At 45.8% G+C, this 72,089-nt stretch overlaps 1 protein-coding gene and 1 pseudogene across 2 annotated transcripts in view; both read right to left on the reverse strand.

The window, feature by feature from the left end:
- Positions 1-22,189: 22,189 nt before the first annotated feature.
- On the reverse strand, positions 22,190-58,882 carry LOC311137531 (plasmanylethanolamine desaturase 1-like; annotated as a pseudogene). The gene is made up of 7 exons: positions 58,865-58,882; positions 58,076-58,276; positions 39,644-39,763; positions 39,414-39,505; positions 34,420-34,564; positions 33,236-33,453; positions 22,190-22,306 (listed from the first exon to the last, which is right to left on the reverse strand). The product of its transcript is annotated as a plasmanylethanolamine desaturase 1-like (transcript).
- A 6,852-nt stretch (positions 58,883-65,734) lies between these two features.
- Positions 65,735-72,089, reverse strand: part of LOC311137424 (zinc finger protein 423) — a gene marked incomplete at its 5' end in the record, with an annotated part of 131,441 nt that continues 125,086 nt past the window's right edge. The window contains one exon of the mRNA XM_084171914.1: positions 65,735-66,509. Coding sequence (XP_084028040.1) covers positions 66,480-66,509 — 30 coding nt within the window. The 3' untranslated portion in view covers positions 65,735-66,479. The remainder of the gene's footprint in view (positions 66,510-72,089) is intronic.

The raw sequence follows: 72,089 nt of genomic DNA on the forward strand, positions 1-72,089 counted from the left end.
AGAGTTTGTTGTTTTGATTACCCGTGTATCCGACCTGTGCCTTGTTTGACTCCCCGAATTGCTTAATCCTCTGCTTGTCTACCCCAGTGATTACTGTGCTCTGATCCTGTGCCTGTGCCCTCGACTACGACTAAGCCCGCTCCTTTGGTACCTCTGCCTGTCTATGCCTTGCCCGGTTTTGACCACAGCCCGCCCGACCACGATTAAGCTATACCCTTGTCTGTACTCTAATAAAGCATCGCTATTCTGCGATTGGATCTTACCACTCTGTCCGAGTATTCATTACAGAATACCTCGCCATTACCATGGATCCAGCGGAATTACAGAGGCGATGGGAGATACAGGAGAAACGGATGGATGAACTCCTACAGCTACTCCACGCTGGTGCGGCTGAAGGCACCACACCGAGCACGGTCAGTCCTCGTCATGCACCTCCGATTTCTCTACCTACAAGGTACGACGGGGAACCTGGCAAATGTCAGGGGTTTCTACTCCAGATGTCCCTGTATCTGTCATATAATCGTACTATGTTTTCCGATGACCGTAGCAGGGTGGATTTCATGATTTCTCTGCTAACGGGAAGAGCACTGGATTGGGCTACTGCGCTTTGGGCAGCTGAGGTCCCCGAGCTGAATGCGGAAGTTCAGTTCAAGAGACTGTTTCAAGAGGTGTTCGACCACCCAGTATCTGGGCGTAGTGTGGGAGACCAACTGTGCGAACTTCAGCAGGGCCGTCGCACAGTAGCCGACTACGCTTTAGAGTTCCGTACTATAGCAGCCGGTAGCGGATGGAGCGAGACTGCTTTGCTCACAGTTTTCCGAAGAGGGCTGCGCAAAGACGTACAGACTGAGTTGGCTTGTCGAGGAGATATCACTGCACTACATGAGTTTATCAAAATAGCCATCGCTATTGATAATCTTATAGTGCAACACAAGGCATCCACTGTTCGGGAGCCCTCGATCACTGGTCCTATGCAATCGACAGAGCGGAGGAGAGAATCTGAGGAGGAACCTATGCAACTGGGACGGTCACCTCTACAAGGGTCGGTGAGACAACAACGTCGGCAAGACGGACTATGCCTGTATTGTGGTCAGTCGGGTCATTTCGTTCGTCAATGTCCGGTACGACCTAACCGTATCCCAGGGTATCGCCTCGGAACTGCCAAACCGGTGAGTGAGACTCCCGTTTTGAACATTACATCTAAACAAATGTATGTACCTGTTACCTTATCTGTCGGAGAGAAAGTGCGCAGGTTGGAAGGACTTATTGATTCCGGAGCGGCGGCCAGCTTTCTGGATATGGGTCTTGCTGAGGAGTTGGGAGTTCAACTTATCCCAATTCAACCTCCCCTGCGAGTCAACGCGCTAGACGGTGAGCCCATGGGCACTGGGTTCATTACGCACCGTACTGGGGAAATCAAGTTACAAGTGGGCTCCCTGCACCATGAGAACATCATTCTGTTCGTCATCTCCGCTCCACGGGAGCCGCTAGTCCTCGGCCACCCCTGGCTCGTTACCCATGATCCGGTCATCTCCTGGAAGTCTGGCGATATCACGGCTTGGAGTGAGGTATGTAGGGCTGAGTGCCTCCTTTTACCTTGCAAAACGTCTACTGTGGAGGATGCGAAGGGTGCGGTGTCTACTGTTGTTCCTACAGAGTACCAGGATTACGCGCAGGTGTTCTCCAAGGAGAGGGCTACCGTGTTACCACCGCATCGGGCCTGGGATTGTGCAATTGATCTGCTATCCGGGGCTACACCTCCTCGCGGACGAATCTACCCTTTGTCACAGCCGGAACGGGAATCAATGAGCAAGTATATTGATGAGGCACTTCAGCAAGGGGCCATTCGCCCATCTACGTCTCCCGCGGAATCCAGTTTTTTCTTTGTTAAGAAAAAGGATGGCGGACTGCATCCTTGTATAGACTATCGAGGTTTGAACGATATCACCATTAAAAATCGTTACCCCCTTCCTTTGATTCCAGCAGCCCTCGAGCAGGTGGGGCAGGCCTCCATCTACAGTAAACTGGACCTCAGGAGTGCGTACAATCTGGTGCGCATTAGAGAGGGGGATGAATGGAAGACCGCCTTCATCACCCATCGAGGACATTATGAATATTGTGTCATGCCCTATGGACTTACTAACGCGCCCTCTGTGTTCCAGGCGTTCATATATGACATTTTTAGGGACTTGATTGATCGCTTCGTCATAGTGTACATTGATGACATCCTAATCTACTCTAACTCTCTGAGAGAACATGTGTCCCATGTACGACAGGTTCTGGACCGACTCCGCCAACACTCTCTGTTCGTGAAGGCCGAGAAGAGTGAGTTCCATGTCACGACGATTTCCTTCCTTGGGGCCATACTCACTCCCGACGGGGTAAGACTGGATGAATCCAAGGTACAAGCTGTACGAGACTGGCCTCAACCCCAGACGGTGAAAGAGCTTCAGAGGTTCTTGGGGTTTGCCAATTACTATAGACGGTTCGTGCGTAATTTCAGCACCACCGCAGCTCCCCTGTCGGCGATGACCAGCCACAAGGGGCGTGGTCTGAAATGGACGGCGGGGGCAGTGCGGGCTTTTGAGACATTGAAACAACGATTTACCACTGTCCCCATTTTATGTCAGCCGGATCCTACCTTGCCATTCATCGTGGAGGTGGACGCCTCGGAGGTTGGAGTTGGAGCCGTGCTATCCCAGCGCCAAGGTGAGCCTCCCAAATCACGACCCTGTGCTTTTTTTTCGAAGAAGCTGAATCCGGCCGAGCAGAACTACGACGTGGGAAATCGTGAATTACTGGCGGTGAAGTTAGCGCTGGAGGAGTGGAGACATTGGCTGGAGGGAGCAGCTCATCCGTTCCCAGTGCTCACGGACCACCGCAATCTGGAGTATCTTCACAGTGCTAAACGGCTGAACTCCCGACAGGCAAGGTGGTCTTTGTTCTTCAACCGTTTCCAATTCACTGTTTCTTATATTCCCGGGTCCAAGAATCGTAAGGCGGACGCGCTTTCCCGACGGTTCGAGCGCGCTGACAGACCGGTTGAACCAGAACCTATCCTCCCCATGAGTTGCCGTGCTGGTCCTGTGAGGTGGGCTATCGATGACACAATTCAGGAGAGCCTACAAGCGGAACCAGCCCCTCCAGAAACCCCGGTGTCGAAGGTGTTTGTACCAGCCCCGCTTCGACCTCAACTGATGGAATGGTGCCACACGTCGCTAGGATCTGGTCATCCCGGAATCACTCGAACTACACGACTCATCAGTCGAAAATACTGGTGGGATTCCCTCACAGATGACGTCAGAGACTACGTATTATCCTGCCCGGTATGTGCTCAGTCCAAGGCGCCTCGAGCACTACCGGAGGGTAAACTGATGCCATTGCCAACTCCTCAACGACCCTGGTCGCACATTGCGATGGACTTTGTTACCGACCTACCAGAATCAGAGGGCCATACTGTAATTCTCGTGGTCATCGATCGATTCTCAAAGATGTGTCGGTTGGTACCCATGACCCGTTTACCTAACGCCACTCAGATGGCGGAGACTATGTTTAACCAGGTGTTCCGGCAGTTTGGTGTTCCAGAGGATATTGTTTCCGACCGGGGACCCCAGTTCGTATCCCGGGTATGGAAGGCCTTCTGCGAACGTTTGGGCATCTCGGTGAGCCTCACCTCCGGGTATCATCCCCAGGCCAATGGGCAGACTGAACGGCTCAACCAGGAAATTGGGAAGTATCTACGGCAACAATGTTCGCGGCAGCCGCAAGAGTGGAGCCGATTCCTTCCTTGGGTAGAGTATGCTCAGAACTCACTCGTTCACACCTCCCTACGTCTAACGCCCTTTCAGTGTGTTCTAGGGTATCAACCACCCCTGTTTCCGTGGGATACCGCACCCGGGATGGTACCGGCTGTGGACGAGTGGTTCCGTCGGAGTGCGCAGGTCTGGGAGACAGCCCATCAACATCTCAGTCAAGCCTCACAGCAGCAAAAGACCTATGCCGACCGACGCCGGAGACCTACTCCCACTTATCAACCCGGGCAACGAGTGTGGCTGTCTACCCGAGACCTGCGGTTCCGACGGAGCTGCAAGAAGCTCCAACCCAGGTACATTGGTCCCTTCAAAGTACAGAGACGTATTAACCCTGTCACCTACCGTCTGTTACTCCCTCGACACTACAGGATAAACCCTACGTTCCACGTCTCCCTGCTGAAACCTGTTCATTATAGCCCGATGTATCCACCAATCGCTCAACAACCTACTACACCACCTTTGGAGGATGAACAGGACACCACCTATACAGTCCACGAGATACTGGAGTCAAGACGGAGACAAGGGGGCATCGAATATCTCGTGGACTGGGAGGGATATGGACCGGAGGAACGGTCCTGGGTTCCTGCTAAGGACATACTAGACCCCACTCTCAAGGCCACTTTCCACGCTGAACACCCAGATCATCCCGGACCCCGACCCAGAGGAAGACCACCCGGTAGAGGTAGAAGGCCGTCAGGAGCCGGCCCTGGGGAGGGGGATACTGTAAGGGATCGGGGGTTGGCTGGGTCTAGACAGAGTCTGACACTTCCCCGATCTACTGAGAGGGGGAGTCATCAGACTCGATCTGGTTCACCTGAGTTCTGAGCACACCTGTCCGTAATTAGGGTAGGATATAAGGTGTGCTCAGAAGTTCAGTCGGTGCGAGGTATTGTTCCTTTGTGACTTGCTAAGCGTTTTGTTCCGAGAGAGAGAGAGAGTTTGTTGTTTTGATTACCCGTGTATCCGACCTGTGCCTTGTTTGACTCCCCGAATTGCTTAATCCTCTGCTTGTCTACCCCAGTGATTACCGTGCTCTGATCCTGTGCCTGTGCCCTCGACTACGACTAAGCCCGCTCCTTTGGTACCTCTGCCTGTCTATGCCTTGCCCGGTTTTGACCACAGCCCGCCCGACCACGATTAAGCTATACCCTTGTCTGTACTCTAATAAAGCATCGCTATTCTGCGATTGGATCTTACCACTCTGTCCGAGTATTCATTACAGTACCGGTACCTAGTCAATATGCAGGGGTACGAGTTAGTTGAGGTAATTGAGGTAATATGTACATAGTAGGGGTAAAAGTGACTAGGCAATCGGGATAGATAATAGACAGAGTAGCAGCAGCGTATTTAAAAAGAGTGTGAAAGTGTGAATGTGTGTGTATGTGGCGTCAATATCCATGTGTGTGAGCAAGTGTAATGTGTGTATGTGTGTGTTGGAGTGTCAGTGTAGTATATGTGAGTGTGTGGGTAGAGTCCAGTGAGTGTGCATATAGCCGGTGCAAGAGAGTCAGTGCAAATAAAAAGGGGGTCAATGCAAAATGTGTTTAATTGTGATGAAACACAAACGTATGTGGTTGAATGTTTTCTGCCACTGTGTCTGTGAAACGATGTAGGCCTTATATTGGCTATCATTGTCTCGTATAAATGCATTTCTAACGGGTAACAACGCAATTATCACAACAAAGGTTGTACAAAACATTCCCTGGCTTGGCTTCCCCATTGATTTTACCCATGCACCGCTACTGCCATCCAGGTTATCAGGAGGGATCAGTCAATGAATTATACTCGTGAGCAAATTCCATAACTGCAGGTGGCATTAAATCGCCAACCTTCGCTTTATACCTGTTCAAACAACACACTATAGGTAGCAGTATGCAACCTTTCAGTTTGTTTACCAACTCATAAAAGTAGTAGAAGAAGAAAATGTACTACTTCAAAATGGAGATGGCCTCAATGACGCTACCCGTTTGCTCACAGACGCCATAATGGGACAGATACAAAGATGAGTCCTCAATCATTCTCTATGGTCACTACCAATCACTGCCTATGGGTAGCCCAACTCACGTTCCACTGTGCTGAATCTGTAGTATTCTCACTGAGCTCCACATGAAATGTGTGGTGAACATGAACTGAACGTGCATTATTTAATTCCCCTTATAAATTGTTTGGCGTGTTCATGGTTTCCGCATATATTTAGTACTGTATTTCTCCAAAATGTATGCTGTTGTTCTTTTCCTCTTTTGCAGGTATCATGCCCATTGCCCAGGTCTAATCACATGTCAAGGAAATATTTGGTCAAGTTATTGGCGCGTTTCATATTTTAAATACAGTAATTTACCCATTTTCAATCCTCCAAGTGGATGTGATGTTCAGGTGCCCATGGACACTCGCTACACTTACAAAAATAAGTTTAGTTTATTTCCATATAGTAATGTTATATTACTCATTTTTCCCTTGTTTGTATTTAGCGTGTCTCGGAGCTCCAATTCCGCCCCTGTCTTTCATGTGACTCAGCGGTTCATATGACGCATATTGGCCTGCAGGCTGCAGAACTACTATTATCATTACATTTATATTTTGTACGTTTTAAAGCTAATTTCCTGCAATTCTACACATTTTCCAATGACTTAGGCCATGTTAATGATATCTGAGTGAGGGTGACTAACAAAATCATTAGGGGCACGTGCCCTGAGTGACCAGTCGGTATTCGGTAATGATTACTACAAGTTTAGATAGCTGGCTAGACTAATTTACCAATCTAATTTTTTTAGCTGACATGGCTAATTGAGTGACTGTTAGTGACTGACATAATTTCGAACTTGCACCTTGTGTATTCTATTATTCTAACTCTCAACAGTAATTTGAGACCCCGACTGGGTTCCTGAAAAACTCTGGGGCCCTCTATCGGCCTGGGGCCCTAAGTGACCTCTTATGTAGCTAATGCCTGGAGCCGGTCCTGTGTGGGGAGGCTGTCACTAGCCTGATATACCCCAACCTGTTATAGTCGGTTTGGCAGGGTAGGCCTGATTGAGGCTTAGTATTTGAATCTCTCTATTTTGTAAATATTTTTTGTACATCTATATAAATAGGCTATCCATCAGATTTCGTTTTACCTGTACTACTTTTTCACTGCACCTAATCCCTATGATATGTAGAATTTACATTAGCCAAGTAATTCAAACATTTCAAAATGAAAGTCAATTATTTCAAAATGATGAAATTATGTGTTTGTAAATGAGGGAGTTCTATTAATGCCCCGGGCATGCCCTGGGTGAAGTGGGTTAGTGTTGATTGCATTAGTTTTCGAACCGGGCTGCCTTTGTTTAGGATCCGAGACAGGTGCCCCGTTTTGGCCGACTGCGATGTCAGGTCAAAACAAAAGTGACATAGGTTAAGCATGTGGAATAATGAGTAGGCGTCTGTGTTTTCCCATGCAAAAGTGATTCCTTTTGATAAAAACGCTATATCTGCCTTCCTAATGAAAACTAGTTTGAAAATTCAAACACATTTTATGGAAAAGAGATGCATGTATGTTTCTGAACGATGCATCTTGCTGCCTTGTTGACGTCATGACTGAGTGGCGCAGATTACTGTTCGATTTGAGAGAGGCGCTCCTCCCTAACCGCTTTTGCCCGATCACATCACGGGACATAGTCCGATGCACTTAATAAAACTCCCTCAATGACCCTGGGAAAGCCATTCTAGAGTGAGTCATGTATATACTGCCACCTTGTGGAAGTGGTGCACACTGATTGATATTAAACCGCCTGGTCCACCTGTTTAATAGAGGGACTGAAGCTTGCAGGTTGGGGCCAAAGATCTTTGTTGTGACTCAGCTGACTACAGTACGTACAGACTGTCAGTGTGACACTGTCTGTACTGTCTGTCTGACCCCCACTCTACTGCAGCCCTCTAACCCTCTAACTGCCAGGGAAAAGGGGATAAGGGACTCTGACTGAAATCTACTCACCATGGAGCTGGGTGTGTTACTGAGTTACCTCTAAATCAGGAGTACATTTACATATGAACATACAATCAATGACTATATCTTACAGTTAAAATGTAGTAGCCTGTGGTAGGTAGCTAGACCAAAAAACATCTGCTTTGTAATCTTCAAGTCCCCCTGCATGCTCTCCATTTAAGTTAATTTGCTGGTCTATTGAAGTGTTGTGGCACTGCAGGGATGTAGACCAGGCGCATCTCCCAAATAGCTCCCCAGAGAGACGCTGGGGAGCAGAAAGCAGCCTTTACCTCCAAATAAGAAAATATGGACATGAATAAATAAGGATGTATGAACAGGACGAAACAAGGAAATATGAGCAGAGGAGGGAAGAAAATGAGGAAGGGAGGAGGGAGATGAAGATAAAGTATTGTAGAGGAGTACATGCGGCCTTGATGGCCCAGGGAGAGCGCATCGTTTTGTGTCTCCAGAGGTGCTGATGAGAGGAGGAATGTGCTGTCACCTTACTCAGGGCCTGTCATCTGTCTTTCTCCTTTCTCTCGCTGCACACTGTTCTCTAATGCTCAGCATGGAATACAGCAAGACACACACACACACACACACACACACACACACACACACACACACACACACACACAGTTCAAAGAAAAAGAGAGAGAAATGATGTGGGCTCCCTTAAGACATTGGAGATGATAAAGACAGAGCCCCTGACCATGAGCTCATCAGAGCGTGCCCATGACGACATCATCAACCTCAGACATTGCAGCTCTAGTTCCAGCAGCTCCTCTCGCTCAGTCACGTGTGATGGCAGGCAGGCAGGCAGGCAGCTGAAGACAAGACAGACAACAGGCTGCCAGCAGTGGGCTAGCTGGATTAGTGCAGGCAGTGAGGGGACCTGCAGCTAGCTGCTGTCTGTCTGTCCCCGGCTGTCCCTGTGTAGGAGCTGATATGAGCCAGCGCCAGGGAGCATAACCACCCAATCGGACTGAGGTTTACCACATCCCTTAACACCACTGACAACAAACAGCAGATCTATGACACATTATCAATTCCTGGCATCAATCTAAAAACATTCAATACCAACATTTATTTGGATTCAAAGCTTTGAAGCCTTGAAACTTAATTTCAAAGGTTGGTGGCTTTTGGAAGTGAATTTTAGGGAGTGAGTGTAGCTAAATTGACAAGCAAAGTGCAAAGTATTTGGTGTAAGTGTTTACTAATATGTTCCCTGGATGTCTGGTTGTGTGTCTGTCTGTCTGAAAAGGTCAGCCTCCTGGGGCAGTGTAATGACACTGATACCTGTAGGGATGTGTGTGATGAGGGCTGAAGTTGATCAAAGGCCTGTAACAATGTTGGGAGAGAACAACAGACTGTGTGCAGAGTGTGTACTGGAGTGTGTACCACCCCCCCCCCCCCCCCCCTTCCTTCTTTTCCCGTTCCCCCCTCCCCCTGTCCACGCCCGATACAGCAGTCCCCCCCTCCCATCAGGATTGATGTGTTTAACAACGAGAGGCCAGCAATTTAAGTCCATTGGATTGATATTCCTATTGTATGCTAGCCGGCCCTGCAGACCTGAACCTGCGTTATTGCCTCCAGATCAACTCCATTCTTCTCCAACTCCCCTGCTGCTGAGGACAGGCAGACCTTAGCTTGCAGATCAGGGATCAATACCAGGACAAACACGCTGGTTAAGACAAGGCTTCGCTGAGCCAACACACTCTGTGTCCCGACCCCTGACTAGCAAATTAAAACCAAATCACTTCGGAGCCCCAGAGACCTGTCTGCAGCACGGCAGTACGGTCGCCCAGTGACTCAGCTTGGCCGACTGGACCTCTGAATAGGAAACTTAATCATGCTTTGATTAGACACATAATCAGGCCTTGAGCTCAGGTGCAGCGGGTACACTGAGTTCATCAATCCCACACACTCACTCTCTTACTCACTCACTGCACTGTTAGAAAAAAGGGTTCTTCAAAGGGTTCTCCTATGGGGACAGCCGAATAACCCTTTTAGGTTCTAGATAGCACCTTTTTTTCTAAGAGGGTACCTCACACTGTCTGCCTCTTACACTCTATAGGTTCTGTGTCAGACAACACACACACACACACACACACACACACACACACACACACACACACACACACACACACACACACAGCAGACACACACCCACCCAACCCACATCCACCCACCACATAGTGCTGTGGTAAACCAAATGTGTGTTCCACAGTGAATGACAGACAAGAGAGGCAGAGGCCCACACAGAGATGGATAAACACATAGGGACCCAGAGCACTGCTCCCACCCACCAGCCTGTTCTCTCTCTCTCTCTCTCTCTCTCTCTCTCTCTCTCTCTCTCTCTCTCTCTCTCTCTCTCTCTCTCTCTCTCTCTCTCTCTCTCTATGTACTGTGGATTCATATTCAGCCTCATCAGCAGCACAGACTGCCAATGCACAGAGCAAATAACGGCCACAGTGTATTCCAATACACTGTCTAGTCTGGGCCACAGTTAAGGTGCAACACTGCCATCTAATGGACTGGAGGGGAGTGTCAGGCCATCTTAGCATAACTATCTGAATCCCAAATCACCCCCTTTCCCTCAGTGCTCGCTCCTCCATTTGCCCCAAAGCTGAGGGAGTGAAAATTATCGAGGGTGTAGGGGCTGATTAGCCCCTCCGGTAGGCACTTTGACTGAGCTTGTAACGTTGCCGGCTTCTTAGCATAGTGGAATCCAATAAGGCAACGCATTTATTTAGAGTTTGCGCAATTTCACACAAAATAATGGAAAGGCATGCCTAATTGTATGACACGTGCATTTGTTTATGTCTGATGTCGAGACTTGACACATGTAAAATATGAAATACCTCCCAAATGAAATTTGTAACTGTTATTGAGGTTTAGATTTTGTAAAACGACAGGGAGGATTTGTTAATTTGAATTTCATGCTTGTTGTATTATCTAAAAGTGGAACATTAATTGCCTCATTCAAGTCATGAGTGTGTCCCAAAGTTGATGGGTTTACTGATCCCCTCACCACTGTTTCGTCAGCAACATGTGACAACAGAGGGCCATCTGAGCAAGTTGGTAGGGGCGGGATTCACCGAGTGTTATATAATTTTACATCAGCCCCTGCTCTCCCTCTCTCTCCCCCCCCCCCACACACACACATACTGCCGCCGCCCCCCTCTGGTGTGTGATTTACATTCCCATAGTGTCCCTCCCATTGTATGAGTGATGTGACAGGTCCCCAATGTCCTATGTCAGCAATTCATCTCTGGGTCTCCTGCTACCTCCTGCTCCCTGCCGCCACGTACCACTGACCCCTTGCCCGCACCAACATCAATATGCCAACGAGGAACATGGACCGGGCCTGGCCCAAGAAACACACACACACCAACGCTCAGTCTTACTGTTGGTGTCTCCCTGTATGCGCTCTCTCAGCCTTTGTAATTGACTTTCTCTGTTTCCTTAATCACTTCAGCTGAGAAGCAGATATATATCACTGTAGATAGAGTGAGATAGACAGGCTTCTGAGAAGTGTGACCTCACCTCTATATCGTTACTCAGGTTATCACACTCTCATCACACCTTTCGTATAATAATCAGATGTTTTATAAGCTGATACAATTACTGGGAGGGAATAATTATGACTAAAGGAGTTTATGATTAAGGTCTCAACAATACCATTAATTAGAGTTACCACACTCTCACACAGTTCTTTATTTGTAGGAGGGAGGATGGCAAGTCTCTTTCAGATCATCATAGATATACCTGTCAAGAACCAGGGAAATAGAACATCCATAGAATTTTTATAGAATCCATAGAATTCTCATTTTAAATCTTCAGTGACATCACAAAGCAGAAGAAACCTTGTGTTGCTCAGCATTCTATGGCTATAGAAACAAACCTGCTTGGTACTACATCCCTGTCACATGAGCTTCCCACAGCCTTTAGGATGCCTAGACCAAACCGCGGTGATGACAATGTCCACCCCAAAGAGAGAGAACCCCGTCACCCTGGACTGGATCGACGGCACACATGTCGAACTACTCAGAGTAGCCAACCACAAAGACCCTTTTCAGGGTTAGTATACTACCGACCCCTGAGTGAGATAACCAGGTCAAAGGTTTAAAACAACTAGGTGGTTCAAAAGGTGCATAGGCCTATGTAACAGTGTATGTAAAGGTGTGTGTTACTCACACAGGAGGTTGGTGGCACCTTAATTGGGGAGGACATGCTCGTGGTAATGGCAGGAGCGGAATGAGTGGAATGGTATCAAATACATCAAACACATTAAATGTTTCCATGTGTTTGATGCGATTCCATTCGCTCCGTTCCAGCCATTATTATGAGCCATTCTCCCCTCAGCAGCCTCCACTGGTTACTCAATATGTGTCAGAGGGGGGATATACTTATTGGTACAGTATGTATCTCTGTCAGTTTAAGAAGCTGAACCAGGCCCTCAGCAGCACGGAGAGTCTCCACAAGAGCTGCTGGCTACGGGAGGAGAGGAGGGTCAAACAGAACCTAAGGAGGCTAGCTAGCGTGTCACCTACTTTCAAAAGCCAAACATTATTCCAGGTAATACGGCGTGTGCTAATATCCTGTGGGTAGTACAGACTTAAATGTTCATGAGTATGATGATTTTGAGCATGTGCCTCTCCTCCAGAGGCCTAGCGATGACAGCAGGGCTTAGTGGAGGGGGCAGCAGGGTACAGCTCCCCGCCTGCCCCCCGTCCCATGCCAGCCAAGATGACTGCTCCTCCTGCTCCATGACCCAGCCAGTCAGAGGTCAGTACACTGAAGTACCTGTATCTGTAGCACGAAACACTGAGCAGGAGAGACAGGACCGACGCAACCTCACACTGCGCCCCCTGGAGGCCCTGCGCTGCAGGTGGACACAAATCCTACACAAAATACATTATACAGCAGCCTTCAGGCTGTACCAAAATATTGAATTCAATCACTGATAAAGTGGTTGGAATATTGATTTTAAGCTGACTGGCACTGATTACAGTGCAACAGTTGCATGTTGTAATGACTGCTGCAGTACATCATGCTACGTGTGTATGTGTGTGGGTGTGTGTGTGTACAGGTACCTGCGTCTGTCTGAGAGCAACATCTGCACTCTGCTCCAGCAGTGTAAGGACACAGGTAATCAGTAGTGACATCCACCCTCATATGAAAGACTCTGATATTGACATCAGCAAGCTATTCAAGGACTCTCCCCCTCCGTGCCCTTGCACTGACATGACATGAGATACAGACACAGACGGACACAAAACACATATTAGCTCCACACACATGATAAATACATGCTTGTAATGTGCTTATAGCCTCATAACTGTGATCTGTACTTCAATTCTTCAAAAACGAAATACTAGCAACTACTTATTTTTTTGGTGTGCTTTGTGTCTAAAATAAAATGTATCAAAATTAATTAACACAAATATTGAGCCATGTCATTGAAAAAAAAACGTCAAACCTAACTTGGAAGTGCATGGCGAAATGTGACATCAGAATGTGCAGTGTTTTCATGAGGCCACTAGAGGGAGCTGGTGAAGCAGCAGAGTGGGCTGATTATCACCTGTCTGTCTGTCTGTCTGCCTGCATCCTGTGAATAAACAATTTCTGGCCTGAACAGCTTCCCATTGGCCCATCTGGACACTCAGTTCTAAAAAGAATACAGTCACCTGGTCGTGCAGTCCACCTGGTCGTGCTGCAGCTCCAGTTTAAACTCTTCTGCCTGCGGCTATGGAACCCTGACCTGTTCACCGGACGTGCTACCTTGTCCCAGACCTGCTGTTTTCAACTCTCTCTCTCTACCGCTCCTGCTATTTCAACCTCTAAATGCCAGGCTATGAAAAACAAGTGACATTTACTCCTGATGTACTGACCTGCTGCAACCTCTACAACCACTGTGATTATTATTTGACCCTGCTGGTCATCTATGAACATTTGAACATCTTGGAGAATTATCTGGCCTTAATGACCATGTACTGTAATAATCTCCACCCGGCACAGCCAGAAGGGGACCCCTCAGAGCCTGGTTCCTCTCTAGGTTTCTTCCTAGGTTTCTGCCTTTCTAGGGAGTTTTTCCTAGTCACCGTGCTTCTACATCAGCATTGCTTGCTGTTTGGGGTTTTAGGCTGGGTTTCTGTATAGCACTTTGTGACATCTGCTGATGTAAAAAGGGCTTTATAAATACATTTGATTAATTTATTGATTGATTGATACAGATTTTGTCAATTTAACGTCAAAAGTTGATTATTTTTAGTATTTTAGCTAACCCTAACCTTTTTCCTAACCTTGACCTAATTATCCTAACCTGATACATTAATTATCCTAACCTGCTGCATAAGTTCTCCTAACCTGCTACGAAAAGTCAATTTTTACAAAAGCTGTATTCCATCTAGACAAAACCTGTCTGGATGGTTCATTTACTGAAATAATCACAACCTACAGAAGACAGAGAACACGTGTTCGGAACGAAGTATCACATAAGATGAAGCATATTCAAGGAATTACAACCTGTTTACTCAAGAGATTGTGAATGATTACAACCACACTTTTGTCCCTCTGGCTTTAGGCTCTTCCTATCCTCCTGGAATTTTGAGGTTTTAGAAATGTTGGCATAGAGGCAGGTTTTGGAGTGATACAACCCATGACCCAGTTTAAAGCGACAATCAGCAATTGAAACAACAAAATAGAGTCCCTGCCCCTGTTTCTGTAAAAAGCTGAGGGATGGGGCTAGAGAAATCTCAAATTCATAGACAGAACTATGGATGCAAGGACTTACCATCCATGACATCAACATTATAGTTTGTACCATGTTTTGAGGCTATATAGTTTTACATTTACTTTGTTTACAAACATTGGAGTAAAACAAGTTTATATTTTGGGTTCTGATGGGGTATGACAGTTGAACTAAGCTCATGAGGCATTTATAAGTTATATTTCTCAAGAATCAATGGGTACATACAGTATCATTAATTTTAAAAGTAAAATAATGACCAAGTTGTTACTGAAAACATACATCTTTACTAAATCATACAGCAGACAAAAACAGTAAGCTGCATGATGGAAAGTAATAATTGAATACTGATCTATTAATATAAAAAACCGTTATTTTATAAACATACAGTGCCTTGCAAAAGTATTCATCCCCTTTGGCATTTTTCCTATTTTGTTGCATTACAACCTGTAATTTAAATTGATTTTTATTTGGATTTCATGTAATGGACATACACAAAATAGTCCAAATTGGTGAAGTGAAATTAAAAAAATAACTTGTTTCAAAAAATTCTAAAAAATAAATAACGGAAAAGTGGTGCATGCATATGTATTCACCCCCCATTGCTAAGAAGCCCCTAAATAAGATCTGGTGCAAACAATTACCTTCAGAAGTCACATAATTAGTTAAATAAAGTCCACCTGTGTGCAATCTAAGTGTCACATGATCTGTCATATGACCTCAGTATATACAGTGAGGAAAAAAGTATTTGATCCCCTGCTGATTTTGTACGTTTGCCCACTGACAAAGACATGATCAGTCTATAATTTTAATGGTAGGTTTATTTGAACAGTGAGAGACAGAAATACAACAAAAAAATCCAGAAGAACGCATGTCAAAAATGTTATATAAATTGATTTGCATTTTAATGAGGGAAATAAGTATTTGACCCCTCTGCAAAACATGACTTAGTACTTGGTGGCAAAACCCTTTTTGGCAATCACAGAGGTCAGACGTTTCTTGTAGTTGGCCACCAGGTTTGCACACATCTCAGGAGCAGTGGCAGCTCCTGAAAAAATTCTCAGGGGGGGCATTTTTTCTGATGATTTAGGTGACCTACACACATTTAAAAAAAGATATGTCCAGCAACAACATGAAGACAGGGGCAGCATATAAGTCAATACCAGAAGCATTTATTGACTGATCTCAAAAGTGTTGGCTTACACAAGCAAAATAAGTTATCACAGTAAAAATAATCAAGGGTGTTCTTTCACATTCCTCAACACTGCATAAACAATATGCATTTCCATAAAACACCTCATCTAATTGTGCCACAAAGTTGACAAGTCCAAGAAAAATACCAGGGTTGGTGGAGCCCTCAGTTTCATCTTTGCCTCGCAAAGCTAACTCAAACACTCCGCAAAACTTCACACACTGGATTAGCCGGCTGAGGATGAGGCGGTTCTTGCTAACCTCATCGTTGTGGCGGCGGACAGCTAGCCTGTATCCCTCATCCAGTTGAGTGGCAATGTTCACTCTCCCCAAAGCAGACAATCTCACACAGCTATCCATGTGGGTCTTTGACAGCTCATGTTTCTTAATCTTTTCTGAAAGATGGTGCATGTCCGTTACACCAGTCGCTGTCCAAGCGGTGCTGTCTGCCGTGCCGCCTTCAGGGTGAAAGAGTAAGCAGGGGTAGCAGAAGACTGCATTAGCTACATCGCAGCCTGCTAGCCAGGTTTTTCGTTCGTACCAATTTTTGGAAAATCCTCGGGTGTAGGACTTTCCCCCTTTAGTAGAAACCTGTTGAATTATTAAATTTGGTATGGGAGGTCCTAATTGTTTCGTTGCCAATTTATCTTGATTTGTTCGCCGACAAAAAGGAACTTCTTTCAAAGAGACAATCGAGTTGCACTGAACGCTAGCCATCTTGACAGTAGTACGTGAATTGATTGACGCTGCTACCCGCTCTTTTCTTAGTTACGTTCATGGTTATGTTACGTATGACGAAAGCGCGTAAGTGCAAGCCCTCCCGGAACCCATAGAGATTGTATTGAAAGCTCTGATATTTGAAAAAAAAAGATTTTACATGAGAGTCTATGAGAGACTTCTGGGGCGATTTTCAACCTGACTGAAATCGCCCCAAAAGGGGCGGGGCCATTTGAAGCACGAATTTAGCCTGATTGGACATTTAGTGGCAGATCAGACGTCTAGATTAGAACACTGATAACTACTGTTGCCGTGATATAATTGATTAGAAAAAAAATCCCTTCCTTTTCCCGTTTGGCAGTGCGTCGCCCATATCGCCCTAATGAACACACCGCCCCTGCTCAGGAGGGATTTTGTCCCACTACTCTTTGCAGATCTTCTCCAAGTCATTAAGGTTTCGAGGCTGATGTTTGGCAACTCGAACCTTCAGCTCCCTCCAAAGATTTTCTATGGGATTAAGGTCTGGAGACTGGCTAGGCCACTCCAGGACCTTAATGTGCTTCTTCTTGAGCCACTCCTTTGTTGCCTTGGCCGTGTGTTTTGGGTCATTGTCATGCTGGAATACCCATCCACGACCCATTTTCAATGCCCTGGCTGAGGGAAGGAGGTTTTCACCCAAGATTTGACGGTACATGGCCCCGTCCATCGTCCCTTTGATGCAGTGAAGTTGTCCTGTACCCTTAGCAGAAAAACACCCCCAAAGTATAATGTTTCCACCTCCATGTTTGACGGTGGGGATGATGTTCTTGGGGTCATAGGCAGCATTCCTTCTCCTCCAAACACGGCGAGTTGAGTTGATGCCAAAGAGCTCGATTTTGGTCTCATCTGACCACAACACTTTCGCCCAGTTCTCCTCTGAATCATTCAGATGTTCATTGGCAAACTTCAGACGGCCCTGTATATGTACTTTCTTGAGCAGGGGGACCTTGCGGGCGCTGCAGGATTTCAGTCCTTCACGGCGTAGTGTGTTACCAATTGTTTTCTTGGTGACTATGGTCCCAGCTGCCTTGAGATCATTGGCAAGATTATCCCGTGTAGTTCTGGGCTGATTCCTCACCGTTCTCATGATCATTGCAACTCCACAAGGTGAGATCTTGCATGGAGCCCCAGGCAGAGGGAGATTGACAGTTATTTTGTGTTTCTTCCATTTGCGAATAATCGTACCAACTGTTGTCACCTTCTCACCAAGCTGCTTGGCGATGGTCTTGTAGCCCATTCCAGCCTTGTGTAGGTCTACAATCTTGTCCCTGACATCCTTGGAGAGCTCTTTGGTCTTGGCCATGGTGGAGAGTTTGGAATCTGATTGATTGATTGCCTCTGTGGACAGGTGTCTTTTATACAGGTAACAAGCTGAGATTAGGAGCACTCCCTTTAAGAGTGTGCTCCTAATCTCAGCTCGTTACCTATATAAAAGACACCTGGGAGCCAGAAATCTTTCTGATTGAGAGGGGGTCAAATACTTATTTCCCTCATTAAAATGCAAATCAATTTATAACATTTTTGGCATGCGTTTTTCTGGATTTTGTTGTTGTTATTCTGTCTCTCACTTTTCAAATAAACCCACCATTTAAAATTATAGACTGATCATTTCTTTGTCAGTGGGCAAACGTACAAAATCAGCAGGGGATCAAATACTTTTTTGCCTCACTGTATACACCTGTTCTGAAAGGCCCCAGAGTCTGCAACACCACTAAGCAAGGGGCACCACCAAGCAAGCGGCACCATGAAGACCAAGGAGCTCTCCAAACAGGTCAGGGACAAAGTTGTGTAGAAGTACAGATCAGGGTTGGGTTATAAAAAAATATCAAAAACTTTGAACATTAAATCCATTATTAAAAAATTGAAAGAATATGGCACCACAACAAACCTGCCAAGAGAGGGCTGCCCACCAAAACTCACAGACCAGGCAAGGAGGGCATTAATCAGAGAGACAACAAAGAGACCAAAGATAACCCTGAAGGAGCTGCAAAGCTCCACAGCGGAGATTTGAGTATCTGTCCATAGGACCACTTTAAGCCGTACACTCCACAGAGCTGGGCTTTACGGAAGAGTGGCCAGAAAAAAGCCATTGCTTAAAGTAAAAAATAAGCAAACACGTTTGGTGTTCACCAAAAGGCATCTGGGAGACTCCCCAAACATATGGAAGAAGGTACTCTGGTCAGATGAGACTAAAATTGAGCTTTTTGGCCATCAAGAAAAACGCTATGTCTGGCGCAAACCCAACACCTCTCATCACCCGAGAACACCATCCCCACAGTGAAGCATGGTGGTGGCAGCATCATGCTGTGGGGATGTTTTTTTATCGGCAGGGACTGGGAAACTGGTCAGAATTGAAGGAATGATGGATGGCACTAAATACAGGGAAATTCTTGAGGGAAACCTGTTTCAGTCTTTCAGAGATTTGAGACTGGGACGGAGGTTCACCTTCCAGCAGGACAATGACCCTAAGCATACTGCTAAAGCAACACTCGAGTGGTTTAAGGGGAAATATTTAAATTACTTGGAATGCATGCATGAGAGCATCAGCTGTTCCGGATGACTATGTGATCACGCTCTCCGTATCCGATGTGAGTAAGACTTTTAAGCAGGTCAACATTCACAAGGCCGCAGGGCCAGACGGATTACCAGGACGTGTATTCCGAGCATGTGCTGACCAACTGGCAAGTGTCTTCACTGAGATTTTCAACATGTCCCTGACTGAGTCTGTAATACCAACATGTTTCAAGCAGACCACCATAGTCCCTGTGCCCAAGGACACTAAGATAACCTGCCTAAATGACTACCGACCCATAGCACTCATGTCTGTGGCCATGAAGTGCTTTGAAAGGCTGGTCATGGCTCACATCAACACCATTATCCCAGAAACCTTAGACCCACTCCAATTTGCATACCGCCCCAACAGATCCACAGATTATGCAATCTCTATTGTACTCCACACTGCCCTTTCCCACCTGGACAAGAGGAACACCTACGTGAGAATGCTATTCATTGACTACAGCTCAGCGTTCAACACCATAGTGCCCTCAAGGGTAGGTAACAACACATCTGCCACGCTGATCCTCAACACGGGGGCCCCTCAGGGGTGCATGCTCAGTCCCATCCTGTACTCCCTGTTCACCCATGACTGCATGGCCAGGCACGACTCCAACGCCATCATTAAGTTTGCCGACGACACAACAGTGGTAGGCCTGATCACCGACAACGATGAGAAACCTATAGGGAGGAGGTCAGAGACCTGGCCGTGTGGTGCCAGGATAACAACCTCTCCCTCAACGTGATCAAGACAAAGGAGATGATTGTGGACTACAGGAAAAAAAAAAGATGACTGAGCATGCCCCCATTCTCATCGACAGGGCTGTAGTGGAACAGGTTGAGAGCTTCAAGTTCCTTGGTGTCCACATCACCAACGAACTATCATGGTCCAAACACACCAAGACAGTCGTGAAGAGGGCACGACAAAACCTATTCCCCCTCAGGAGACTGAAAATATTTGGCATGGGTCCTCAGATCCTCAAAAAGTTCTACAGCTGCACCATCGAGAGCATCCTGACTGGTTGCATCACCGCCTGGTATGGCAACTGCTCGGCCTCCGACCGCAAGGCACTACAGAGGGTAGTGCGTACGGCCCAGTACATCACTGGGACCAAGCTTCCTGCCATCCAGGACCTCTATACCAGGCGGTGTCAGAGGAAGGCCCTAAAAATTGTCAAAGACTTAAGCCACCCTAGTCATACTCTCTGCTACCGCACGGCAAGCGGTTCCGGAGCGTCAAGTCTAGGTCCAAAAGGCTTCTCAACAGCTTCTACCCCCAAGCCATAAGACTCCTGAACAGCTAATCATGGCTACCCAGACTATTTGCACTGCCCCCCCACCTTATCCCCCTCTTTTACGCTGCTGCTACTCTGTTTATTATTTATGCATAGTCACTTTAACTCTACCCACATGTACATATTACCTCAATTACCTCGACTAGCCGGTGCCCCCGCACATTGACTCTGTACCGGTACGCCCCTGTATATAGCCTCCCTACTGTTATTTTATTTTACTGCTGCTCTTTAGTTATTTGCTTTTATTTTATTTATTTATTTAATTAACACTTTTCTTTTCTTTTTTCTTTTTTTTTTTAACTGCATTGTTGGTTAAGGGCTTGTAAGTAAGCATTTCACTGTAATGTCCACAACTGTTGTATTTGGCGCATGTGGCAAATAAAATTTGATTTGATTTGAATGGCCTAGTCAAAGTCCAGACCTGAATCCAATTGAGAATCTGTGGTATGACTTAAAGATTGCTGTATACCAGCGGAACCCATCCAACTTGAAGGAGCTGGAGCAGTTTTGGCTTGAAGAATGGGCAAAAATCCCAGTGGCTAACTGTGCCAAGATTGTAGAGACATTCCCCAAGAGACTTGCAGCTGTAATTGCTGCAAAAGGTGGCTCTACAAAGTATTGACTTTGTGGGGGTGAATAGTTATGCACGCTCAAGTTTTCAGTTTTTTTGTCTTATTTCTTCTCTGTTTCACAAAAAAAAATATTTTGCATCTTCAAAGTGGTAGGCATGTTGTGTAAATCAAATGATACAACCCCCCAAAAAATCCATTTTAATTCCAGGTTGTAAGGCAACAAAATAGGAAAAATGCCATGGGGGTTGAATACTTTCGCAAGCCACTGTAGTAATTGGTAAGTCAGTAAAGTGCAGATATTTACCTGTTGACAGTAGAACGTATTCTTTATATTCTGCTATATGAATAGCCTGCAAATGTTTGATGATCCTCTACAGTGCTTTCTTCTCCTATTTGAACATGTGAGTAGGGAAGAACAGTGAACAATGTCACAATGTTACTGGAAGTCAGCGACATTTGCTTGAGTCAATGATTCATTGGATCGTGAATGATCTAAACATAATGTCTAAACAAATTCCATTAAATCAAACAAACAAAAGCTATCAATTAAAGGCCCATACAAAAGGTAAGAAATATGGTTATTTCGCCCCAGGTATGGAGCAATATAATGTCCTTCTTACATCAAGCTGAACTTGGATCCAGAACTGACAGCCTCATTCTCTGTGTCATGTAAGACAATACCTGAGAAGGCAACATGGTTTGTCCCCTGGAGAGCCCATCCTCCAGAAATCTCGTACACTGACACAATAAAATGAAAGCTCATTGGTTAAGAGACGTAAGAAGATGCAAGCCCATTGGATGGAGGGATGAGCAGTTGAGAGTAATGGGTTAAGAAATGGGTTAAGAAATGGGTTAAGAAATTCATCTCAAAAGCCAACCTCTAGTCTGCCACTGGACCTTTAATTGCAAACAGAGTCTTTAAAACTGTGGACTGCTTCTCTTGCAACACTAAAGAAGCAAATAGCACACAAAAGTAAAGAACGGATGGATCTAACAAATATCTAGAAGACCACATTATCCGTGTATTTGCTGAGGTACTATGCCATGACAAGGAAGTATGTAGGCGTGTTATAGTATAAGGGGTAAGGGAGAGAGACCGAGGAAGAGGGTGAAAAGCAGAAAAACCCACCCCACCCTCAGTCCGCCAGCCCCAAACCCCCACCCCACTGTCCTGCTGATACAGAGAGATGCCATGTTCACGTCCTAGTCGGAGCTCTGAAATGTCCGACTTGCTAACTGGTTGTAGTTATACACATGCCACGTTCAACCAAATTTCCGACTAGGCCCAGAGCCCTTCACTCCATTTTCTTGGTCCATTCCATGTCATCACTCCGAGGCTTGTGACCCGTCATTCTCTCCATCAACCTCTCCATCCTCCGCCAGAAGCTCATCTTGTCCAGAGGGTAGTTCAACTACCCTGAGAGAGAAAGGGATGGAATAAAAAATAAAAAAGAGAGAGTGAGGGGAATGGGAAGAAATACATGAGGCAAGTTAACAACAGAATGACATCAAATGAAACATGCACACATCCCCAACACCACACTGTGTTCCAGGTAGCAGCGGTAGTAGATACATCAGCTCTCAGAGGATCTCTGCTGCCAGGGGAGAGGAAGGAGATCTGGCTTTGGCACCAGAGTAATGCACACACTTACAGTTATAAATATGTACTGTATTTCCACACACCATACATCACACAAGGCCTGCTGAACTCAAATACGTCACATACACCATCCACCCTTATCCATGCTATAGAATCAGACACCCACTCCCAGGAGGGTTGGACATCAAATATATTTTAGTAGTACACATACACAGGAAGGAAGGGAGCGAATGCAGGTGGTCATACATGCACAAAAATGCATGGACAGTGCATTTGGAAAGTATTCAAACCACTTCACTTTCTCCAAATTTTGTTATGTAGCAGCCTTATTCTAAAATGGATTAAAATATATATATATCCTAATCAATCTATGCACAATACCCCATAATGACAAAGCAAAAACAGGTTTTTAGAATTTCTTGCTAATTTTATAAAAATAAAAAAAACAGAAAATGCATATTTACATAAGTATTCAGACCCTTTACTCAGTACTTTGTTGTATCACCTTTAGCAGCGATCACAGCCTCGAGTCTTCTTGGGTATGACGCTACAAGCTTGGCACACCTGTATTTGGGGAGTTTCTCCCATTCTTCTCAGCAGATCCTCTCAAGCTCTGTCAGGTTGGATGGGGAGTGTTGCTGCACAGCTATTTTCAGGTCTCTCCAGAGATGTTAGATCGCGTTCAAGTCCGGGCTCTGGCTGGGCCACTCAAGGACATTCAGAGACATGTCCCGAAGCCACTCCTGCATTGTCTTGGCTGTGTGCTTAGGGTCGTTGTCCTATTGGAAGATGAACCTTCGCTCTGGAGGAGGTTTCATCAAAGATCTCTCTGTACTTTGCTCCGTTCATCTTTCCCTCGATCCTGACTAGTCTCCCTGTCCCTGCCATTGAAAAACATCCCCACAGCATGATGCTGCCACCATCATGCTTCACCATAGTGATGGTGTCAGGTTTCCTCCAGACGTAACGCTTGGCATTCAGGCAAAAGAGTTCAATCTTGGTTTCATCAGACCAGAAAATCTTATTTCTCATGGTCTGAGAGTCCTTTAGGTGCCTTCTGGCAAACTCCAAGTGGGCTGTCATGTGCCTTTTACTGAGGAGTGGCTTCCTTCTGGCCACTCTACCATAAAGGCCTGATTGGTAGAGTGCTGCAGAGATGGTTGTCCTTCTGGAAGGTACTCCTATCTCCACAGAGGAACTCTGGAGCTCTGTCAGAGTGACCATCGGGTTCTTGGTCACATCCTTGACCATGGCCCTTCTCCCCCGATTGCTCAGTTTGGCTTGGCAGCCAGCTCTAGGAAGAGTCTTGGTATTTCCAAACTTCTTCCATTTAAGAATGTTGGAGGCCACTGTGTTCTTGGGGACCTTCGATGCTGTAGAACTGTTTTGGGACCCTTCCCCAGATCTTTGCCTTGACACAATTCGGTCTCGGAGCTCTACGGACAATTCCTTCGATCTCATGGCTTGGTTTTTGCTCTGACCTGCACAGTCAACTGTGGGACCTTATATAGACAGGTGTGTGCCTTTCCAAATCTTATCAAATCAATTGAATTTACCACAGGTGGACTCCAATGAAGTTGTAGAAACATCTCAAGGATAATCAATACAAACAGGATTCACCAGAGCTCAATTTTGAGTCTCATAACAAAGGGTCTGAATACTTATGTAAATAAGGAATTTCTGTTTTTGTTTTTTTATACATTTGCTAAAATGTCTAAAAAACAGTTTTCACTTTGTCATTCTGGGGTATTGTGTGTAGATTGATGGGGATTTTTATTTATTTAATACATTTTAGAATAAGGCTGTAACGTAACAAAATGTGGACAAATTTAAGCGGTCTGAATACTTTCCGAATGCACTGTATGAACTCAACACACACACACACACACACACACACACACACACACACACACACACACACACACACACACACACACACAAATACTTTAATTGTATCCACAAAGATACTAGACATATTGAAGGAATTGCACATAACCACATCTATAAAGTATTTATAAAGAAATACACATACATTTAGGCATTCGGTATATACAGGTATCTGCCAAAATGAATAAAACACTTGATCAAATGAGGGATACAAAGTATATTGAAAGCAGGTGCTTCCACACAGGTGAGGTTCCTGAGTTAATTAAGAAATTAAAACGTCCCATCATGCTTAGGGTAATTATTTTGGCTAACATGACTAGAAGAGATCTAAAAATTTGAAAGAGGGGTCTCAAAGAAGCATAGAGGGTTTAAAGTGTGTGTGTGTGTGTGTGTGTGTGTGTGTCTCAGTCACCATATCTCAACCCAATTGAACACTAATGGGCAGAGATGGGCAGTATTTCTGTTATGTATTTCAATTACTTATAGTATTTTCAACTCAAATCAAATTTTATTGGTCAGATACACATATTTAGCTGATGTTATTGCGGGTGTAGCGAAATGCTTGTGTTCCTAGCTCCAACAGTGCAGTAGTATCTAACAATTCACAACAATACACACAAATCTAAAAGTAAAATAATGGAATTAAGAAATATATAAATATTAGGACGAGCAATGTCGGAATGGCATTGACAAAAATACAGTAGAATATAATACAGTATATACATATGAGATGAGTAAAGCATTGTGTAAACATGATGAAAGTGAGTAGTGTTCCATTATTGAAGTGGCCAGTGATTCCATGTCTATGTATATAGGGCAGCAGCCTCTAAGGTGCAGGGTTGAGTAACTGGGTGGTAGCCAGCTAGTGATGGCTATTTAACAGTCTGATGGCCTTGAGATAGAAGCAGTTTTTCAGTCTCTCGGTCCCAGCTTTGATGCACCTGTACTGACCTCGCCTTCTGGATGATAGCGGGGTGAACAAGCCGTGGCTCGGGTGGTTGATGTCCTTGATGATCTTTTTGGCCTTCCTGTGACATCGGGTGCTGTAGGTGTCCTGGAGGGCAGGCAGTGTGCCCCCGGTGATGCGTTGGGCAGACCGCACCACCCTCTGGAGAGCCCTGCGGTGGCGGGCGGTGCAGTTGCCGTAGCAGGTGATGATTCAGCCCGACAGGATGCTCTCAATTGTGCATCTGTACAAGTTTGTGAGGGTCTTCAGCCTCCTGAGGTTGAAGAGGTGCTATTGCGCCTTCTTTACCACAGTGTCTGTGTTGGTGGACCATTTCAGCTTTTCACCTTCTCCACTGTGGTCCCGTCAATATGGATAGGGGCGTGCTCCCTCTGCTGTTTCCCGAAGTCCACGATCAGCTCCTTCGTTTTGTTGACGTTGAGCGAGAGGTTATTTTCCTGGCACCACTCTGCCAGGGCCCTCACCTCCTCCCTGTAGGCTGTCTCGTCATTGTTGGTAATCAGGCCTACTACTGTTGTGTCGTCTACAAACTTGATGATTGAGTTGGAGGCGTACGTGGCCGAGCAGCCATGGGTGAACTGGGAGTACAGGAGGGGGCTGAGCATGCACCCTTGTGGGGACCCTGTGTTGAGGATCAGTGAAGTGGAAGTGTTGTTTCCCACCTTCACCACCTGGGGGCGGCCCGTCAGGAAGTCCAGGACCCAGTTGCACAGGGTGGGGTTCAGACCCAGGGCCTTGAGCTTGATGATGAGCTTGGAGGGTACTATGGTGTTGAATGCTGAGCTATAGCCAATTAACAGCATTCTTACATAGGTATTCCTCTTGTCCAGATGGATAGGGCAGTGTGCAGTGCGATGGCGATTGCATCATCTGTGGATCTATTGGGGCGGTAAGCAAATTGAGGTGGGTCTAGGGTGTCAGGTAAGGTAGAGGTGATATGATCCTTAACTAGCCTCTCAAAGCACTTAATGATGACAGAAGTGACTGCTATGGGGCAATAGTCATTTAGTTCAGTTACCATTGCTTTCTTGGGTACAGGATCAATGGTGGACACATAGGGAGAGATTGAATATGTCCGTAAACACTCTAGCAAGCTGGTCTGCACATGCTCTGAGGACGAGGCTAGGGATGCCGTCTGGGTCGGCAGCCTTGCGAGAGTTAACACGCTTAAATGTCTTACTCACGTCGGCCACGGAGAACGAGAGCCCACAGTCCTTGGGAGCGGGCTGCGTCGGTGGCACTGTGTTATCCTCAAAGTGGGCGAAGAAGGTGTTTAGCTTGTCCGGGAGCAAGACGTCGGTGTCTGTGACTTGGCTGGTATTACCTTTGTTACCCATGATTGTCTGAGCTGTTGAATTGCGACTCCATTTTGTCTCTGTACTGACGTTTTGCCTGTTTGATTGCCTTATGGAGGGAATAACTTCATTGTTTGTATTCGACCATATTCCCAGTCACCTTGCCATGGTTAAATGTGATGGTTTGCGCTTTCAGTTTTGCGCGAATGCTGCCATCTATCCACGGTTTCTGGTTTGGGTAGGTTTTAATAGTCACAGCCGGAACAACATCCCCTATACACTTCCTGATGAACTCAGTCACTGTGTCCGTGTATACCTCAATGTTATTCTCAGAGGCTACCCGTAACATATCCCAGTCCGCGTGATCAAAACAATTTTAAAGCATGGATTCCGATTGGTCAGACCAGCGTTGACTAGACCTTAGCACGGGTACTTCCTGTTTGAGTTTCTGCCTATAGGAAGCAAAATGGAGTCGTGATCTGATTTGCCAAAGGGAGGGCGGGGGAGGGCCTTGTAGGCATCCCAGAAGGGGGAGTAGCAGTTGTTGAGTGTTTTTCCAGAGCGAGTACTACAGTCAATGTGTTGATAGAACTTCGGTAGCGTTTTCCTCAAATTTGCTTTGTTAAAATCCCCAGCTACAATAAATGCGGCCTCAGGATATGTGGTTTCCAGTTTGCATAAAGTCCAGTGCAGTTCCTTGAGGGCCATCGTGGTATCGGCTTGAGGGGAAATATACATGGCTGTGACTATAACCGAAGAGAATTCTCTTGGGAGGTAATACGGTCGGCATTTGATTGTGAGGTATTATTGGTCGGGTGAACAAAAGGACTTGAGTTTCTGTATGTTATCACAATCACACAATGAGTAGTTAATCATGAAACATACACCACCGCCTTTCTTCTTCCCGGAGAGTTCTTTATTCCTGTCTGCGCAATGTACTGAGAACCCAGCTGGCTGTATGCCGGGGACAGTACATCCCGAGAGCCATGATTCTTTGAAACAGAGTATGTTACAGTCCCTGATGTCTCTCTGGAAGGAGATCCTCACCCTGATCTTGTCTACTTTATTGTCCGGAGACTGAACATTAGCGAGTAATATACTCAGAAGCGGTGGATGGTATGCACTCCTCCTGAGTCAGACTAGAAGTCCACTCCAAATACCTCTTCTCCGCCGGCGGCGTCTTGGATTAGCCTCTGGGTTAAGTTCAATTGCCCTGGGGGGTACGAACAAAGGATCCAATTCAGGAAAGTTATATTCGTGGTCGTAATGCTGGTGAGTTACCGCCGCTCTGATATCCAAAAGTTATTTCCGGCTGTATGTAATAACAAAAAAAACATTCTCGGCTAATAATGTAGGAAATATCAAAAACAAACAAAGAAACAAAATACTGCAAAGTTGTTTAGGAGCTAGAAGCAGAGCTGCCATGTCTGTCAGCGCCATCGGCGCCATTTTGTAATTTGTATTACACTGGGCTGAACTACACTCCAATGTATTTTGTAACAAGATACCAAAAGCCCTATTAAGACACTTTATGTTGGTGTTTCCTTTATTTTGGCAGTTACCTGTACATCCACATGCTGTGAGCGCATACAGTGTGTGCATGCGTACATATAGGTCTGTACACCCACAGAGAAGAGTGTGTTGTGTTGTGGCTGCAGTGTGTCTGCAGTCCCCCTGTCCCTCAGGTGACCCCCTCTCTGCAGGAGGAGAGCAAAGCAGCTCCGGTTGTTTGTTCGATTTCTCCTCTCTGTCCCGCTCCCTCTCTCTCCCCATGCAGGCCTATTTGTTAGCACTGACAGCAGGTTAGCATTAAATATACATGGAGATTTCCAGCCACTGGCACACACAAAGGCAGGCGGCGGGCCCCGGGGACACAGGCAGGGAGGGTGGAGGAGTGGTGACAGAGCTGTGGAGCTCCCCTGTGTCCGCTTCCCTCTCCACTCTACTCATCACAGCCCCCCACTAAGGTTAGGGACAAGGAAGAGGAGGGAGGGTCAGAAAGACAGTGCACACACACACGTGCTCACACAAACGTGCGCACGCACACACACACACACACACATACAGTGGGGGAAAAAAGTATTTAGTCAGCCACCAATTGTGCAAGTTCTCCCACTTAAAAAGATGAGAGAGGCCTGTGATTTTCATCATAGGTACACGTCAACTATGACAGACAAATTTAGATTTTTTTCCCTGAAAATCACATTGTAGGATTTTTAATGAATTTATTTGCAAATTATGGTGGAAAATAAGTATTTAGTCACCTACAAACAAGCAAGATTTCTGGCTCTCACAGACCTGTAACTTCTTCTTTAAGAGGCTCCTCTGTCCTCCACTCGTTACCTGTATTAATGGCACCTGTTTGAACTTGTTATCAGTATAAAAGACACCTGTCCACAACCTCAAACAGTCACACTCCAAACTCCACTATGGCCAAGACCAAAGAGCTGTCAAAGGACACCAGAAACAAAATTTTAGACCTGCACCAGGCTGGGAAGACTGAATCTGCAATAGGTAAGCAGCTTGGTTTGAAGAAATCAACTGTGGGAGCAATTATTAGGAAATGGAAGACATACAAGACCACTGATAATCTCCCTCGATCTGGGGCTCCACGCAAGATCTCACCCCGTGGGGTCAAAATGATCACAAGAACGGTGAGCAAAAATCCCAGAACCACACGGGGGGACCTAGTGAATGACCTGCAGAGAGCTGGGACCAAAGTAACAAAGCCTACCATCAGTAACACACTACGCCGCCAGGGACTCAAATCCTGCAGTGCCAGACGTGTCCCCCTGCTTAAGCCAGTACATGTCCAGGCCCGTCTGAAGTTTGCTAGAGTGCTTTTGGATGATCCAGAAGAGGATTGGGAGAATGTCATATGGTCAGATGAAACCAAAATATAACTTTTTGGTAAAAACTAAACTCGTCGTGTTTGGAGGACAAAGAATGCTGAGTTGCATCCAAAGAACACCATACCTACTGTGAAGCATGGGGGTGGAAACATCATGCTTTGGGGCTGTTTTTCTGCAAAGGGACCAGGACGACTGATCCGTGTAAAGGAAAGAATGAATGGGGCCATGTATCGTGAGATTTTGAGTGAAAACCTCCTTCCATCAGCAAGGGCATTGAAGATGAAACGTGGCTGGGTCTTTCAGCATGACAATGATCCCAAACACACCGCCCGGGCAACGAAGGAGTGGCTTCGTAAGAAGCATTTCAAGGTCCTGGAGTGGCCTAGCCAGTCTCCAGATCTCAACCCCATAGAAAATCTTTGGAGGGAGTTGAAAGTCCGTGTTGCCCAGCGACAGCCCCAAAACATCACTGTTCTAGAGGAGATCTGCATGGAGGAATGGGCCAAAATACCAGCAACAGTGTGTGAAAACCTTGTGAAGACTTACAGAAAACGTTTGACCTGTGTCTGTCACGCCCTGGCTCTGGGGACTCTTATATGTTGAGCCAGGGTGTGGATTTTCTATGTGTGATTTTCTATGTTGTGTTCTAGTTCGTGTTTTCTATGTTGGCCAGGGTGGTTCCCAATCAGAGGCAGCTGTTTCTCGTTGTCTCTGATTGGAAACCATACTTAGGCAGCCTGTTGGCACTAGTTATTTGTGGGATCTTGTTCCGTAAGGTTTGTTTTGGTGTATAACCTAGGACTTCACGTATCGTTTGTTGTTTTGTTGTTGATGTAAAGTACTCATTAAAAGATGTACGGTTATCACGCTGCGCCTTGGTCTGCCTCTAATAACGATCGTGACAGTGTCATTGCCAACAAAAGGTATATAACAAAGTATTGAGAAACTTTTGTTATTGACCAAATACTTATTTTCCACCATAATTTGCAAATAAATTTATTAAAAATCCTACAATGTGATTTTCTGGAGAAAAAAAAGCTCATTTTGTCTGTCATAGTTGACGTGTACCTATGATGAAAATTACAGGCCTCTCTCATCTTTTTAAGTGGGAGAACTTGCACAATTGGTGGCTGACTAAATACTTTTTTCCCCCACTGTAAACATACAAATACGCCCACCCCCCTCTGCACACACACGCACATCTGGTGTCCATAGGGGAACAGGGTGACGCATAAGCAACCTCTCTCCAGTGCACCCTCTCAGACACACACTGAATACTCATTGTGGATCTCTTACTGGGGCCTAATGCCAGCACACACATGCATAGACAAATAGATTGCTTTTCCAGGTTATTTATACTGTATCTACCACCCACATATGGCAGCCATCTAGGATGGACCTTTCAATGGAAGATACTATTTGAATTCTTCTTGATGTGATTTCTATATTTCTATAATCATGGCCGTTAGCTCAGCCTTGTTTGATACATTGTCATATGAACCTGTATGTTTTTTTTCTAGTGGTAGGTCTCAGGGGGATAACTTCTATGATCATAAAATGGTGCATGATCTTGCAGTACACTTGGTTGGTGGAGCCCTCCAATATACCTTTATACAGTTTAACACTGCACTGCTGTAGATGTCACGTATATGTGATCAGTGCCAATACCTCTGCAAAGATGCAGTGGCTTACTGTTAGTAGCCATGGTGATGCAGTGGTTACAGTAGGTGGTATGTCAGTAATGTGTTACAGCAAGAAATCTGTAAAATACTGTACAGTACCTGTGGTGATGCAGTAGTAGGCAGTATGTCAGTACAGTAAAGTTCAGAACATTACAGTACATTGCAGTACTGTTTTATCTGTGGCTATGCAATAGTAATACTTCAAGTTGTATTGTAACAGGCACAAGTATAGCGAAATGCTTAATTTGCAAGCTCTACCCACCAGTGCAGTAATGAATATCAAAAATATTATAACTAATAAAAAAAGTATAAATATATAATATACATTTCATGCAAAAAAAATGTAAATATAAACGCCAAAAGAATCACAAAATAAGGTCGGTCAGAGTTGGGTCAGAGAATGTAAAACAGCAGCCATATAGTACACCGCCATCTTGAGATCTATTAGTTCAGTACTGTACAGTCATGGTCAAAAGTTTTGAGAATGACACAATTATTGGTCTTCACAAAATTTGCTGCTTCAGTGTTTTTAGATATTTTTGTCAGATGTTACTATGGTATACTGAAGTATAATTACAAGCATTCCATAAGTGTCAAAGGCTTTTATTGACAATTACATTAAGTTTATGCAAAGAGTCAATATTTGCAGTGTTGACCCTTCTTTTTCAAGACCTCTGCAATCCGCCCTGGCATGCTGTCAATTAACTTCTGGGCCACATCCTGACTGATGGCAGCCCATTCTTGCATAATCAATGCTTGGAGTTTGTCAGAATTTGTGAGGTTTTGTTTGTCCACCCGCCTCTTGAGGATTGACCACAAGTTCTCAATGGGATTAACGTCTGGGGAGTTTCCTGGCCATGGACCCAAAATGTCGATGTTTTGTTCCCCGAGCCACTTAGTTATCACTTTTGCCTTATGGCAAGGTGCTCCATCATGCTGGAAAAGGCATTGTTCGTCACCAAACTGTTCTTGGATAGTTGGGAGAAGTTGCTCTCGGAGGATGTGTTGGTACCATTCTTTATTCATGGCTGTGTTCTTAGGCAAAATTGTGAGTGAGCCCACTCCCTTGGCTGAGAAGCAACCCCACACATGAATGGTCTCAGGATGCTTTACTGTTGGCATGACACAGGACTGATGGTAGCGCTCACCTTGTCTTCTCCGGACAAGCTTTTTTCCGGATGCCCCAAACAATCGGAAAGGGGATTCATCAGAGAAAATGACTTTACCCCAGTCCTCAGCAGTCCAAGTGGCTTCCTCGATGCCCTTCTTGACACCAGGCCATCCTCCAAAAGTCTTCGCCTCACTGTATGTGCAGATGCACTCACACCTGCCTGCTGCCATTCCTGAGCAAGCTCTGCACTGGTGGTGCCCCGATCCCGCAGCTGAATCAACTTTAGGAGATGGTCCTGGCGCTTGCTGGACTTTCTTGGGCGCCCTGAAGCCTTCTTTACAACAATTGAACCTCTCTCCTTGAAGTTCTTGATGATCCGATAAATGGTTGATTTAGGTGCAATCTTACTAGCAGCAATATCCTTGCCTGTGAAGCCCTTTTTGTGCAAAGCAATGATGAAGGCACGCGTTTCCTTGCAGGTAACCATGGTTAACAGAGGAAGAACAATGATTTCAAGCACCACCCTCCTTTTAAAGCTTCCAGTCTGTTATTCTAACTCAATCAGCATGACAGAGTGATCTCCAGCCTTGTCCTCGTCAACACTCTCACCTGTGTTAACGAGAGAATCACTGACATGATGTCAGCTGGTCCTTTTCTGGCATGGCTGAAATGCAGTGGAAATGTTTTTGGGGGATTAAGTTCATTTTCATGGCAAAGAGGGACTTTGCAATTAATTGCAATTCATCTGATCACTCTTCATAACATTCTGGAGTATATGCAAATTGCCATCAGAAAAACTGAGGCAGCAGACTTTGTGAAAATTAATATTTGTGTCATTCTCAAAACTTTTGACCACAACTGTATAGTACCTCATAGGTAATATACAGAATAGTGTATAGTACCTGAAGTGATAACAGTAAGCGGTATACATCAGTACAGTAGCGTATAGTACCTGTGGTGATGCAGTAGTAGGTCTCGTGAGGGGACACATGGTGGATGCGGTGGTGTTTCTGGGGTAACACCAGGTGACAGTCCTGCAGCAGCATCACCCAGTGGGGAAGACCAAAATACAGTTGAGACCACTTATGAATGTGATTGGTCAATGTGACGAAGACTGCCAGCACAAACACAAAGCACTCCCAAGGGTAGGTCTCTGCTAGGGCATCTGAGAGAAAGAGAGAGCGAGCGAGAGGAAGAGAGGGAGAGAGGGAGAGAAAGAGAAGGGGGAGAGAGAGAGATGAAGAGAGAGCGCAAGGGAGAGAGCGAGCGAGAGAGAGAGAGAGATGAAGAGAGAGCGCAAGGGAGAGAGCGAGCGAGAGAGAGAGAGAGAGAGAGATGAAGAGAGAGCGCAAGGGAGAGAGCGAGCGAGCGAGAGAGAGAGAGAGAGAGAGAGAGAGAGAGAGAGAGAGAGAGAGAGAGAGAGAGAGAGAGAGAGGGGAAGAGAGGCAGTTGTTGTTGAGGCAGATAAATGTGACATTCATTGTAAATGACAAGGTGGTTTCAATGTTTTCCAGTATATGTCTGAAGCATCTTCACATGTAAGTGAGTAAAAAACAAACTTTACCCTATTTAAGGTATTCACTTGCAAGTATGAAACAGTACAGCATTATCAGGATACAGTATTTTGGAGAACCAGTGTTGGTGAGATGAGGCATTGACTAGAAAGAAAGCTGTGGTGGAGTCTGTTTTCTGTTTGGCTCCACTCTCACGCTAGTGTCACTTACGTGTTCCTCCATGTCCCCCTCTCCACTCTCACCCTGAACCCCTGACCCTCAGCGAGCAGCAGACATGACAGGTGTGGATGTCACCCTGTCACTCCGCCAGGCTTCCCTGCCCTTTGCTCTCCGCCCTGCCTCCTCTTACTGTGACACGGCTCATGACAAGGTCAGTGATCTCTGGTTTGCTCCGAGCCACCATGAAGCCCTGACATCATGTCTCTCGTAAAATGCATCACCCTGTCATGGCCTGAGAGTGCCCGTGTCTGTCTGTCTACAGCTCCTCTCCGTGTTGTCACACACACATCCTTTATGGATGAGACCTTGTTCAGGTTGTAATGCACGGGTGTATATGTGTGTGTGTGTGTGTGTGTGTGTGTGTGTGTGTGTGTGTGTGTCAATCCCCTCTCTCTCACCTGGCTGGTACGTCAGGAACTTGTAGGCCATATGTGCCAGAGGCAGTATTGTGAGCATGCAGTTGTCCCCATTGGTCTCTATGAAGTCGTGTAGCGTGATGGCTGTGGGGTCAATGTGGTGTTCCCGGAATGGAGAAAAAGAAAACAAGATAGAAGAGGAGGGGAGGTAGTTAGAGGAGGAATATCATTATGATAATTTAATTATAATTTCTCTCCACACAAAACTCTTGATCACCTTTACTCCACATCGCCCTCCCTTGCCCTCCCTTTGGCAAATCAGACCATAACTATATTCTCCTGATTCATGCTTACAAACAAAAACTCAAACAGGAAGTACCAGTGACGCACTCAATACGGAAGTGGTCCGACGAAGCGGATACTAAACTACAGGACTGTTTCACTAGCACAGACTGGAATATGTTCCGGGATTGATCCAATAACATTGAGGAGTTTACCACATCAGTCACCGGCTTCATTAATAAGTGCATTGACGAAGTCGTTCCCACAGTGACTGTACGTACCCCAACCAGAAGCCATGGATTACAGGCAACATCCACACTGAGCTAAAGTGTAGAGCTGCCACTTTCAAGGATCGGACATTAATCCGGACGCTTATAAAAAATCCCGCTACGACCTCTGACATGCCATCAAATAAGGAAAGCGTCAATACAGGACTAAGATCGAATCCTACTACGCCGGCTCTGATGCTTGATGGATGTGGCAGAGCTTGCAAACTTTCACAGATTACAAAGGGAAGCCCAGCCGGAAGCCTACCAGATGAGCTAAATGCCTTCTATGCTCGCTTCAAGGAAAGCAACACTGAACCATGCATGAGAGCACCAGCTGTTCCGGTGTGAGTAAGACCTTTAAACAGGTTAACATTCATAAGGCCGCGGGCCAGAAGGAATACCAGGACGCGTGCCAAGGAATACCAGGCACTGACCAGCTGGCAAGTGTCTTCACTGACATTTTCTCTGACCCGGTCTGTATCTCAGGACCCTGGGACTGAACACCTACTTCTGCAACTGGATCTTGGAATTCCTGATGAACCGCCCCTGGGCGTTAAAGGTATGCAACAACACATCCAACACCATTAGCAACTTTGCTGACGACACGATGGTGGTATGACTGATCACCCACGATGATGAGGCAGCCTATAGGTAGGAGGTCAGAGACATGGCAGTGTGGTGCCAGGACAACAACCTCTCCCTCATTGTCAGCAAAACAAAAGAGCTGACTGTGGACTACAGGGAACAGAGGGGCAAGCACACCCCCATCCACATCGATGAGGCTGTAGTGGAGCGAGTCGAGAGCTTCAAGTTCCTCTGTGTCCACATCAATAAGGAATTAACATGGTCCACACACACCCACACAGTTGTGAAGAGGACACGACAACGCGTCTTCCCCCTCAAGAGGCTGAAAAGATTTGGCATGGGCACTCAGATCCTCCTAAACTTATACAGCTGCACCATTGAGAGCATCTTGACTGGCTGAATCACCGTTTGGTACAGCAACTGCAAGGCACCCGATCGCAAGGCGCTATAGAGGGTGGTGAGTACGGCCCAGTACATCACTGGGAACGAGCTCCCTGCCATCCAAGACCTCTATACCAGGCGGTGTCAGAGGAAGGTCCAAAGAATTTTCAGAGACTCCAGCCACCCAAGCCATAGACTGTTCTCTCTGCTACTAGTCTGGAACCAACAGGACCCTGAACAGCTTCTACCCCCAAGCCATAAGTCTATTAAATAAGACTGCTACATTTCTTGCACTGACTCTATGCACATACACTGGACTTTACCCAAACACATACTTACACTGACATCCCAACACACACACACACACACACACACACACACACACACACACACACACACACACACACTACATACGCCCACACACACATAGCATGCACACACATGCATACTGACGTCACACACATTCACACTCAACACATACGCTGCTGCTACTGTCTATTATCTTTCCTGTTGCCTAGTCACTTTACCCCTACCTGTATGTACATAGCTACCTCAATTACCTCGTACCCCTGCATATCGACTCGGTACTGGTACTCCCTGTATATAGCCATGTTATTTTTACTCGTTATTGTTATTCACTAATCACTGTGTATTTATTCCTTGTGTCACTATTTCTATTTTTATAACATTTTGTATCTTATCTTTACTCTGCATTGTTGGAAAAGGACCCATAAGTAAGCATTTCACTGTTAGTCTACACCTGTTGTTTACGAAACATGTGACAAATAAAATTGATTTAATTAACTTACAACTGAATATTCAGTGCAATCATGTCAGACATAACATGAGAGGGGATATCCATTTCAATCACAGACATTAGATGTCTATCTAGCCTGTACCTCTTCATTATCTAAAGGGTAATAAAATACCAGAGATTTCCCAAAACAATCAATGGTCATCAGGTGTGGTCATTGGTTCAACTCCATCTCGAAGGGCCATGACAAATATTGTAACTTGTGCTAGCTTGGTGGAGGTATCTCTCACAGTGCTGTGTCCATTAAAACACAGGTAAGAGATGACAGAGGAAGGATGTAAAAGGATGGATGAAAAAAGGATTGGAAGCTAAATTATGTAAGTCAGTCAGGGGGTGTGCTATGGTTGGGAATGCAATTTTCTACATAGATCCTCAACCCTGCAGCGTGACACGCATGAGAACCTGTGTTCCACCTCCAAAGGGTTAGAGGTTGGAGTTGGTCTCACAGATTAACTCATGATCCACGGCCCTGTAGAGGAGCGTACACGAAAGCCGGAGGAGAAAGCTCTCCATCACACTATACATTAAAGAACAGAGAGATAACCTGCTATAAAACGGCACAGCCCCACGGCTCTGATCCAGCATCATAATAAACCTTGGAACAGCGGTGCCCGTCATTCACAACCCGCCCGCGCTGAGACAGACACCTGCCTGTGACAGCGCGCGTGTCACAAATGAAAGGGAATGTGGGAGAGAATCGCATAATCACAAAGAGAAAATACACAAGGAAGGTCATTTTATTTCCCACATAAAAAGAGGAATCGTTTTGCGCCATATTACCATAGCGTGTCAATGACGGTAAAAAGTAATTATCCTGTGTTTGTGGGCAGAACTCAATCACATGTATATCTGAGGACGCATGGAGATGCTCTGCGGGAGCAAGGGAAACTATCTGTTTATATTTAGACAATTATCTTCCTTTACGTTCTCCCGGTCTGTCAGCGAGATTAAAGGAGCGCTAAGCCCCAGACGGCACACAGAGCGGGTGTGTGGACTCCTCTGCACACTGCAGCCACACCAACACTAATCCCACATCGTTTAACGGCCCGCCTCGCCCGCCTTTCACTAATCAAGACTCACATCTACCATCGTCCTGGCAACCCCGCCATCGAAAGGACATTTCCCCTCCCCTCACCTACGGACTGAACTGGTTTAAGACGTTCAATTCGAGTTTTTTTCTCCTCTAATTACTGTCAATAATGATTCTCCCTCAAGTGAAGTTCTTCTGTTTGAACCTCGGGTACAAAATGGTGTATCCACCCGCTAAGTGTTCCCTTTAATTTGCTGGTTAAGGGTCTTAAAACACTCCTTTCTAGATGTCTGTAAATTCCCCCACTCTTTTTGAAGCCCAATCGTCCCCAGGTGGCAAATCCTAATGATCCCAGAAAGCAATAGTATCGACAGCAAGCAGCAGCCATGTTGCAGAGTCAGAGCAGTAACCGCTTCACAGCGGGGCGGCAGGCTGAGCAGGGGCTTAGCACGGCTGGGCCGCTCTGGAGCTCTGACCAGACAGGCTGCTGATGACAATTAGCCCCATCATCAGCAGAAATACACACAGACCCAGCGATTCATCACCTCAAAGATCATCACATCCACCAGCTGCACTTTTAATTGGACAGGATGAGAGTGACCTTTTCTCTAATTGGACGAGGGGAGCATGACCAAGTTCTGCTTATGCATAAATACGGAGCCCAGGTGCTGTAACCCTGGTCCAAGAGGGGTGGGAAAAGTGTGGGGGGTGGGCTGGGGTGGCTGTGGTGTTGGCTGGGGGGTTCCAGTCAGGGAGTCGTATGTCCTGGGGGAGATAATTACATTTTGCTTGGAGCAGCCATGGGAGGATTAACCACTATAGACCAATAAAGCCCAGTGCTACTGTATGGTAATAACCCTGGATGTCCGTGCCCTTCACATGACTGGGATGTAGGGGGGACAGGACTGGAGGAGACTGGCTGGATGTGGCCTGCTCAGCACAGGAGCAGGACGGTGGGTGTGGGTGTACTGGGTGGTGGATTGCAAAAGCACAGAGTAGCGCTGGCACGGTTATTGTATAATTGTGTAACGGACGATTACGGATGAAGACCGTCACGAAATAAAATAACCGCCATAACCGTTTTTATTTATTTATATTTTTTAAAAATCTACTTCATATTCAAGTTGACAAACTTTACTCAAAAGCAGCAAGGTAAAAGTAAACCTGGTTTACATCTAACAGCCAATATGAGACGAGAGGACGCAAAACTAATTTTGTGTTTTGGAACGAACAGCTGACTGACGACTGGACGGCTGGGCATTCAAAAAAGATGACACATCATGTGCGGTTGAGTCCGTTTCCGCAGTAACATGGACTCTTTATAACGTGATTAAACGTTGTTGCTCCTTGACTCCTACAGAGTCAAGGCGTTGTAGCAAACAAGAAAAGTATGCTATTAGAATGATTATAACGGTGACTGCGGTCATTTGGCAGACAATAAACCGTCATCCAAACTTCCTTGACCGTCACAGTCCTAAGCACAGGTATACAGACAGTGTGGGTGTGACTTCACTGATATAACTCATTGGGAAATGGGATGATATTATGTTTAGCCTCTGTTTTGCCTAACAATCCCTCATATGACTGATATGTAGTCATTTGGAATACTTCTCAAGAGTCAAAGGATGAGTCTGAGGTCTGGGAATGACCTTGAACTCTGAACCCTGTCCCTTACCTTCCCAAAGACTGGGATGTCCACAGAGCCCCAGGTATCTGCTCCCCAGTGCACCATACCAGAGGCAAAGTCCGCCATCACTATCCCCATTACTGAAGTGGGGAGCAGAAAAGAGTGGAGGAAAGAGAAGACAAATCTTTTACCAATATATCGGACAATAGTTTTTGTAACTTCAGGCTATTTCAAGGTCATTTCAAACATTTAACTGAAAATGTTTGAGAATAACTTACGGACGGCGAATATGATTTTGTAGATGTGCACCATGGTTAAGTTGAGGAGGAGGAAGGAGAGGTTGATGATGAAGAGAGAGACGCACAGAACCACACTGATCCACTCCTGCAGTCGCTTACCTGAGGAAAACAGCAAATCACACAATATGAGTCACACAATTACAAAGACACTGGTAAATTAATAAAGCTACCGTACATTTGCACTTTCCTCTGTACTGTACAATAGTGCTGAGGACTACATTCTGAAGAGAGTGTAGAGTAACCTGTCCTGTGATCTACTGTGTTAATGAGCAGAGTGAGGTCAGCCCTGGTACCAGGAGAACGTCCACTCTCAGCTCTGTAGGGTCATTGGGTCAAACGCTGGGGGCGCCGCCACATCTGTGGGTGTCCGTCACAGTGTGTGTGCGTCCCATCAACCACAATGTTAAGGGGTAATCGGTTCGATGAAGACAAGTGTATGCCGAGGTTTGGGTTGTGACCCCTCATGTGCGGAGCACCGCTGACACAGCTCTAAACTCACAGGTCAGCTGTGACAGCGGAAAGAGATACGGTGGGTCGGACATAGGCGGGTGGAAGGACCACCATGTCGCCACTCTGCCCCAGCGGGCACGGAGACGATTAGAGGGCTAGGGAATCATTCAGCAGCCTACGGAGCAGTGCGGAGCTGCTTAAGTTAGAGGCAGCCACTACCGTACTGTACTGTACCTCATCACCACATCCACTGAGACTAGCCTGATCCCCTCTGCTTCCCCCTCTCATTCTCACTCTACCTCTCAGTTCTGATTTCCCTTCTTTTCTTCTTTTAACCTTGTCTCTCTGTCCATATCTCTTTCTCTCCTCCCTATTCAGCTCGTCTTGCTTTTTTCTTTCTATCTCCCTTTCTGCAGATGCAAGGCATCATGTGCCACAGTGAAGTCAAGGCATCTGAAAGTTTAATGACATTAGATTTTTCCAATGGAGTAGATTGGAGTGCCAGGAGGTTATGGGGTATTGATGAACGTTTTAATAGGGTCTCTCAGGCCCAACTAAACCAAGTTAACCAACCAGTCCAATACTCATGGGAATACGAGTTTCACACCTTCCTCTCATAAGACATAGAACTGGTCCTCAATCATCACAGGAGAGTTCACACACAACCCTTCACCTGTGTATTGCCGCCCTCATCTCTCACACGGCACCTGTTTACACTGTACTAGCCTAGCCATGTAGTGTTGATGGAGGAGACTGGAGTGCTCTTAGCTGTTATGAGCTGCTCTAAATGAAACGGATGAATCAAGTGAGAAGCATCCAGGTGTGCACGCTATGTATGGCGGCGAGGCCAGGTGTGCTGTGGCCAGCTGTGAAGGACAGGTGTGGGGCAGCAGAGGCTCCTGCAGAGGAATGACCTCAGAGACTGGCAGGCTTCTACCACTTAGCGACTGTCTGACTTCACTTCTTACTAGCCACTGATACAAACACACTCTGGGATGCTAACGAAATGTGTGCAAGATCCTTTCAAAGGACTGTAATTTTTGCAGAATGTGATCCAAAATGTAAGAGATGCTACCTTTTATCAAGGGGGGTGTAACCTAATAATACAGAACATAAATCACTGAATACTCTTTGATTGCAGTGGCCCATGAAAACTCTATGTAACAGAAACTTTGCCTTAGACTATGTCTAGATATACCATTTACAGCAAGGTTAAGTATTACACCATAGTTTTGTTGTCTCCACACTAAATATGACACCATTTCTACCACTCTGTCAAAACACAGGAGAGACAGACACCAGAGATTCACTACACAAAAATTCACTCTCAAGCATACTTTCATACTTACACAAGCAATCACACACTCCCCAACTACACACACATACACACACACACACACACTCGGGGTTGCGCAGTGGGGCCGCTGTCAGGTGATCTGCGTCAGTCCTTGGATCCTCCTGCTCCCTGGTGAGAGGAGAAACTAGGCCAGGCCTCGACAGAGCAACCGTGCGCAGCCAGAAACACAGTCCCCCTGTCCATAGGACCAGAGTGGTGTGCTCATTAATACAGTCCTGACAACAACACGCTCCCTGGCAACCCCTCTACCATCGCTCACACCAGCAGCCCCCGACTCTGCACGCTGGCATGGAATTAACCTGGGAGGGGCGGAAGATGAGGAAAGGGGGGTGCTAATAGGCTGAAATTAATCAACGACGCCTGATTCGGCACAGAGGGACAGCGCCAGCACCAAACAACACCCTGTGAATGCTAATGGCCTTCTCCTCTCTCTCTCCCTCGCTCAATCTCACCTGTTTACCTCCCACTCCACTTTACAGTGCAGCAGCAGAATGGGAACCATCTCTCCTGCCATAGTGACGCATCACACAGACACAGGAAGTGATTTCAAACCTCTCAATTCAAGGAATCTTGCACTATGAGTAGCTCGTGACATGGATCTCTGTGCAAGGATGTTTTTGGAAAATACATGAACCAGGAACCCAGGTTTTATATTATTCCTCCTGATACGTGGGTCTAATTGAGTGTGGTTGGGTTCTGCTTCTTCCAGGAAAGGCCCTCCGTGTACATGGCCTAGTCTACTGTACAGATGCCTTCAGTAAATCTGCAAGCATGTACCATGCCGTTGTGTGAATATTGAGCAGAGCCCGAGTTACTTATCAAAGTAGTCAATATATTGCTTGTCCTCTGGAAGTCATAGTCCTGTGTAAATAGATTCATGATTTGCATGCTTTCTGTACAGCACTTCGAAGCCTGCCCAGTATTACGCCTCTATCTAGTCTGGACAAAGGGATATTTTCTTCCCTCACTCCTGACTGTGTTGTCCTAAACGCCGAGGCCTTGTGTTCTCAGTACAGAGTCTCTTTGAAAGACAGCCTCTCACCTCCTCCAGAGTCACAGACAAAACGAACTCACACACCCAGAATGGCTGCCTTTCACAGCACAAAGACCGAGTCAGTGGTGCCAACATACCATGACAGCATCATTCTCTCTCTCTCCCACACACACGCACACACATGCACACACACAAACACACACAAACACACACACGCAAGTTCGCATACACACATTCACAATACAATTACAAACATTTATTCATAGTAATTACTAAAACATTACACATACAACAGTGTAGATAGATGCATAATTATCTTTATGAATAGACACCTCTCTGCTATTCTTTCTTGCTCTCTGTCTCTCTGTCCCCTGGCCAGTTCTCTGTAGGCCTATCTTCAGATGGGACTTTGGGAGGGGTGGAGGGGGGGAGTAGTAAAAGTGGGTCACATGCTTAGAGTGGGAGAGACTGAGAGAGCCAGAGAACGAGAAAAAGAGTGAGGTAGAATTCCCCTGATCAGGACGAACAGATCAGTCACAGGCCTCATTCCTTTCATCTGTTCTCAGTGGACATCTCATCCTGGGACACACAACACACACACACACACACACCACATACACACACTAAGCACCAAACAGAGAATCCAATCCTGCCAGACAAACTTAATACATACATTACCCCATGGACAGAACTGCAACAAAGAAATGAATGTGACAAATGAGACAGATTCAATGACTGCACACCAACACAATGGAATGAAAACCAATGAATGAAACAAACACCAATGAACGAACATACACGTGCACACGCACATACACATACACACGGCCCAAGTGAGTGGTATCTAGGCCTGGCTCCATGCTCCATCCTCTTTCCCCCATGGACATGGAGAGAAAGGAGGATGAACAGATCCCGTGGTGTGTGGGGGATGTCGACAGACCCAGATGAGGGCCGCAGATGAGTAGGGTGCCCGAAAGATACAATACAGTGTAACACACACACACACATACAGTACACATGCACAAACACACACACACAGTACACACACACACACACACACAGGACACACACACACACACACACACAGGACACACACACACACAGTACACACGCACACACACAGTACAGACACACACACAGGACACACACACACACACACACAGGACACACACACACAGTACACACGCACACACACAGTACAGACACACACACGCACACACACAGTACAGACACACACACAGCACACACACAATCCACACACGGATGCATGAACACATATAAATATTGCTAAATGGAAAGTGTGCTCTATACTAATTTCTGAACGTTTGGCTCTGGATGAGAGGAATTTGAAAATAATTCTCTATAATTCTCTATTGCTCCTCACTTGAATAATGAGCTCTATAAAGAAGGTATTTAAGACTGCATTTACATTAACTCAATTCTATGAGTTATCTGAGTAGACGGAGCTTTAACAATTCTAACATTCCCAACCCATTTCCAAGTTCAGCTGCATACTGATTGAGTTACTCCTGGGGAGGGAAATATTCTATTTAATAACAGTAATTAGACCAGTTTCCCACTGCCTCCATCCTCACTATAGCAAAGTCACCAGACGATACAGAGGACCGAAGGAGAGTTCTATCAAATATTAATAACAGGTTTTGCCCTAATGTATTTGGCAGAACCTGTGTGTATGTATGTGTGTGTGTTTGCGACTGTGCATTCAGCCTAATGTATTTAGCTGCCCTGGTGGGTGTATAATTGAGGAGCTCAGCAGGGGCAATGGCAGGTAGCCTATTTCTTATCGTCCTTTCTCTCTCTCTCTCTCTCTCTCTCTCTCTCTCTCTCTCTCTCTCTCTCTCTCTCTCTCTCTCTCTCTCTCTCTCTCTCTCTCTCTCTCTCTCTCTCTCTCTCTCTCTCTCTCTCTCTCTCTCTCTCTCTCTTTATATATATATATATATATATATATATATATATATATATATGTATATATTCCTGTCTCTCGGCCTCTCTCTATCTCTCCCACCACAACTCCACTTGGCTTTTACAGCAGCCAGCGCACATGCAGGAAGGCGTGTGCAGTCAGGTTTACAGTAGCACACAGCCTCTAATAAATGGCCTGCTCTTGTTTAATTCAAGTCTTCTGTATTCTTCCGTCTGCCTGAAACCGTTGGTCCACAGGCCCGGGCTGGCCCAGGTCGACCTGGGTCAGACCCAGAGTTCGGGTGAGTCACGGCCAGCACACTGAAATCCGCTTTCATGACCCTGGGGTCAGGAGTCCAGAGCCCTTCGACCCCTGGGGTGGGGTCAGCCTGGCAGAGTGGGTCTGATGAGGGGCTTCAATAATTCAGCAGCTCTGCCAGAGTACAGCAGGTTCACCTCTCTATTGGAGGTGATGGAGGTGGAGGGAGGAACTCTGGGTGTGGATGAGCTCTGCTCACAGACAGGGGGCAGTACTAGGCTAGTGGGCTATGCCTCATTCAGTCTGCGGTTCCACATGGCTGGGCTGGGTAAGGTTCTGTGTTGCTGGACTGAACTGGGCTGTGGTAGGACAGTGTTAAATTATGTGTTGCTATGGAGGTGTGCTAGGCCATTGTAAGGTTCTGTGTCACTGGGCTGGGCTAGATCAGTAGAAAATTATGTGTTTCTGGGCTGGGCTGGTGTTTGAGTGTAAGGTTCTGTAATGCTGGCTGGGCTGGGTTGGGCTAGTGTAAGGTTCTGTGTTCCTGGGTTGGGTTGGGCTAGTGTAAGGTTCTGTGTTCCTGGGCTGGGTTGGGCTAGTGTAAGGTTCTGTGTGTCAGGTTGGCAGGGTGCTAGTTTCAGTCAGACTGACGTGGGCAGGCTGTGTCAGGTGTAATGCTGTAGAGCAGCCTGTGAGTTCTGACTCCTGAGCTGCAACACAAACCCATGGCCCTGTGCAAGCCTGTGGAGAGGCACTGGATAACACACTCTCTGTCCTCACCCTCCACAGCTCTATACTACTCTACCTCTCTTTTTCTCAGTCTCACAGCTGTCTATACATTTTAAGTGAGAGTATTTTTTTATAAAAGTTCATAATAAGTGTGCACGTGCTTCTCTAATAGAGCTCTTCGCTACTGTAGCAAGAGCTCTTGTATTTTATCTTTATGAAATCCAAGTCACCTCATGTCACCTTCATAAATCCTTGATGAGAGACATTTTTGATGTTGTTTTGGTAACAAAGTCAAGACCAGACTTGTTATGAAAATGGTCTGTTGACCATAAGACTACTTTTCTTCACTGGCTCGGGCCAGATCAACTGCATGATGACAAGCTGTCCTACAGGACAGTAAGCTGATATGAGATTTACTCACCTTTACAGAAGGTCAGTTCAGTGATAGCTACATGATAGATAGGACACCGAACCAGAGACCCTCATGGTTACTCTACTTAATGTGTCTATCTAACAAACACTAAAACGTGTAAGAGATAAGAATAGGTAGGTATACAAAAAACAATACTTTTGTCTGAAGTTCAATGTATTGAGTGTCTGTTTGACATTCAAATACACAATTACAGTATGCAGTGGATAAGTGAGCACTAAATATACACAATATACATGAGTGGATGACTCAATAAAAACATGGTAATACCCACTCATGAGAGTGGCTGTGTTAGTAATCACAGAACGACCAACAGCTGTCCTAAGTCTTAACCCTATCAGTCCCGAGACCCCAGCAAAAATCTGCTTTTCATTTATCTGGCTTTCATTTATCTGCATGTCCAGCCCTTATATTTAGCCTCACAATTAAGTGTTTTACCATTTTCTTTTCAGGGCAACCAGGGCTACAAGTAGAACACAATTTGACATAAACAGTTGCATTTATGAGTTTTATTGACAAATGTCAATAAGGAAATAAGGTCCGCAAAGCAAAAACCTGATGAAAATGAATTTATATGAATGCTGTAAGTACAGAAATTGTTTGCTCACTGGGAAATGAATATCCAACTAGTCAGTGACAACTGTGTGGAGTTTGGAGTTTGTGACAGTAACTGTGAGCTTATTACAGTATTATGATCTTTCCTATGATCTTCTATGTAGAAGAACCCCTTACCTTCTAACGACTCTTGTGTGACTTGTGAGCGTCATAGAGCAAAACATGTTATATTTACATTTACATAATTTAGCAGATGCTCTTATCCAGAGCGACTTACAAATTGGTGCATTCAACTTATGATAGCCAGTGGGACAACCACCTTTTTTAAAATAATTTTTTTATGGGGGGTGGGGGAAGAAGGATTACTTTATACTATTCCAGATATTCCTTAAAGAGGTAGGGTTTCAAGTGTCTCCGGAAGGTGGTCAGTGACTCTGCTGTCCTGGCGTCGTGGGGGAGCTTGTTCCACCATTGGGGTGCCAGAGCAGCGAATAGCTTTGACTGGGCTGAGCGGGAACTGTGCTTCCGTAGAGGTAGGGGAGCTAGCAGGCCAGAGGTGGATGAACGTAGTGCCCTCGTTTGGGTGTAGGGTCTGATCAGAGCCTGAAGGTAAGGAGGTGCTGTTCCCCTCACAGCTCCGTAGGCAAGCACCATGGTCTTGTAGTAGATGCGAGCCTCAACTGGAAGCCAGTGGAGTGTGCGGAGGAGCAGGGTGACGTGAGAGAACTTGGGAAGGTTTGAACACCAGACGGGCTGCAGCGTTCTGGATAAATTGTAGGGGTTTAATGGCAGAGGCAGGGAGCCCAGCCAACAGTGAGCTGCAGTAATCCAGACGGGAGATGACAAGTGCCTGGATTAGGACCTGTGCCACTTTCTATGTAAGGTAGGGTCGTACTCTGCAAATGTTGTAGAGCATGAACCTGCAGGATCGGGTCATCGCTTTGATGTTAGCGGAGAATGACAAGGTTTTTTGAGGAGGGGAGCAACTCTCGCTCTCTTGAAGACGGAAGGGACATGGCCAGCGGTCAAGGATGAGTTGATGAGCGAGGTGAGGTAAGGGAGAAGATCTCTGGAAATGGTCTAGAGAAGAGAGGAGGGGATAGGGTCAAGCGGGCAGGTTGTTGGGCGGCCGGCCGTCACAAGTCGCAAGATTTCATCTGGAGAGAGAGGGGAGAAAGAAGTCAAAGCATAGGGTAGGGCAGTGTGAGCAGGACCAGCGATGTCATTTGACTTAATAAATGAGGATTGGATGTCGTCAACCTTCCTTTCAAAATGGTTGACGAAGTCATCCACAGAGAGGGAGGAGGGGGGGGGGGGGGAGGAGGAGGAGGAGGATTCAGCAGGTAGGAGAAGGTGGCAAAGAGCTTCCTAGGGTTAGAGGCAGAGGCTTGAAATTTAGAGTGGTAGAAAGTGGCTTTAGCAGCAGAAACAGAGGAAGAGAATGTAGAGAGGAGGGAGTGAAAAGATGACAGGTCCGCAGGGAGTCTAGTTTTCCTCCATTTCCGCTCAGCTGCCCGGAGCCCTCTTCTGTGAGCTCGCAATGAGTCGTCAAGCCACGGAACAGGAGGGGAGGACTGAGCCGGCCGGGAGGATAGGGGACATAGAGAGTCAAAGGATGCAGAAAGGGAGGAGAGGAGGGTTGAGGAGGCAGAATCAGGAGATCGGAGGGAGAAGGATTTAGCAGAGGGAAGAGATGATAGGATGGAAGAGGAGAGAGTAGCGGGAGAGAGAGAGCGAAGATTGTGACGGCACATTACCATCTGAGTAGGGGCAGAGTGAGTAGTGTTGGAGGAGAGCGAGAGAGAAAAGGATACAAAGTAGTGGTCGGAGACTTGGAGGGGAGTTGACCTGAGATTAGTAGAAGAACAGCATCTAGTAAAGATGAGGTCAAGCGTATTGCCTGCCTTGTGAGTAGGGGGGGACGGTGAGAGGGTGAGGTCAAAAGAGGAAAGGAGTAGAAAGAAGGAGGCAGAGAGAAATTAGTCAAAGGCAGACGTAGGGAGGTTAAAGTCACCCAGAACTGTGAGGGGTGAGTCATCCTCAGGAAAGGAACTTATCAAGGCGTCAAGCTCATTGATGAACTCTCCAAGGGAACCTGGAGGGCGATAAATGACAAGGATGTTAAGCTTGAATGGGCTAGTGACTGTGACAGCAAGGAATTCAAATGAGGAGATAGACAGATGGGTCAGGGGAAAAAGAGAGAATGTCGACTTGGGAGGGATGAGGATTCCTGTGCTACCGCCGCGCTGACCAGATGCTCTCAGTGTATGCGAGAATACATGGTCAGACGAGGAAAGAGCAGTAGAAGTAGCAGTGTTTTCTGTGCTAATCCATGTTTCCGTCAGCGCCAAGAAGTTGAGGGACTGGAGGGTAGCATAGGCTCAAATGAACTCTGCCTTGTTGGCCGCAGAACGGCAGTTCCAGAGGCTGCCGGAGACCTGGAACTCCACATGGGTCATGCGCGCAGGGACCACCAGATTAGAGTGGCAGCAGCCACGCGGTGTGAAGTGTTTGTATGGCCTGTGCAGAGAGGAGAGAACAGGGATAGACAGAGGCATAGTTGACAGGCTACAGAAAAAGGCTACAATAATGCAAAGGAGATCGGAATGAAATGAACTAAACATCTGGGAAAGCAAGAGAGCGGGGCCTCCCTCACTTACGTTTCACTGAAACACTCAAATATAACTCTCCCAACTTCCACTTTAGAAATTATAATTGTTGTAAACTATAGTGGTTCAATTTTTTCTAGGAATAGACTCTAACTTGTTACAGTATTCTTCCGTGAAAACTGTCCAGGGCACCAAATCCTATGACGCCATAGCCAACTAGCATGCCAGCCTCCAATAACACAGTTTAGCACCAATACTCGGTTACAACAAACCACCAGTGTGTTAACACACCAAACAGATAATTTGTGTCCGTGTCTAACGTTGTGTAAAGTTTTGGGTGAGTTTTGACAGTTTGAGTGAGTACTTCGTCAACTTATTCAGCCAGTTAGTTAGCTAGAATAGTTAGCATACTAGCTAGCCATTGCGCTCTGCCAACGAACCAACCCCTCCTCCCACGGCAGAGAGCCAAGCTAACGTTAACTAGTCACCCATGTCTCGAATTCCCTTGAACGACTCTGGTTACCAGTATGTAAAAACAAAACAAAAATAAATGTAGGTTATAACTTACCCTTAGTAGCTACTGTTAGCCAGTTAAGTGCAAAGCTAGCCACTGAATCGATTCAGCCAGTTCACGTCTGTCCCAACGGAGAGAAAGAGTCTCCAAATATTACAGCTAGGTCGTTCCAGCTATTGTTTAATTAGCCATCCAGGTAGCAACAAGCTAGCTACATTTCGAGTACAGTAGCTACTAACTACCTAACGTTAACGCTTCAGATAATGAGGTTAGAAAAACAGCTGAATGGTAGGTAGCTAGCTGGCATAATTACAGGTACTCTTAAGCGTGAAATAACATAGGAAACAACTATCCACAGTTGCTAATAGTTACCAGTAGCTACCCGCTAGCTAGCTAGCTAGCTTTATGTGTGTATTCATGGGAGTCTCAGCTTTTTATAGATAGCTTTTAATAGTCTGTTGCTTTTTGTTCAAAAGACCTGGCCCCGGCCCTTCGGGGTCCACCCTTGTCTCACAAACACTACTCTAGCTCAGCCCCAGTTAATCACACAGACTAATCTACTGATGCAGAAGAAATAGACAAATCCAATGGTACAACCCAGAAGTCTGTAGCTCAAACACACTATGTTTAAAAGGGGTTAGAAGTCCAAAACCCACCACTGTTATGGTGGGACTCATTGAGTTAATCATGTGAACCTGACTAAATCCATTGTGTAACTGCAGAGCAGCCTTCTATCTAACCTACTCTGTGTGAACTATGTGCAGTGGCTAGTTGATCAGTCTATCTGATGGTAACCACACCTTTAGTATCTATAAATGGAAGATGTTGAATAAGTGAGTCATAGGAACAGGCCTGAGACGTGGACAAGGGAAAATATTACTATCACAGTCTAGATCACTTACAGCCAGGGAAAATAGGTCTTGAGGAGGGCAATTTTCACTTAAAATGTATGCCAAACAAAAAACATTGATTTCAAAGTTTAACAAACCGTACAACTCTATGTTTTTTGTGTCCACGTTTTTCAAAAACTCTGTTAAATATCTGCTCCGAATTAAGATTCAACGATGTGTCCAGCTATGACATGACACATTGACTTTGAAAAAATATATTTTGGTTATTGAACTACAGTAAGTGAAGTGGATTTACACCCGATAACAGAATTGCGGTAACAGAATTTCATCATGGGTCCCTGATCTGTACTACACAGAAATGCATAATTGTGGATATGAAAGTCATTCTCTTCATGGTGATGTATCCTAAATAGGTACAAAAAGGTAGAAATATGCAAAATCCTCCTTTGCATATTTGGGTATTATTCTACACACTGGCTATTATTTTAACCCCCTAGAGTCGATGTCCGCACCCCTGCGGAAATCTAATTAGCATAATAAAAATTCACCATACAAAATGTGTCCGTTTAAGCTATAGATATCTGTTTTTTTGCATTGGATGCATCTCAATCCACCGCATCAGTCGATGTCACATTTCCGCATCTGTGGTGAAAAGTGACAGAGCTAGAGCGGTGTTTGTCAGAACATGAGCCATCCCGAAAATCGGTCTTCTCACAAAATATTCTGTAGCGTTCGAACGGTTTGGCTGACAAACTAATATGAGATGTGACTCTCACGAACACGATGGTGTTCTCCGTTTCGCTCTACGACCCCCACAAGCCTCTTGGGACTCGTCTGAAGTCAGTACAGCCGATCTGCCAACTTCAGTTTGGGCTACCAGTTGAAAAACTGTATGGAAGTATATATGGAGACTGTTTAGTGTCAAAAATAAGGGGTTAAATTCACTGAACAAAAATATAAACGCAACATGTAAAGTGTTGGTCCCATGTTTCATGAGCTGAAATGAAAGATCCCAGAAATGTTCCATAAACACAAGAAGCTTATTTCTCTCAGATGTTGTGCACACATTTGTTTACATCCCGTTTAGTGAGCATTTCTCCATTGCCAAGATAATCCATCCACCTGACAGCTGTGGCATATCAAGAAGCTGATTAAAAAGCATGATCATTACACAGGTGCACCTTGTGCTGGGGACAATAAAAGGCCACTCTAAAATGTGCAGTTTTGTCACACAACACAATGCCACAGATGTCTGAAGTTTTGAGGGAGTGTGTAATTGGAATGCTGACTGCAGGAATGTCCACCAGAGCTGTTACCAGATAACTGAATGTTAATTTCTCTTCCATAAGCCACCTCCAACGGCGTTTTAGAGAATTACAACCGCAGACCATGTGTATGGCGTTTTGTGGGCGAGCAGTTTGCTGATGTCAACGTTGTGAACAGAGTGCCCCATGGTGGCTGTGGGGTTATGGTATGGGCAGGCATATGCTACCGGCAACGAACACATTTTATCGATGGCAATTTGAATGCACAGAAATACAGTGACAAGATCCTGAGGCCCATTGTGAGGCCCACATTTTTTAAGGTATCTGTGACTAACAGATGCATATCTGTATTCCCAGTCATGTGAAACCCATAGATTAGGGCCTAATGAATTTATTTCAATTGACTGATTTTCAGATATGAACTGTAACTCAGTCAAATCTTTGAAATTGTTGCATGTTGCGTTTATATTTTTGTTCAGTATATTGTAAAAAATGTAATTAAATGTCTCCTGAACTTTCTTATATCGCTCAGATATACACTACATGACCAAAAGTAGGTGGACACCTGCTCGTCCAACATCTCATTCCAAAATCATGGGTATTAATATGGAGTTGGTCCCCCTTTGCTGCTATAACAGCCTACACTCTTCTGGGAAGGCTTTCCAGTAGATGTTGGAACATTGCTGCGGGGACTTGCTTCCATTCAGCCACAAGAGCATTAGTGAAGTCGAGCACTGATGTTGGGCGATTAGGCCTGGCTCGCAGTCGGTGTTCCAATTCATCCCAAAGGTGTTCGATGGGGTTGAGGTCAGGGCTCTGTGCTGGCCAGTCAAGTTCTTCCACACCGATCTTGACAAACCATTTCTGTATGGGCCTCACTTAGTGCATGGGGGCATTGTCATGCTGAAACAGGAAAGGGCCTTCCCCAAACTGTTGCCACAAAGTTGGAAGCACAGAATCGTCTAGAATGTAATTGTATGCTGTAGCGTTAAGATTTCCCTTCACTGGAACTAAGGGGCCTAGCCCGAACCATGAAAAACAGCCCATACCATTATTCCTCCTCCACCAAACTTTACATTTGGCACTATGCAATCAGGCAGGTAGCGTTCTCCTGGCATCCCCCAAACCCAGATTTAGACAGGGCTTACACTGTTATGGGAGCTCTGCCCCCAAACAAGACCAAATGTAGTTGGTCCGGACCAAATCTGAACCAATCATAGACGTCTATGTTTCTCAAGTTTGGACATCAAATTACAGCACAGTAGAGCTCAGTAGAGTACAGTAGAGTAGAGTTCAGTACAGTACAGTACAGTAGAGTACAGTAGAGTAGAGTTCAGTATAGTAGAGTAGAGTTCAGTGCAGTAGAGTACACTAGAGCAGAATTCAGTACAGTACAGTAGAGTAGAGTTCAGTACAGTACAGTACATTTCAGTACAGTAGAGTATAGTGCAGTACAGTAGAGTAGAATACAGTACATTATAGTTTACTCAACTCTAGTGTGCTCTTCCGGGCCTCCCGAGTGGCGCTCTAAGGCACTGATCAGTGCTAGAGGCGTCACTACAGATCCGGGTCCGATCCCGTGCTGTGTCGCAGGCAGCCGCGACCAGGAGACTCATGAGACGGTGCACAATTGGCCCAGCGTCGTCCGGGTTAGGAGAGGGTTTGGCAGGCTGGAATGTCCTTGTCACACCGTGCTCTAGCGACTCCTTGTGGCGGCCGGGCACATGCACGCTAGCTTCGGTCGCCAGCTGTATGGTGTTTCCTCCGACACATTGGTGCGGCTGGCTTCCGGGTTACGCGAGCAGTGTGTCAAGAAGCAGTGCAGCTTGGTGGGGTCGTGTTTTGGAGGATGCATGTCTCTCGACCTTCGCCTCTCCCGAGTCCGCATGGGAGTCGCAGCGATGGGACAAGACTGTAACTACCAATTGGGGGTAAAAAGTACAAACAAACAAACAAAAAAATTTACTCTAGTGTGCTCTACTGTGTACTGTACTGAACTCTACTGTACAGTACTGTACTGAACTATACACTTTTCTTTACTGTACTGTCCAAACGTGTGAACCCAACTGTGGGTTCTGACGGGATTTTGAATCACTAAATAATTAATCAATAAATGTGATATCAGTAAAAACACTATAACTAATTGATAGGTCTATTTTTCAGGATGGAAAATTGTTGAAAAATTTAAAAAAGTATATAGACTCTTAGTTTTCATTTGACACACAATTTGACATGTTCCTATGAACTTCACATGTTGGTGCTCATTGGTCCTTTTACATGGAAATGACCAGGAATAATGTGAGAACACACACACACATACGATTGAAGGCAGTAATCAGGAAAACAGAAAGTATACAAAAATCCTGTTACTTACTGGAGAATCCATAAAGTGGGATAAAAAGCACAAAGAGCAGTCAGCCATGCATGACAAACAGACATATGGCAGATAGATACGTCCAGCTGTTTGCCTGTCCTGGGCTTGCTGTAATGAGCCTTAGCCTCCATTGAGCCGACCAAAGCCTCATCAATCCCGTCCTGTAGCTAAGCCTCAACATGTCCACAAACACAGCCCTCTCATTCTAACCACTCTTCGCCTACACCTCAACACATGCCTGCTAGGTCTGCTGCCATGGACCATGAACCCCTGACATACCTCTCCTCCTACTACTACTGTCCCAGTCTCTCTCTCACTCTGTGTCTCTCTGGAACACTGTATATTTTACATTTTACATTTAAGTCATTTAGCAGACGCTCTTATCCAGAGCGACTTACAAATTGGTGCATTCAACTTAGGATAGCCAGTGGGACAACCACATCTTGATCACAGTAAGTACACTTCTTCAAACAAGCAGCTGTGAGCAAAGTCAGTGCAATCAGGGACAACTACATATCGATCACAATAAGTACATTTCTTTAAACAAGTCAGTGCTAGCAGGTGAAATAAGTCAGGTGTTAGTTTAGACAAAAGACAGTGGTAGTAAAGGGGGGGTAGAAGGATTACTATAATACTATTCCAGGTATTCCTTAAAGAGGTAGGGTTTCAAGTGTCTCCGGAAGGTGGTCAGTGACTCCGCTGTCCTGGCATCGTGGGGGAGCTTGTTCCACCATTGGGGTGCCAGAGCAGCGAATAGCTTTGACTGGGCTGAGCGGGAACTGTGCTTCCGTAGAGGGAGGGGAGCTAGCAGGCCAGAGGTGGATGAACGTAGTGCCCTCGTTTGGGTGTATGGTCTAATCAGAGCCTGAAGGTAAGGAGGTGCCGTTCCCCTCACAGCTCCGTAGGCAAACACCATGGTTTTGTAGTAGATGCGAGCTTCAACTGGAAGCCAGTGGAGTGTGCGGAGGAGCGGGGTGACGTGAGAGAACTTGGGAAGGTTGAACACCAGACGGGCTGCGGCGTTCTGGAAAGTTGCAGAGGTTTAATGGCACAGGCAGGGAGCCCAGCCAACAGCGCGTTGCAGTAATCCAGACGGGAGATGACAAGTGCCTGGATTAGGACCTGTGCCACTTTCTGTGTAAGGTAGGGTCGTACTCTGCGAATGTTGTAGAGTATGAACCTGCAGGATTGGGTCACCGCTTTGATGTTAGCAGAGAACGACAGGATGTTGTCCAGGGTCACGCCAAAGTTCTTTGCACTCTGGGAGGAGGACACAATGGAGTTGTCAACCGTGATGGCGAGATCATGGAGCGGGCAGTCCTTCCCCGGGAGGAAGAGCAGCTCCGTCTTGCCGAGGTTCAGCTTGAGGTGGTGAACCGACATCCACACTGATATGTCTGCCAGACATGCAGAGATGCGATTCGCCACCTGGTTATCAGAAGGGGGAAAGGAGAAAATTAATTGTGTGTCGTCTGCGTAGCAATGATAGGAGAGACCATGTGAGGATATGACAGAGCCAAGTGACTTGGTGTATAGAGAGAATAGGAGAGGGCCTAGAACTGAGCCCTGGGGGACACCAGTGGTGAGAGCACGTGGTGCGGAGACAGATTCTCACCACGCTACCTGGTAGGAGCGACCTGTCAGGTAGGACGCAATCCAAGAGTGAGCAGCGCCGGAGATGCCCAACTTAGAGAGGGTGGAGAGGAGTATCAAAGGCAGCAGATAGGTCTAGAAGGATAAGAGCAGAGGAGAGAGAGTTAGCTTTAGCAGTGCAGAGAGCCTCCGTGACACAGAGAAGAGCAGTCTCAGTTGAATGATCAGTCTTGAAACCTGACTGGTTAGGATCAAGAAGGTCATTCTGAGAGAGATAGCAGGAGAGTTGGCTAGAGACGGCACGCTCAAGAGTTTTGGAGAGAAAATAAAGAAGGGATACTGGTCTGTAGTTGTTGACATCGGAGGGATCCACAGAGAGGGAGGAGTGAGGGGGAGGAGGAGGAGGATTCAGCAGGGAGGAGAAGGTGGCAAAGATCTTCCTAGGGTTAGAGGCAGAGGCTTGAAATTTAGAGTGGTAGAAAGTGGCTTTAGCAGCAGAAACAGAGGAAGAAAAAGTAGAGAGGAGGGAGTGAAAAGATGACAGGTCTGCAGGGAGTCTAGTTTTCCTCCATTTCCGCTCGGCTGCCCGGAGCCCTGTTCTGTGAGCTCGCAATGAGTCGTCAAGCCACGGAGCAGGAGGGGAGGACCGAAGGGGACATAGAGAGTCAAAAGATGCAGAAAGGGAGGAGAGGAGGGTCGAGGAGGCAGAATCAGGAGACCGGAGGGAGAAGGATTTAGCAGAGGGAAGAGATGATAGGTTGGAAGAGGAGAGAGTAGCGGGAGAGAGAGAGCGAAGGTTGTGACGGCGCATTACCATCTGAGTAGGGGCAGAGTGAGTAGTGTTGGAGGTGAGCGAGAGAGAAAAGGATACAAAGTAGTGGTCGGAGACATGGAGGGGAGTTGCAGTGAGATTAGTAGAAGAACAGCATCTAGTAAAGATGAGGTCAAGCGTATTGCCTGCCTTGTGAGTAGGGGGGGACGGTGAGAGGGTGAGGTCAAAAGAGGAAAGGAGTGGAAAGAACGAGGCAGAGAGAAATGAGTCAAAGGCAGACGTCGGCAGGTTAAAGTCACCCAGAACTGTGAGGGGTGAGCCATCCTCAGGAAAGGAACTTATCAAGGCGTCAAGCTCATTGATGAACTCTCCGAGGGAACCTGGAGGGCGATAAATGACAAGGATGTTAAGCTTGAATGGGCTAGTGACTGTGACAGCATGGAATTCAAATGAGGAGATAGACAGATAGGTCAGGCGGAAAAGAGAGAATGTCCATTTGGGAGACTGTGTATATGGCTCACTCACCCACCCAAACATTTAGTGACTTGGATAATCTCTGGATCCCAAATGCATGGACAATCCTCAGAATAGTTATCCATAGTCATAGACTCAAAGAGTCAAACATGCAACTCTGGTTTTACAAAATCATGTCCCTTTCATCACTGTGCTGTAACGGTAACATCAGTCTACCCTGAGATATGTCAGTCCATTAATGCTACAGATGGATACAGTTAGTAACCTCTCAGAGACCTTTATAGGAGATCATGGAATGGAATCAATGTTCTTGTGAACACCTGTGATGATGTAGGGTACTGAGATTTGGTTATGTGTTACTTCCAGGCCAATGTTGGTCTAATATCACACACTAATAGATTTCCACTTCCCTCTCTCAGTAATGCTGTCTCACAATTCTTTACTAAGCAGAGTAAGAGATGAGTTATAAACTGAGAACCAGCTTCACATCTGGCCCAAAGAAAACGCAAGGCCATCTCCAATCCCCCATTAAGAAGAACTTGCATTAATTACTACATTAACTTATTAACTATGCACTCATCACTCCATCCCTCTATACACACTTAAACAGTACAGTAATTAATCATATTTGCCAGTAGCAGCAGCATATGTCTAAAATACTTTGTGTGTTGCCTGGCATTAGACAAACACACTCAGGAAAATGGCTGGCTATTCCTTCTATGACAAAAAAGTCTTACCCTTTTACCCAATTTTTAAACATTGTTATAGGCTAGGCTATTTCATCTGTTCAATAACAGGTGTTTATGTCATCCCTCTATATAAACAGCCTATTACAGCTTTGGTGCATCATCAGTGGCTAGGCACGCGTGGTTAGGTGACAGTCCTAATCTTAGTGAGGTTTAGTGTCTACTCCCCAGCTCATTGTCTTACCAGGAGAGTACATTTACATTTACATTTTAGTCATTTAGCAGACGCTCTTATCCAGAGCGACTTACAGTTAGTGAATACATATATATATTTTTTTTATACTGGCCCCCCGTCGGAATCAAACCCACAACCCTGGCATTGCAAACGCCATGTTCTATCAACTGAGCTACATCCCTGCCGGCCATTCCCTCCCCTACCCTGGACGACGCTGGGCCAATTGTGCGCCGCCCATGAGTCTCCCGGTCGCGGCCGGCGGCGACAGAGCCTGGATTCGAACCAGGATCTCTAGTGGCACAGTTAGCACTGCGATGCAGTGCCTTAGACCACTGCGCCACTCAGGAGTACAGTTTGGCAAGTTGTCGGGCCCTGGCGTGCTGCGGTCCCCAGTGAGGCGTCGTGCTGTGGGCAGCCGCACCGTGCTCATTCCCATTAGGATCCTCTTCTTCCATAGACCGATGACGGATCTCTCTCTCTGACAGTAGTAGGCCTACTGCCACTTCCACCGCAATCCTCCCTTCCATTCCCCCGGGTTTCAACTAAAATGCATAAATCATGTTTTTTTGTTGTTGTTTTTAAACGAAGACAGTTATTTGATTGCTAGTGAATGTTTATGTCAGTGTGGTGGAGTGATGCTCTCCGCACCGGAGCTAACCAATAAAACCCAGAACTACAATAAGGATGAACCGCCTCTGACACACAGACCTATTGTCACGACTTCTGCCGAGGCTGCCTCCCCTCCTTGTTCGGGCAGGCTTCGGCGTTCATCGTCATCGGCTTACTAGCCACTGCCGCTCCATTATTCATCATTCCATTTGTCTTGTCTTGTCAATCACACACACCTGGTTCTTATCCCCTCATTAGTCCGTGTATAAGTGTTCCCTCTGCCCCCCTTGTCCTTGTGGGTGATTGTTTATTTGTGAGAGGAGTGTAGCTCGGTGGAGCTACTCGTACCTTATTATTGCCGGGGTAGATATTTCCCCTGTGCCTGTTGTTGTTGGAGCTACCATTACCTTGTATTGCCAGGGTAGATTTTCCCCTGTGCCTGTTTCGCTTGTCGCTATTCAGCGCTATTTGTGTACGACGGAATAAACTCTGCATTCGGTGATTACCCTCCGGCTCCTGACTCCTTCTATCACAGTCATCACACCTATATAACGGCAGCTACTGATTTCCCTTCGTCAGATTGATCCAACTGTTTATTTCATTCTTCAAAGACAACAAACAGCCTAGTGGTTCTATAAATAGCATACAACTGGAGCATTTTATAGCGGTGCTTTCATGTTCTGCTAATTATTAAAACTTTTTTTTTATCTCTCCTTTATTAAAGCCGAATTATGCTTGATCTGACAATGTGGTCGGAGGCTTTGTACAGAGGGTTTGACGCAATTGCGGAGCCTCTGGAGGCTTGCAGAGGCCAAATCAAGCTCCATACCGCATCGGCTTGCGCCTCTCAAATTTTGTAACAACGTGGAGGGCTCCTTATAGAGCTCGCTAGCTTGTAGACCTAAAACCTTGAAATGAGTTACCTCTGGTTCGTTCAGAATTGGGAATGAGTAGGGTTTTGGAATAAACCCCGAAAATAAGGTCTGAGGTTGTTCTATGAGATAATATCAGTCAGTTAACATGACCTTTATGAATTATGAAGGCTTTATGTGCTTCATGTGTTTTTATTATTATTATATGCTTCAAAATTCACCAAAAGTGAAGTTAGCTTATGAACATTATCTGTGTTTACCACAGAACGTATTTTCAGCATTTATCCAAAACCTCTACAAAAACGCAATTTATTTTCTCCAATGAACAATGGCGGAGTTACCGCCTACAAAAAGATGCCATTACTATTTCTCTCTATGGCACCGTATAGCTCAGCATTGACATGATTGGTTGATGGTAGGTGGGGGCGTGGGTGGCATGTCCTGTAAAAACAGAAACTCATTTCCTTGACAACTTCCTTCACAACAGCTTTGTTCTGCTCTGCAAAGTGCAAGAAGTATGAATGCCCTGACTTCTGCAGAGATTGCATTGCAGTAAATGCTGTATGGCCAATACAGGACCAGATTGAACATAAATCGGCTCTTAGCCTCTGCCAAATTCCCAACAACCAGATGTTCCGGTTTTCAGGGAAAATGGAAAGATAGTCTGTGATGCGACTTCCGCTTTTGGACATGAACAAGGTGACACAGCATCTTAACTCCTCCTCCACATTTACTGGGGGGAAAGGAGAAGATTAGTTGTGTGTCGTCTGCGTAGCAATGATAGGAGAGGCCATGTGAGGATATGACAGAGCCAAGTGACTTGGTGTATAGCGAGAATAGGAGAGGGCCTAGAACTGAGCCCTGGGGGACACCAGTGGTGAGAGCACGTGGTGCGGAGACAGATTCTCGCCACGCCACTTGGTAGGAGCGACCGGTCAGGTAGGACGCAAACCAAGAGTGAGCCGCGCCGGAGATGCCCAACTCAGAGAGGGTGGAGAGGAGGATCTGATGGTTCACAGTATCAAAGGCAGCAGACAGGTCTAGAAGGACAAGAGCAGAGGAGAGAGAGTTAGCTTTAGCAGTGCGAAGAGCCTCCGTGACACAGAGAAGAGCAGTCTCAGTTGAATGACCAGTCTTGAAACCTGAATGATTTGGATCAAGAAGGTCATTCTGAGAGAGATAGCAAGAGAGTTGGCTAAAGACAGCACGCTCAAGAGTTTTGGAGAGAAAAGAAAGAAGGGATACTGGTCTGAAGTTGTTGACATCAGAGGGATCGAGTGTTGGTTTTTTGAGAAGGGGTGCAACTCTCACTCTCTTGAAGACGGAAGGGACATAGCCAGCGGTCAAGGATGAGTTGATGAGCGAGGTGAGGTAAGGGAGAAGGTCACTAGAGATGGTCTGGAGAAGAGAGGAGGGGATAGGGTCAAGCGGGCAGGTTGTTGGGCGGCCGGCCGTCACAAGTCACAAGATTTCATCTGGAGAGAGAGGGGAGAAAGAAGTCAAAGCTTAGGGTAGGGCAGTGTGAGCAGGACCAGCAGTGTCATTTGACTTAACAAACGAGGATCGGATGTCGTCAACCTTCTTTTCAAAATGGTTGACGAAGTCATCCACAGAGAGGGAGGAGGGGGGGGGGGGGAGGGGGAGGAGGATTCAGCAGGGAGGAGAAGGTGGCAAAGAGCTTCCTAGGGTTAGAGGCAGATGCTTGGAATTTAGAGTGGTAGAAAGTGGCTTTAGCAGCAGAAACAGATGAAGAAAATGTAGAGAGGAGGGAGTGAAAAGATGCCAGGTCCGCAGGGAGTCTAGTTTTCCTCCATTTCCGCTCGGCTGCCCGGAGCCCTGTTCTGTGAGCTCGCAATGAGTCGTCAAGCCACGGAGCAGGAGGGGAGGACCGAGCCGGCCGGGAGGATAGGGGACATAGAGAGTCAAAGGATGCAGAAAGGGAGGAGAGGAGGGTTGAGGAGGCAGAATCAGGAGATTGGAGGGAGAAGGATTGAGCAGAGGGAAGAGATGATAGGATGGAAGAGGAGAGAGTAGCGCGAGAGAGAGAGAGCGAAGGTTGCGACGGCGCATTACCATCTGAGTAGGGGCAGAGTGAGTAGTGTTGGAGGAGAGCGAGAGAGAAAAGGATACAAAGTAGTGGTCGGAGACATGGAGGGGAGTTGCAGTGAGATTAGTAGAAGAACAGCCTCTAGTAAAGATGAGGTCAAGCGTATTGCCTGCCTTGTGAGTAGGGGGGGATGGTGAGAGGGTGAGGTCAAAAGAGGAGAGGAGTGGAAAGAAGGAGGCAGAGAGAAATGAGTCAAAGGTAGACGTAGGGAGGTTGAAGTCACCGAGAACTGTGAGGGGTGAGCCATCCTCAGGAAAGGAACTTATCAAGGCGTCAAGCTCATTGATGAACTCTCCAAGGGAACCTGGAGGGCGATAAATGACAAGGATGTTAAGCTTGAATGGGCTAGTGACTGTGACAGCATGGAATTCAAATGAGGAGATAGACAGATGGGTCAGGGGAAAAATAAAGAATGTCCACTTGGGAGAGATGAGGATTCCTGTGCCACCACCCCGCTGACCAGATGCTCTCGGGGTATGCGAGAACACATGGTCAGACGAGGAGAGAGCAGTAGGAGTAGCAGTGTTTTCAGTGGAAATCCATGTTTCCGTCAGCGCCAAGAAGTCGAGGGACTGGAGGGTAGCATAGGCTGAGATGAACTCTGCCTTGTTGGCCGCAGAACGGCAGTTCCAGAGGCTGCCGGAGACCTGGAACTCCACGTGGGTCGTGCGTGCAGGGACCACCAGGTTAGAGAGGCAGCAGCCACGCGGTGTGAGGCGTTTGTATAGCCTGTGCGGAGAGGAGAGAACAGGGATAGACAGAGGCATAGTTGACAGGCTACAGAAAATGGCTACAATAATGCAAAGGAGATCGGAATGAAATGAACTAAACATCTGGGAAAGCGAGAGAGCGGGGCCTCCCTCACTTACGTTTCACTGAAACACCCAAATATAACTCTCCCAACTTCCACCTCAGAAACTATAATTGTTGTAAACTGCAGCGGTTCAATGTTTTCTAGGAATAGACTAACTTAGTTTATTCAGCTAGCTAACTTGGTACAGTATTCTTCCGTGAAAAACCGTCCAGGGCACCTAGTCATATGACGCCACAGCCAACTAGCACTCCAACAACACCGTTTAGCACAAATACTCGGCCACAACAAACCACCAGTGTTTCAACACGCCAAGCTTCTTGTCAATACCAGTATGTAGGGGATCTAGTTTCAGGCGTTTCTTTTACTCCTGCTACTTTAGGTTACTCCTTGCTTGACAGTTCCCCTGACTGTCTAAATCTCACACTTTTGTGTCCTCAACACTTCGGAAATGCAGCTGTAAAATATTGAGGATCCTTAACATCCTGGCGCAACAGTGAACCATGGTTTGAGCTGATACACACGGTGGTGTGATGCCATTGACATGCTCTCGCCCGCTGGCACAGATCCAACAGTGCAAGACAAAAACAAAGACCTGTTGCTATTTCAGAAACTTTAATGATTCAAATATGACACTGTATTTTCTCTATTTCTTTATATAGTTTAGTCAATTAAATTGTATGCCACGTTTTTCAACCGAAGCTGGTTGGAATGGTCAGTACACTATTCTTCTCCTCCCTATAGGCTGTCTCATCGTTGTCGGTGATCAGGCCTACCACTGTTGTGTCGTCGGCATGCTTATTATGTTGTTTAATAATGTGTAGTTATTTCTACATTTCTCTATTGTTCTTTGTGCATCTATCATGTGTTTGGGTCCATATAGCCTGTTTAGCTGTTGACATGCAAATAGGCATATTTTTCCCATACTGTGCTATGGCCTAAGTTCTCCTCTTTTCTTTACAGAACCACAATTAGTATGAGAGAGAGTGGTGTTGTATGTGTGTGTGTGGACCTTCATTCAACCTTGATCTGGAACTACTGCTTCCTCGTGTTCTGAACGGACACCCTGTGGTGTTTGCTACAGGCCTAAAATCCAGCACCTAAGTTTTCTATCCCTTTTTATTGGTCCTTCGAATTCATAAACAACCCATATTTTTCAGTAATGTAAACAAATTATATATTGTTTTCTTAATTTCAATATCTCAATTTCTCACTTAGGTTTAATGAAGAAAACGGACAACATAGTTATAACTCTATGTTGGCTACTTCTGACAAAGTAACAATGGTGGCCCCCACCCCCATCAAAGTTTCCCATCCCTGGCCTAAATATTGTATCCGATTGCACCTGTTGTGTGTGCTGGCAAGAGCCCCAATGTCTTCTGTAGCCTATTGAATTGTAAAATGGAAATAGTAAATTATTAAAACATAATTTCTCAAGGAAAGTTAGCCAATATTAAAATATACACATGCATTTGTCAGTTGTAGTCTAGTTAAAATAAGTAATATGGCAAGTTGACTCTCGCCCATGAATGGAGAAGTTCAACTGCTCCCAGGGCACTGTGGTATATCAATGCGTTCCGATGACTGATTTCTGGGAACGGTACCGACCTTCTGTCCAGAAGAAGCCATGAGATTCAACGGCTGAACCAGCTGCTTAAACACATGGATGCACTTCAAGCAGAAAGCCGTATGGTCGTCAAACCAAACCAACAGTCTATTACTGATAGAGAGGAGAGGTTTAGATGGCTGTTTTTAGATGATGTGAAAGTATATTTCGCTCAGTTATATTTTGTATCATCCAGATTTCAATGTCATACATTGAAACTAAATTTGTCTGATATGATAGTCAATAAATGTTGTAGGATTTAGCTAAATGTGATATTACATGTATTATATATAAGTTCATTCAATCATCAGTGAATGATTTGTTGCGTCAATATTTCTCTCCTGCTATACTAGGCATTTTGTTTCCAGATTATAAATGTTTTATAAATAGGATATACATTGGTGCAGTTATATAAATTATATTAGGCCCTACATAATTATCTAAAAACGGGGAAAACAATTATAAACAAGATCCACAATGAATTTATGATAATGTCCCCAAACATCTCTGAGAAACAGAAGCATATTAAATTCCATAGATGTGTTATGATCAATTTTCATATAAAAAAATCTCTACCCCTGATGAGTCACTGATGCAGCCTGGTCTCATAGACAAGACGTAACATAGTAAACGTAAAGCCAAGACACTCAAATTAGGATGATATGTTATGTGATGTGTTACTTCAGGCAAAGCAAAATTAGGGTGGTTGGTCGGGGTGGATGGGTAGGCATGTTAGCAACGCAAATGTTGCGTGTTCGAATCTCGAACCTTTGCATTTTAGCTAATTAGAAACTTTGAAATGCCTCACTACTTTTGAGCTACATTGCAACTACTTAGCATGTTAGCTAACCCTTCCCCTTTAACCTAACCCTAACCCCTAGCCTAGCTAATGTTAGCCACATAGCAAACATTAGCCACAACAAATTGGAAATCATAACATATCATACATTTAGAAAATTCATAAAGTATTGTACGAATTGCAATTTGTAACATATCGTACAAATTGTAATTTGTAACACATATGTACTGTAATTCGTTACATTACCGAAATGGATGGACATCCACAAATTAATACGAAACGTAACATATCATATTAATTGGAGTGTCCCAGATTTAGGTTTACTATGTTACATCTGGAATGAAAGACAAACATACACACTGTGCTGCCAGTCACTATGGACAGAAAAGTGAAGGGATGCGAGATCCTACTTACATTTTGCAGGTGGGGAGAGAGCGAGAGAGGGTGGAGGAGGCTTCTCTTGAAGCACTGGGCATCTTATGACATTCATTATCTGAATTAGGCCCACAGAATTATACCTACGGAGGAGCGGCTTCTATGGAGGAAATTTGAATGTCTTTGAGCTTCTGAGAATTGACTTAACATTGGACCAGAACAGCACTAGAATTAAAAACACATCTTCCCTTTTTGTAGTTAATGAATCCAATGTGAAATGTGATAACTATAATATCCTTAGCTAGCACTGAAAAAGTTAATCCATTCTTCTCCAATGGAAAAATAAATAATTGCTTCCTATTTCTGAATCACACTTGTAACGTTGTCAGTAGGCTACAGTAACCTATGCTTCGGAGGGGGAGGAGCAGGTAGCCTACACATGCACACCCACTGGTAAAGATTTCCAGCTGGCAGGCAGACACTGGAATACGTTGACAGAGTGAGGGCTCTGCATAGGCGCTTTGCTGCGATTTTTGTGGGACAAAAAAACAACGCCCAGTCAGTTATTAACCGGTTCCCACGCTTTTAAAAATAATGGTTCGATCTAGAAAACTAAAAATCTGTTCCTTTAATATTTTCATTATTTTATAGTTTACAGTTCTGTTCCCTGAAGCGGTTCCAACCCCTGGCTTACATTGAGAGTTGCTGTAGTGAAGGTATGTTATTCTCTCCTGGTTGCCACTCTGGCGTTCATTAGAAAAACAAGACTCACACCACACACACATTCCTTTTATTCATGATTTATTTATTTGAATTTTTTTGACTGGACTAGTTATTGCAATCTGGTTAATTCACATTTAAAAAGCAGACATCATCCAGTTGCACTGAAATTGATGATATTCATTTTTACAATAACCATTAGGTCCATAGACTGGAAAATCCAATCAAACCATTATGTTTTTCTTAACTTTATTTTGTATTTTTATTTTGTAATTACAAAAAAGAAAATATAACAATAATAATAAAAAGGAGGAAAACGCAGAAATATTACGACTGGCAAACAATCACAACACAGCACAAGTACCTATTTACTGCAAGAAATAATAAGGTACAATAACAAAAGAGTAAAAACAAATGCAAAAAATTAGTATAATAATTGGCACCAATGAAGTTTGATACAAGAAGCAACAGAGGACAAGGTAAATTATGCATTTCTAGAGACTAAAATCAGAGACAAAGGGTGTTTCTTTTTTTAAAAGTTTTGTTTCTTTTGTAAAAAAAAAAAACGCACAACCGGGAAGCAGGGACGATAAAAAATACTGCACGTACAATACCTTTTCTCTCCATCTCCTTTTTTTTTAAAATATCCTTTTCTTTTTTAATAGCATATCCCATTAATATTCATTCCCCACTGCTCGTAATAGCTGTGCCTGGTGGCGGAATCGTTAGAGTTTTACATGTGAGTAGCAAATGACACTTTGATTGGCTGTGATGTTGAAATGGTCCTCCCCCACCGGGCCTGGGTCGGGGTTCTGGGCTGAGCCAGGAGTCCTGCCGGGCCCAGTCTCACTGCGCGTGCTGGCTCAGTGTGTGGTTCTGGAAGGGAAGAGAGAAGAACACATGAGGAGAGAAATAATAACCTCCGAGCCCCCACAGCCACCTACCCCCATCCCTACACCTCTCCCCCTCTCTTTATACACAACAGTCATGTCTGTCTGTCCATCAGAGGGCCCTAGCCTCCTGTAACATGGACTACCTGCTCAACCCACACACACCCACAGCCATTATATATCGAGCTGCAGATAAACCCAACCGTCATATTATATTAATTGTGTATTTGCTTTGCGGTCTTCCTTATCCATGGCAACATGAAACAATGATTTGTTTATTCAGATTTATGAGGCTCGCATCCCTTTTGATATTCTTATAAATATTTGAAAACACCATATCAATACCTTATGAGGCCCACATTCCAACAGCTCGAGCTCAACACATGAATTCATAATAACGCACAAAACACCTTTATCTAAATTACATCCACGACACCACCATCAACAACTGCAGGAGCCTGGTTTCTCTGCACACCTCAACCAGAGGGTATATAACTTCAGACCAAATAAGATAGATGTGAAGAGTTAAACTCTCAATCACAGCAGATATGGGGCTCCCAGAGGCCTGTGTGTTAGGGAGATTTCTGGTAGGCTGGCTGGTTCCTCTGCGCTCTCCCCGGGACCATAAACCCAATTCCCAGGAAAAGCTCAGCAATCATCCCCCTCTTCCCGCTAAAAGCTGCTTTCCAAGATTAATCTCTCACAGATATGCCCATGTGTTTGTGCACCACTATGAAAACAAGAAAAGGGGGAAAAATCTGAAGGATTAAACATGGTTTTCCGTTGATAAATACTTATTCTTATTCTTTGGGCCTTATCTTGGTGCGCATATTTTGCACACGACTGTTGGCAGAGCCAGGCTGCACTAGTTCAGCAGACGAGGCCAAGCGCCTTGGTCTTAAAGCCCTAGACTGACTGATTGCAGCCATTCAGGCCCAGTCTTTCTTTTCCTCTTTCTGTCTCTCCCTCTCCCCCTGCACCCCTCCCCCACGTATATGAGTGGGAACGCGCACACAGAGGGCTCTTCAGCGAGGAGCAGTCTCTCACTGGGAGCCACTGACCCCATTATGAGAGCAAACCACTTCTCGCTCTCTCTGATCCACGCCACCTACAGTTCTGCACCCCTCCAGCAGAGGTCAGGATTGGCTCTCCATCTGCCTGCTTCTCCTGTTACTCAGACCACAACAGACTGGAGAGCTCCAGCCAGAAGTGAGTCAGAACATTTTAGACAAAACAGAATATTAGACCTGGATTTCATCATCATCACATATAGGCACATGTCAGTTTCATGTGTGCTTCCTTTGAGTGTACTGTCTCCTTCTGTGACCGAAAATTGAATTTTTGGGTGTAGCCTTGCCCCATCTTTGTGTGTGAATGTGTTTGTGTGTGTCTGTGTATATGTGTGTGTTAGAGAGGGAGTGAGTGTGCGTGCATGTTTCCCCCCAGGTTTCCAGGGTTTTGTTGGTGTGTATTGATTTGCAGAGAGAGGGGATTGAGAGGCAGTGGTTGCTCCCTGAGTCCCTGGTGTCCTGGGTTACACCAGCACTGCAGCGGCCTGATGGAAACAGCACAGATAGGGGGAGGAGATGAGAGCAGAGGAGGAAGGAGCCGCACAAACACCCTCACCTACACATTCCACAGGATGGACACACCGTTTCCCACACAACTCAAACTAGAAGATAACACACACACACACTAGAGCCTGCAATATTGGGTTGGTGTAATGGAATAGTAGCTCTTATTAAATGTGTTAATTAGTGTGAACACACACAGACAGTCATACACACTGTGATGCTGGTCTCAGCTCTCTTCATTTGAGACCGTTGTCAGGGGCTGGGGTATTGATCACGCCGCAGGCGATCGATGGTGCGTGTCTCTGAATCTGATAATGACTCTCAGTGTGACATCAGTCCTATGCAGCTGTAATTGATATATTCTCCAGGATGAGGAGATTGAGGGCTCTGCTCTCACTCTTTAAGCAGGAGGGGACTGGAGACTGAGACCACAAACACACCATGTCATCAGACAGAGAATACACACATCACCCCAATACCTGACAAACACTATTACTTACACCCCTACAACCTAAAGAACCAGCAAAGAGAGTAGTTGATCCTGAAACAACCTCCTCCTCCCATCAGACTGCACAACATCAATGGCTAACAACTCCACATTACAAATATCTAAATCGCAAACATCACATTTCAACTCCCTCACTGCCTGGTGGATCACAACGGCCAAGACAAAGACATCAAGTCGACAAGATAACCACTGTACTAACAAAGGCAGGACATCACTGACAGTGTTATTCCTTTGTATTGTACCATCAAACTAAACGGATAGGCATGCTTGCATGTCACAGTTTAGCAGGGGGACACTGTGTGATGGATGGAACAGCGCCCCTCTGCAGGGGGAGGCTGTGCAGTGGGCAGAACAGCCCCTCACTGCTCAGTCAATATCTAGGCTGTCATTGTTTTCCTAAACTGGTTATAAAAGAGAGGCTAAATCCTGCCGAGCTGTGGGCTCATGGGAAATATGGCCCAGTCGCATTACTAATGCAGAGACTGCGAGACTGCTGCACACACTAGGGGGAGGAAGAGGGGGGAGGGAAAGGGGAGAGGGGAGGAGGAGAGAGAGGGGTGGCAGGAGATAAAGATAAAGGAAAATCAAATCTACGTTTCCAACACAGGCACTTTATTAACTGCGTTACAACGCGTGAGGACCTAGACAGGGCTGCCATCATGTCACTTTCAATCAGGCGTCTGAGGCGCCACCGCAGGGCCCCCTGGCCCCCCCGGCACCTCACGGCTCCAGGATCTGTGGCATCCCCTGGGGAGCAGGCAGGGGTGGTGAGACTCAAACATGTCAGTTCACCATGAGTCCTCTAACAGACACAGTCCTCTGCTCTGCACATCAATGTACTAGAACAACAACTTTCACTACATATTTTGGCTTTTGAAGAATAGCAGCAGCCATAACAGACGTGTCCACTATTTGGGAACACTTGAACTGCTAGGGCGTTAAATCTTGTCTGTGGTGATACAGTGAGGGAAAAAAGTTGATCCCCTGCTGATTTTGTACGTTTGCCGACTGAAAGACATGATCAGTCTATAACTTTAATGGTAGGTTTATTTGAACAGTGAGAGACAGAACAATAACAACAAAATCCAGAAAAACGCATGTCAAAAATTTTATAAATTGATTTACATTTTAATGAGGGAAATAAGTATTTGACCTCTCTGCAAAACATGACTTAGAACTTGGTGGCAAAACCCTTGTTGGCAATCACAGAGGTCAGACGTTTCTTGTAGTTGGCCACCAGGTTTGCACACATCTCAGGAGGGATTTTGTCCCACTCCTCTTTGCAGATCTTCTCCAAGTCATTAATGTTTCGAGCCTGACGTTTGGCAACTCAAACCTTCAGCTCCCTCCACAGATTTTCTATGGGATTAAGGTCTGGAGACTGGCTAGGCCACTCCAGGACCTTAATGTGCTTCTTCTTGAGCCACTCCTTTGTTGCCTTGGCCGTGTGTTTTGGGTCATTGTCATGCTGGAATACCCATCCACGACCCATTTTCAATGCCCTGGCTGAGGGAAGGAGGTTCTCACCCAAGATTTAACGGTACATGGTGTCGTCCATTGTCCCTTTGATGCGGTGAAGTTGTCCTGTCCCCTTAGCAGAAAAACACCCCCAAAGCATAATGTTTCCACCTCCATGTTTGACGGTGGGGATGGTGTTCTTGGGGTCATATGCAGCATTCCTCCTCCTCCAAACACGGCGAGTTGAGTTGATGCCAAAGAGCTCGATTTTGGTCTCATCTGACCACAACACTTTCACCCAGTTCTCCTCTGAATCATTCAGATGTTCATTGGCAAACTTCAGACGGGCCTGTATATGTGCTTTCTTGAGCAGGGGGACCTTGCGGGCACTGCAGGATTTCAGTCCTTCAAAGCGTAGTGTGTTACCAATTGTTTTCTTGGTGACTATGGTCCCAGCTGCCTTGAGATCATTGAAAAGATCCTCCCGTGTAGTTCTGGGCTGATTCCTCACCGTTCTCATGATCATTGCAACTCCACGAGGTGAGATCTTGCATGGAGCCCCAGGCTGAGGGAGATTGACAGTTATTTTGTGTTTCTTCCATTTGCGAATAATCGCACCAACTGTTGTCACCTTCACACCAAGCTGCTTGGTGATGGTCTTGTAGCCCATTCCAGCCTTGTGTAGGTCTACAATCTTGTCCCTGACATCCTTGGAGAGCTCTTTGGTCTTGGCCATGGTGGAGAGTTTGGAATCTGATTGATTGATTGCTTCTGTGGACAGGTGTCTTTTATACAGGTAACAAACTGAGATTAGGAGCACTCCCTTTAAGAGTGTGCTCCTAATCTCAGCTTGTTACCTGTATAAAAGACACCTGGGAGCCAGAAATCTTTCTAATTTATAACATTTTTGACATGTGTTTTTCTGGATTTTTTTGTTGTTATTCTGTCTCTCACTGTTCAAATTAACCTACCATTAAAATTATAGACTGATCATTTCTTTGTCAGTGGGCAAACGTACAAAATCAGCAGGGGATCAAATACTTTTTTCCCTCACTGTATAACATACCAACATGAACTAGTAGCATCGCTAAGCAAGTCTAGCATACTCTGATTAGCCTACATGGCCCGGTCTCAAACAGCCACAGGAAGAGGAAATACTGCTTTTGGCGCAAGCCTGTCCCTCTCTGTTCTGCTCTGTTTTTAACACAAAATGAAAAATCACCTTTGCCGCCTGGTGCACTTTAGTGTGGCTTATTTTTAGACCGTTGAGAGTCTTCCAGGGGCCGGAGACTAACAGATGGGCTGTCTTAAAGCTTCCTATGTTCCCAGGTTTTCACCTCAGAGAGACAGGAAACTCACTTGGGAGTGCGCTACAAATAAACCCCCTCCCCCTGTATTCCCACTTTCCTCCCCCTAACCCCACCACCCCACCACCAAATAAATGTGCCCGTTCTCCAGCCATGTCCTGTTTCAACATGCTCCCCCCAGCCCCCACCCTCTCACCCAAGAGGGACTTCCCCTCCCCTGCTGCTATCACTCAGTAAAGCCAAGCTCAGACTCAGAGACATTAACACATCCAAAAGACTCCCACACACAAACCCACAGAACAGGCTAACCATAACACACAACCGCATAGAAACACACTAACCTGGTTAGACTTACTTAAACATAACAAACACTCACTGAAATGGCTGTAGATATACAGTAATGCAGGTCCTGTCCTGATGCAGCTGGTGTAACTAATGAATCCCTCCTTGGCCTTACAGGTATGGGGTTCAGTCCCTCATCTTCCCTATATCACACAATAACACACCTACCAATACATCCTGTTCCAACTATAGACTGGGGCACAGATTGTGTGTAAGTACATCCCCTTGAATATAATATGGGGTTAGCTATATACAATATGATATCAAAGATGTGCACTCACATACTATGCACGTGCACACCCAGAGAGAGAGAACAGAGAGGGGGCCTGTGGCACAGCAGTGATGTCCGTACAGACTCTAAGGGGCGTAGAGGAGTG

Source organism: Coregonus lavaretus, assembly GCF_964263955.1.
Source record: "Coregonus lavaretus genome assembly, chromosome: 11".
Lineage (NCBI taxonomy): Eukaryota > Metazoa > Chordata > Actinopteri > Salmoniformes > Salmonidae > Coregonus > Coregonus lavaretus.